General features: G+C 44.2%; 3 protein-coding genes and 2 non-coding genes across 6 annotated transcripts in view; 2 read left to right on the plus strand and 3 right to left on the minus strand.

Moving 5' to 3' along the window:
• The first annotated feature begins 5475 nt into the window (after positions 1-5475).
• LOC110491313 (forkhead box protein K2) lies at positions 5476-17064 on the plus strand. 2 transcript variants are annotated; one of them, XM_021564676.2, is made up of 9 exons: positions 5476-5981; positions 7340-7534; positions 9892-10042; positions 10671-10817; positions 14009-14202; positions 14493-14695; positions 14793-15053; positions 15176-15373; positions 15533-17064. In XM_021564676.2, exons 1-9 carry the CDS (start codon positions 5701-5703, stop codon positions 15742-15744), a joined length of 1842 nt encoding a protein of 613 aa, XP_021420351.2. In that variant the 5' UTR covers positions 5476-5700; the 3' UTR covers positions 15745-17064. The 2 variants fall into 2 exon arrangements, with proteins under 2 accessions (XP_021420351.2, XP_021420352.2); XM_021564677.2 differs by having other exon boundaries at positions 15536-17064.
• Positions 17065-25106: 8042 nt separating this feature from the next.
• Positions 25107-39994, minus strand: LOC110491315 (WD repeat domain phosphoinositide-interacting protein 3). The gene is made up of 10 exons (XM_021564678.2): positions 39788-39994; positions 38682-38756; positions 37409-37510; positions 37029-37116; positions 32924-33018; positions 32522-32712; positions 26956-27041; positions 26651-26752; positions 26208-26329; positions 25107-25812 (listed from the first exon to the last, which is right to left on the minus strand). Exons 1-10 carry the CDS (start codon positions 39852-39854, stop codon positions 25706-25708), a joined length of 1035 nt encoding a protein of 344 aa, XP_021420353.1. The 5' UTR covers positions 39855-39994; the 3' UTR covers positions 25107-25705.
• A 5231-nt stretch (positions 39995-45225) lies between these two features.
• Positions 45226-45297, plus strand: trnaq-cug. The gene has a single exon. It is a non-coding gene; the product is annotated as a tRNA-Gln (tRNA).
• Positions 45298-49045: 3748 nt separating this feature from the next.
• trnar-ucg lies at positions 49046-49118 on the minus strand. The gene has a single exon. It is a non-coding gene; the product is annotated as a tRNA-Arg (tRNA).
• A 6324-nt stretch (positions 49119-55442) lies between these two features.
• The window catches only part of LOC110491316 (cerebellar degeneration-related protein 2-like), a 22655-nt gene continuing 6008 nt past the window's right edge, over positions 55443-72089 (minus strand). The window contains exons 2-6 of the mRNA XM_021564679.2: positions 62990-63102; positions 58804-58952; positions 58559-58723; positions 57489-57696; positions 55443-57207 (exon numbers count right to left, since the gene is read on the minus strand). Of these exons, the coding sequence (XP_021420354.2) occupies positions 56455-57207; positions 57489-57696; positions 58559-58723; positions 58804-58952; positions 62990-63102 (1388 nt within the window). The 3' untranslated portion in view covers positions 55443-56454. The remainder of the gene's footprint in view (positions 57208-57488; positions 57697-58558; positions 58724-58803; positions 58953-62989; positions 63103-72089) is intronic.

Raw genomic sequence — 72089 nt, forward strand, 5'->3', positions numbered from 1 at the left:
CAGAGCAAGTGCAGACTGTTGCTATGGAAACAAAGGCCCTTTCCCACGTTTCCCACAGACACACATGTAGTAGCGGAGGAGTGTGGGTAAAATCAAAACCAAGCCAGGGGAAAAAATCATATGTGTTGTGATAATTGCGTTGTTTGCTCTTTAACCTGTTAGTTCATATGCCTTGACATCGTGATATATAGGCCTAATGCAGAAACAATAAGAAGACACAGTGGCAGAATAAATTCAACCACACCTTTGTTTCATCACAAAACCGGAGAGCAACATCTGTCTCCTAAAGTCCACAAAGCATATTGAATGTAACAGTTACATGACCTACACAGCATGTTAATTTTTTGGGACATTTTTGGACTACTAAACAAACACCAGAATGTTACGTAAGTCGCAAAAAAAACAGGAACTGCCTCGAATATTCCAGCACCATTTCAACTACAACATTCCAACATCATCAAATCACCTATGCTTAATCTAATACGGGGACAACTAAAAGATTCCCTAAACAATTTAGTCCAATCAACATAATCTAAATAGGGTGTGGCTGTCCATAGTACTGTGTGTGTGTGTGTGTGTGTGTGTGTGTCTGTCTGTCTAAGTAGTTGACTCACCCTACTTGTAGAGAAATGCCAATGCCATTCTCCTCTCTTTCATGTTGCCGAAATGGTCTCACTCTGTCATACAGTACACGGTTTTAGTTGTTGTTATCATAGGCTACCTGGCTAAAATGCTTGCTCGCTAGACTAACTTCCTTTCATGGGCAACAATTAGCCAGCTAGTTAATATTAGCCTTCTACATCTAGCTACATATTGAACTTCCATCCTCTCAGGCCAGGGGTACAACAATGTATGAATTTATGGTTGTGTCAGAATCACCGTCATAATCATTGGCCAGTATGGAGAATTAAGTAAAACCACAAGTCCAAATCCCTATCTCCATCCATGGCTAATTTAGGAAAGGGACCATTTTAGCTAGCTAGCTAGACACCGGAGGACAACAACACAAAGACATGCAACATTTCACATTTGACTTTTGATTTGATTGGTGTGAAGCCAAATCCAAGCTGGCTTCCCTAGACACTTTTTTTGGTGTGGACCAGGACCATTAACAGTAGAGTTCACTTATTTTAGCTCAACGCTGATTGGCTATTATTGTGTTATTTATTTTTTTAATCCATAGTGGCCGAATGCTCGCTGGCTTCCCTTGCATTCAATGCTACGGGAGGCAACAATGTCATACTCTTTTTGACCAGACAGCATCAGATAGATGGGCTACACATACAGAGACAGAGGGGCGCTGTTTCTCTCGCTTGTCTGCTTTCTCCGGTGAGCTACATTCAGCCTCTCCGGTGAGCTACATTCAGACAATTGGCCTAGCGTCGTCCGGGTTAGGGAGTGCTTGGCCGGTAGGGATGTCTTTGTCTTATCGTGCACCAGCGACTCCTGTGGCGGGCCGGGCGCAGTGCGCGCTAACCAAGGTTGCCAGGTGCACAGTGTTTCCTCCAACACATTGGTGCGGCTGGCTTCCGGGTTGGATGCGCGCTGTGTTAAGAAGCAGCGACTCCTGTGGCGGGCCGGGCGCCACAGGGTTGGGTCGTCTCTCCCGAGCCCGCACGGAAGTTGTAGCGAGGAGACAAGATAGTAGCTACTAAAACAATTGGATACCACGAAATTGGGGAGAAAAAGGGGTCAAATTAAAATTAAAATTTGGGTTGATTGTGATGTTTCCCGAGTGGGAAACTCGAGACCATCTTTCTATAACAAGTTAGCAAGTGGGATCTTTCTGAGTTTACTAGTTCCGACTAGCACATGACCACATGAAGGCACTAGACTGGATGACCCGAACGACTCTCCCTCCTCTCATGTTGCTCCCAACATAAGAGTCTAAATGATGTAAAGTTGATCTATACAATAGCATGGCGACCCTAGACTAGAATACTCACTGCAGCAATTCCACCATTCACATCGACGGGGCTGTAGTGGAGAAGGTTGAGAGCTTCAAGTTCCTTGGTGTCCACATCACCAAGGACCTTTCATGGTCTAAACACACCAACAAAGTCGTGAGGAGGGCACGACAATGCCTATTCCCCCTCGGGAGGCTGAAAAGATTTGTCATGGATCTTCAGATGCTCAAAAAGTTCAAAAGCTGCACGATCTAGAGCATCCTGACTGGTTGCATCACTGCCTGGTATGGCAACTGCTCGGCCTCCGACTGCAAGGCGCAACAGAGGGTAGTGCATACGGCCCAGTACATCACTGGGGCCGAGCTCCCTTCCATCCAGGACCTCTATACCAGACGGTGTCAGAGGAAGGCCTTAAAAATGGTCAAAGACTCCAGCCACCCTAGTCATAGACTCTCTCTGCAAGCGGCATCAAGTCTGGGACCAAAGGGCTCCTTAACAGCTTCTATTCCCAAACCATAAGACTGCTGAACAGTTAATCAAACCAACAACCAGGACTATCTGCATTTACCTCCTTATTTTATTACAATCTATTCTTGTTTTGTATCAGGAATCAAAGTAAGACCCAGATGCAGACTGTCGAAGTAACAATGTTTATTGGAGCAACAGGGGCAGGAACAGACCGGTGAAGGCAGGCAGGGGTTGACAATCCAGGGTAGAGCAAAGGTACAGGACGGCAGACAGGCTCAGGGACAGGCAGAGAGCTAAGGCGGGCGGGTACAGGCTCAGGGACAGGTAGAGAGGTAAGGCGGGCGGGTACAGGCTCAGGGACAGGCAGAGAGGTAAGGCGGGCGGGTACAGGCTCAGGGACAGGCAGAGAGGTAAGGCGGGCGGGTACAGGCTCAGGGACAGGCAGAGAGGTAAGGCGGGCGGGTACAGGCTCAGGGACAGGCAGAGAGGTAAGGCGGGTGGGTACAGGGTCGAGACAGACAGAGAGGTAAGGCGGGCGGGTACAGGGTCGGGACAGGCAGAGAGGTAAGGCGGGCGGGTACAGGGTCGGGACAGGCAGAGAGGTAAGGCGGGAGGGTACAGGGTCGGGACAGGCAGAGAGGTAAGGCGGGCGGGAACAGGCTCAGGGACAGGCAGAGAGGTAAGGTGGGCGGGTACAGGGTCGGGACAGGCAGAGAGGTAAGGTGGACGGGTACAGGGTCGGGACAGGCAGAGAGGTAAGGCGGGCGGGTACAGGGTCGGGACAGGCAAAGGTCAAAAACCAGGAGGCTGAGAAAAGAGAGGCAGGGAAAAAGACAGGAGCTGACAGGAAAACCACTGGTAAGCTTGAACGAACAAGACGAACTGGCAACAAACAGAGAACACAGGTATAAATACACAGGGGATAATTGGGAAGATGGGCGACACCTGGAGGGGGGTGGAGACAAGCAAAGGTGAAACAGATCAGGGCATGACAGTTTTGCACCGAGTCTCTTGCACTGGCTAGATTTACACTCACTGGACTCTAACCACACACATACTACAATGACACTCTAACACACACACACACACACACACAGACAGACACACACATTCCATTCTTCACACTCTTCAAACATGCTAGTGCTACTCTCTGTTTATTTTCTATGCATAGTCACTTTACCCCTACCTACATGTACATATTACCTCAACTAACCCGTACCCCTGCACATTGACTTGGTACCGGTACCCCTTGTAAACTCAGCAAAAAAAGAAACGTCCCTTTCTCAGGACCCTGTCTTTCAAAGATTGTTTGTAAAAATAAAGTGTTTAAACACTGTTTCCCATGCTTGTTCAATGAACCATAAACAATTAAGGAACATGCACCTGTGGAACGGTCATTAAGACACTAACAGCTTACAGACGGTAGGCAACTAAGGTCACAGTTCTGAAAAAGTAGGACACTAAAGAGGCCTTTCTACTTACTCAGAAAAACACCAAAAGAAAGATGCCCATGGTCCCTGCTCATCTGCGTGAACGTGCCTTAGGCATGCTGCAAGGAGGCATGAGGACTGCAGATGTGGCCAGGGCAATAAATTGCAATGTCCGTACTGTGAGACGCCTAAGACAGCACTACAGGGAGACAGGACAGACAGCTGATCATCCTCGCAGTGGCAGACCATGTGTAACAACACCTGCACAGGATCGGTACATCCGAACATCACACCTGCGGGACAGGTACAGGATGGCAACAACAACTGCCCGAGTTACACCAGGAAAGCACAATCCCTCCATCAGTGCTCAGACTGTGCGTAATAGGCTGAGAGAGGTTGGACTGAGGGCTTGTAGGCCTGTTGTAAGGCAGGTCCTCACCAGACATCACCGGCAACAATGTTGCCTATGGGCACAAACCCACCGTCGCTGGACCAGACCGGGCTGGCAAAAAGTACTCTTCACTGACGAGTTGCGGTTTTGTCTCACTAGGGGCGATGGTCGGATTTGCGTTTATCGTCGAAAGAATGAGCGTTACACCAAGGCCTGTACTCTGGAGCGGGATCGATTTGGAGGTGGATGGTCCATCATGGTCTGGGGAGGTATGTCACAGCATCATCGGACTGAGTTTGTTGTCATTGCAGGCAATCTCAAAGCTGTGCGTTACAGGGAAGACATCCTCCTCCCTCATGTGGTACCCTTCATGCAGGCTCATCCTGACATGACAAACCACCAGCCATACTGCTCATTCTGTGCGTGATTTCATGCAAGACTTGAATGTCAGTGTTCTGCCATGGCCTGCGAAGAGCCTGGATCTCAATCCCATTGAGCACGTCTGGGACCTGTTGGATCGGAGGGTGAGGGCTAGGGCCATTCCCCCCGGAAAAGTCCTGGAACTTGCAGGTGCCTTGGTGGAAGAGTGGGTTAACATCTCACAGCAAGAACTGGCAAATCTGGTGCAGTCCATGAGGAGGATATGCACTGCAGTACTTAATGCAGCTGGTGGCCATACCAGATACTGACTGTTACTTTTGATTTTGACCCCCGCTTTGTTCAGGGACACATTATTCAATTTCTGTTTCTGGAAGTTGTTCAGTGTATGTCTCAGTTGTTGAATCTTGTTATATTCATACAAATATTTACACATGTTAAGTTTGCTGAAAATAAACGCAGTTGACAGTGAGGAGACGTTTCTTTTTTTGCTGAGTTTATATAGCCTAGATATTGTGCTGCTCTTTTTCCTTTAGTTTATAGCAAATTGTACTTACTTACTTTTTAAAAAAAACTCTGCATTGTTGGTTAAGTGTCTATTTTGTTCATTGAATGTGACAAATAACGTTTGATGAGGAAACCAAATTGTAATTTGGGTGAACTACCCCTTCATGAATCTACAAAACTCCAATCCGTTTCGTATATTTCAGATTCCATCGTTTACATTCAGCCATCGATATGCGCTTCAGCCTACAGTGCAACCAACCGTGATTTTTACTTTCTATTTATATTTTGGCTGTCATTGGTAAACAATGTGTATCTGCCTAGCCAGTCTTTGAAGGGATTGGGACGTTGAGCTATCAGTCACCTCCTTTCCTCCCATTTGGTCTCCATTGGTTGGCTGTTGTCTTTTCTCTTTCTCTCTGTCGCGGCGGTGTGTCGGAGCTGCTGTGTCCCCGATCTGGCACGTTCCAAGCCAAATTCTTAACGGTTTTACAATTGGATTCCCCTTTTACGAAATCTCCACATTTCTAAACCCTGCCGAAATTAAAGCGAGTGCTCCCTAATTAGCGCCTATCCCCCCCCTCCACACACACACAGTCTCAAAATTAGAACCCCCAAGAAGATGGCGGTGGGGTCGGCAGTCGCCCGGCTTGAGGGCCGAGAATTCGAATACCTGATGAAGAAGAGGTCGGCGACCATCGGACGGAACTCATCGCAGGGCTCGGTGGACGTCAGCATGGGCCACTCCAGTTTCATCTCCCGCCGGCACCTTGAAATTTTCACCGCGGGTGAAGACGGGACCGGTAGCGGGGAATTTTACCTCCGATGCCTCGGCAAAAATGGGGTATTTGTTGACGGGGTGTTCCAGAGACGAGGGGCTCCACCTCTGCAGCTCCCACGAATGTAAGATGGGGTAGTATTTGATATTTTATGTCGCGGTAGAACCGCTAAGGTAAAGGTGATGATATTCTGACCTCGCGTTGTTATTGTTTTGTTCCCTGGCCGCCGCACGTGTTGTGACAAACACCCGGCGCCTGTCCACACAGCGAGCCGCTGGTAACGCTGGCTTTGTTTGCATAAGGGGTACGCGAATCACAAACACATGTTTTTTTGTAATTTAACATTACTAAGCGTGCGTATCTAGGTACTGTATTTGGCTGGTTATGTCTGTATACATATGTCTTGCTATCAAAACGTGTTTACGATGGAAAATGTATGTAGCTAAGGTTAGCTGTACTTGTGCTATGGGCCATGCTTTGGCTAAATGTCAGCTTGGTTTCTAGGCGGATGTGTTGCAATGTTTGCACAGCATAATGTTCAAAGAAACTAGCCTGCACCGTGTTTTGTTATTGTCAGTATGGGCTGTAATATCAAGCTGAATTGATAGTTTTTCCAAATGTTTACCCGACGTTTCCGTTTACATTCTAGCAGACGCTCTTATTCAGAGGGACTTACAGTAGTGCGGGCAATTATTTGTCATACTTTTTCGTACTGGTCCAACCGTGGGAATCGAACCCACAACCCTGGCGTTGCATGTGTCATGCTCTACCGACTGAGCAGGAAATTACAATAGTGGGTTAGAAATAGTATTGATTGGTACGCGGTTCTATTAAATCGTAACAATCGGTTTCTTTTTAATATATGTTTTATTGTCATATACACTGGAAAGGTGCAATGAAATGTGCTGTTTTACTGGTCTGAAATGTCGAATAGTTCTATGTCACAGTCAACTGGTCCCATAGCCATAATATGGTCCAAGTTTACCCCAATGTAATAGTAAGTAAGAACTGTTATGTAAGCTCCATTTATAAACCCTGTTAATAGGCTAACTCTTCTGGCCCTTATCAGAGTGCCTCTGTATGTGTTGATACCCATTCAACACTGCTGCTGGCGTGTTGCAGTCAGAATGCAGACTTTTTAAATTTAACTAGAATAGTCAGTTCAGAATTATTATTTTTCTTTTTTACAATTGCAGCCTACCCCCGCCAAACCCTCCCCTAATCAGGACAATGGGCCAATTGTGTGCTGCCCTATGGGACTCCAGATCACAGCCAGTTGTGATACATCCCGGGATCAAACCCGGGTCTGTAGTGACACCTCTAATACCGAGATGCAGTGCCTTAGACTGCTGCGCCACTCAGGATCCCAATTAAAGAGACATTCTCACTATTATTGTTGAGTGAGTCTGGGTAGGTGTGGATGGCTGTTCTACAATTGTGTCCTTAGACTCTCTCTCCCCCCTTTCTTTCGCTGTTCTCCAGGTGCTGTCTCCGGTTCCCCAGCACCAACATCAAGATCACGTTCACAGCCCTGTCCAGCGATAAGAAGGAGCGTAGGAACGCGTCGGAGTCACCGGTAAAACCCGTCCAGCCCCAAATGGCGCCGCTGACCATCAACATTCCAGACAACATCGCACACCTCATAAGCCCCCTGCCCTCACCCACCGGCACCATCAGGTGAGACTGAAGTGAAGTTCGAGCCATGAAACGTTCAGAGCGTTGCAGATGGCAGGGTTATTCAAATCTGGATCAGGAAGCGAGTGCCGCCACTGATTTTCAAAAACAGCAATACTCCGAACCTCCAGGCTCAGATGTGAATACTCCTAGTAGAGCTGGGCGATATGGACAAAAATACATTTTGTGGTAAATTGACTGAATTATCACAATAATGATAAATTGAACAATAAATTCATAACATTAATATGCACTAGTAACTTTTGAAATATTGCCCTTAAAACTACTAATACAACTTTTGCATGTTGTAGCTATCAATTTTCCAGTTACCAATAGCCCATAGTAGCAGACTTATATAATTTAACACTTCACATTCCTTCAATGGCTAAGTATCGTTATTATCGATCAGTAAAATGTCCATGATAAATGGTCGGTAATGGATACCTTTTGGGTTTATCGTCCCAGCTCTAACTCCTGGCATATACACTGAGTGTACAAAACATATTAAGAACACCTTCCTAATATGGAGTTGCACTCCCCCCTTTTGCCCTCAGAATAGCCTCAATTGGTCGGGGCATGGACTCACCATGGTGTTAAAAGTGTTCAACAAGGTTGCTGGCCCATGTTGACTCCAATGCTTCCCACAGTTGTGTCAAGTTGGCTGGATGTCGTTTGGGTGAGGGACCATTCTTGATACACACAGGAAACTGTTGAGCATGAAAAACCCAGCAGTGTTGCAGTTCTTGACACACACTGGTGCGCCTGGCACCTGCTACCATACTCCGTTCAAAGGCACTTACATGTGTTGTCTTGCCCATTCACCCTCTAAATGGCACACATATACAATCCATGCCTCAAGGCTTAAAAATCATTCTTTAACCTGTCTCCCCTTCATCTACACTGATTTTGTTGTGGATTTAACAAGTGCCATCAATAAGGGATCATAGCTTTCACCTGGTCAGTCTATGTCATGGAAAGAGGAGGTGTTTTATACAGTGCCTTGAGTCTTCTTGGCTTGGCACACCTGTATTTGGGGAGTTTCTCCCATTCTTCTCTGCAGAACCTCTCAAGTTCTGTCAGGTTGGATCGAGAGTGTTGCTGCACAGCTATTTTCAGGTCTCTCCAGAGATGTTAGATCGGGTTTAAGTCCAGGCTCTTGCTGGGCCGCTCAAAGAGATTCAGAGACTTGTCCCGAAGCCACTCCTGCGTTGTCTTGGCTGTGTGCTTAGAGTCGTTGTCCTGTTGGAAGGTGAACCTTCGCCCCAGTCTGAGATCCTGAGTGCTCTGGAGCAGGTTTTCATCAAGGATCTCTGTACTTTGCTCTGTTCATCTTTGCCTCAATTGTGACTAGTCTCCCAGTCCCTGCTTCTGAAAAACATCCCCACAGCATAATGCTTCCACCACCATGCTTCACCGTAGGGATGGTGCCAGATTTCCTCCAGACGTGACGCTTGGCATTCAGGCCAAAGAGTTCAAGCTTGGTTTCATCAGACCAGATAATCTTGTTCCTCATGGTCTGAGAGTCTTTAGGTGCCTTTTGGCAAACTCCAAGCGGGCTGTCATGTGCCTTTCACTGAGTAATTGCTTCTGTCTGGCCACTCTAGCGTAAAGGCCTGATTGGTGGAGTGCTGCAGAGATGGTTGTCCTTCTGGAAGGTTCTCTCCCATCGCCACAGAGGGACTCTCGAGCTCTGTCAGAGTGACCATTGGGCTCTTAGTCACCTCCCTGACCAAGGCCCTTCTCCCCCGATGACTCAGTTTGGCCAGGCGGCCAGCTCTAGGAAGGGTCAAGGCTGGTTCAAAATTATTCAGTTTAAGAATACTGTGTTCTTTGGGACCTTCAATGCTGCAGAATTGTTTTTGATACCCTTCCTCAGGTCTGTGCCTCGACACAATCCTGTCTCTGAGCTCTTTGGACAATTCCTTCGACCTCATGACTTGGTTTTTGCTCTGACATGCAGTGGACCTTCTATAGACAGGTTTCTAAATCATGTCCAATCAATTGAATTTACCACAGGTGCACTCCAAGTTGTAGAAACATCTCAAGGAGCTCAATTTCGAGTCTCATAGCAAAGGGTCTGAATACCTAGGTAAATAAGGTATTTTTGTTTGTAGATTGCTTAGGATTCATTTTAGAATAATATTGTAACTTGTGGAAAAAGTGAAGGGGTCTGAATACTTTCCGAAGGCACTGTGCATACTGATCCACCAGAGGTTTCAGACATTATGGTTATGGGTTAGGTGTCTTGGATGCTTGTTGGATCTGAGATCTTTTCTGCCATCGCAGGATCTCCTTGTTCATCACCAAATCACAGTCTCTCCCACTCAGTCTCACCGTTAAATTGTTTCTCGCCCCAACAGTGCTGCCAACTCCTGTCCAAACTCCTGTCCGTCAAGTCCCCGAGGGGCGGGTCTGTCTGGCTATAGGATGGGCCGTGCACTGACCGCTGACCTCATCAATGAGAACTCCCAATCAGACGAAAAGGACGGCTCGGGGGGAGACAGCCCCAAGGTGAGACACCAGCATCCCAATAGTCCCAAAGTGGCTTCCTCTCCTTTCCTCCACGCTGATATGAAGAGGTCAGGCAAAGCAGTATAATTGAAGTCAAATGAGAGACCTGTCCATCTCTTACAGAGCATTGTCAATGAAGGAAAGAAGATGAGAGGATTCCACTTTAGACTATTGAGGTTTTCGCCCAGTGCTGAGATGAACCGGTGACATTGAATATAGAAATGAGTCTAATCGAGCTAAACAAATCCCTGTTTTGCCCTGACAGTCCTATAAATTCTACACAATGCGTTTCTATCTCCGTGTTCTGTAATGTGGCACCGTCCTGAACACACCCCTGACTCCATTGTCTTTTGTTTTGGTTCTCTGGGATCGGTTACTCATTGAAGGAAAATGTAGACTTTGGAGTGACAAATCCCGGTGAACTATAACTCTACTTGTTTTCAACATGTGTGTGACTAACGTGAAACTGAAAGTTCTCACAAAACCGAACACTTGAACCTTTTTTTTAAATTAAAATGTTTATTGACCCAGATAAACACATGCAATACATACACATCAATCATAGCATAAATCTAATCCAATATCTGTAGCATGAAATAAAATGCTTTCTCATTTGTTCTGTCCTCAGGATGACTCCAAGCCACCGTATTCCTATGCACAACTAATAGTCCAGGCTATCACAATGGCCCCCGACAAGCAGCTGACTCTGAATGGGATTTACACACACATCACCAAGAACTATCCCTACTACAGGACCGCAGACAAAGGCTGGCAGGTCGGTGAATCCACCCTGTATTTCATCCTGCTGTGGTATATTTCTTCCAACATCTATGTAAACGGCAATCTTTCTAAGTTATCCAGTCTCACGTTATCCATTACAACCTGTCTCTCATGGTTTTGAACTGAACTCTTTATCAGTTATATCTTTCTGTTCTAGAATCTCATCTATTGTTTCTCTCGCTCTTTCTGTCTATAATTCCATCCATTCTCACTATGTCTCTACTCTGCTGTAGAATCTCAATCTGCCATAACCTTGCCATTGTAATGAATACTGTCTACTGTGTTCTAGAATCTCAATCTACCATAACCTTCCCATTGTAATGAATACTGTCTACTGTGTTCTAGAATCTCAATCCACCATAACCTTCCCATTGTCATGAATACTGTCTACTGTGTTCTAGAATCTCAATCCACCATAACCTTCCCATTGTAATGAATACTGTCTACTCTGCTGTAGAATCTCAATCCACCAAAACCTTCCCATTGTCATGAATACTGTCTACTGTGTTCTAGAATCTCAATCCACCATAACCTTCCCATTGTCATGAATACTGTCTACTGTGTTCTAGAATCTCAATCCACCATAACCTTCCCATTGTCATGAATACTGTCTACTGTGTTCTAGTATCTCAATCCGCCATAACCTTCCCATTGTAATGAATACTGTCTACTGTGTTCTAGAATCTCAATCCGCCATAACCTTCCCATTGTAATGAATACTGTCTACTGTGTTCTAGAATCTCAATCTACCATAACCTTCCCATTGTAATGAATACTGTCTACTGTGTTCTAGAATCTCAATCCACCATAACCTTCCCATTGTAATGAATACTGTCTACTGTGTACTAGAATCTCAATCCACCATAACCTTCCCATTGTAATGAATACTGTCTACTGTGTTCTAGAATCTCAATCTACCATAATCTTCCCATTGTCATGAATACTGTCTACTGTGTTCTAGAATCTCAATCTACCATAACCTTCCCATTGTAATGAATACTCTATCTACTGTGTTCTAGAATCTCAATCCACCATAACCTTCCCATTGTAATGAATACTGTCTACTCTGCTGTAGAATCTCAATCCACCAAAACCTTCCCATTGTAATGAATACTGTCTACTGTGTTCTAGAATCTCAATCCACCATAACCTTCCCATTGTAATGAATACTGTCTACCGTGTTCTAGAATCTCAATCCACCATAACCTTCCCATTGTCATGAATACTGTCTACTGTGTTCTAGAATCTCAATCCACCATAACCTTCCCATTGTAAAGAATACTGTCTACTCTGCTGTAGAATCTCAATCCACCAAAACCTTCCCATTGTAATGAATACTGTCTACCGTGTTCTAGAATCTCAATCCACCATAACCTTCCCATTGTCATGAATACTGTCTACTCTGCTGTATAATCTCAATCCGCCATAACCTTCCCATTGTAATGAATACTGTCTACTGTGTTCTAGAATCTCAATCCACCATAACCTTCCCATTGTAAAGAATACTCTGTCTACTGTGTTCTAGAATCTCAATCCACCATAACCTTCCCATTGTCATGAATACTGTCTACTCTGCTGTAGAATCTCAATCCACCAAAACCTTCCCATTGTAATGAATACTGTCTACTGTGTTCTAGAATCTCAATCTACCATAACCTTCCCATTGTCATGAATACTGTCTACTGTGTTCTAGAATCTCAATCCACCATAACCTTCCCATTGTAATGAATACTGTCTACTGTGTTCTAGAATCTCAATCCACCATAACCTTCCCATTGTAATGAATACTGTCTACTGTGTACTAGAATCTCAATCCACCATAACCTTCCCATTGTAATGAATACTGTCTACTGTGTACTAGAATCTCAATCCACCATAACCTTCCCATTGTAATGAATACTGTCTACTGTGTTCTAGAATCTCAATCCACCATAACCTTCCCATTGTAAAGAATACTCTGTCTACTGTGTTCTAGAATCTCAATCCACCATAACCTTCCCATTGTAAAGAATACTGTCTACTGTGTTCTAGAATCTCAATCCACCATAACCTTCCCATTGTAATGAATACTGTCTACTGTGTTCTAGAATCTCAATCCACCATAACCTTCCCATTGTAATGAATACTGTCTACTGTGTTCTAGAATCTCAATCCACCATAACCTTCCCATTGTAATGAATACTGTCTACTGTGTACTAGAATCTCAATCCACCATAACCTTCCCATTGTAATGAATACTGTCTACTGTGTACTAGAATCTCAATCCACCATAACCTTCCCATTGTAATGAATACTGTCTACTGTGTTCTAGAATCTCAATCCACCAAAACCTTCCCATTGTCATGAATACTGTCTACTGTGTTCTAGAATCTCAATCCACCATAACCTTCCCATTGTCATGAATACTGTCTACTCTGCTGTATAATCTCAATCCGCCATAACCTTCCCATTGTAATGAATACTGTCTACTGTGTTCTAGAATCTCAATCTACCATAACCTTCCCATTGTCATGAATACTGTCTACTGTGTTCTAGAATCTCAATCTACCATAACCTTCCCATTGTAAAGAATACTCTGTCTACTGTGTTCTAGAATCTCAATCCACCATAATTTTCCCATTGTAAAGAATACTCTGTCTACTGTGTTCTAGAATCTCAATCCACCATAACCTTCCCATTGTAAAGAATACTCTGTCTACTGTGTTCTAGAATCTCAATCCACCATAACCTTCCCATTGTAATGAATACTGTCTACTGTGTTCTAGAATCTCAATCTACCATAACCTTCCCATTGTCATGAATACTGTCTACTGTGTACTGTAATCTCAATCTGTCTACTGTGTTCTAGAATCTCAATCCACCATAACCTTCCCATTGTAATGAATACTGTCTACTGTGTTCTAGAATCTCAATCTACCATAACCTTCCCATTGTCATGAATACTGTCTACTGTGTTCTAGAATCTCAATCTACCATAACCTTCCCATTGTAATGAATACTCTATCTACTGTGTTCTAGAATCTCAATCTACCATAACCTTCCCATTGTAATGAATACTGTCTACTCTGCTGTAGAATCTCAATCCACCATAACCTTCCCATTGTAATGAATACTGTCTACTGTGTTCTAGAATCTCAATCCACCATAACCTTCCCATTGTAATGAATACTGTCTACTGTGTTCTAGAACTCGATCCGTCACAACTTGTCTCTGAATCGCTACTTCATCAAAGTGGCTCGGTCTCAGGAGGAGCCAGGTAAGGGATCTTTCTGGAGGATCGACCCCTCATCAGAGGGCAAGTTGTGTGAACAGGCGTTCAGGAAGCGCAGGCCCAGGGGGGTACCCTGCTTCAGGACCCCACTAGGCCCCCTCTCATCCAGGTAAAATAGTTCTCACTAGAAGTCACATGCTCCTATATTTCCCTCTCGTATATATTGTAGTTTGAAATGGCATGCAGTTCTCCAGCAGTATATTAACTCACCACTACCCCCTGTGGGCTCAGTTAGTCAGTGCAGGTAGAGGAAATTATTTATCTGTCTGGGACACTGTGCTCTAAATTATTCAATGGGCTCTGGGTAGGATGTTTCTTTTTGGCATGCAGAACACAAAGATGAATGTACACTCACATTTGCTAATCATTCTAATAGTCTTCCTGCTGTTGTCCCTTCAGGAGTGCCCCGGCCTCTCCTAGCCACACAGGGGGACTGTCGGCCCACTCCAGTGGAGTGCAGTCCCCAGAAAGCCTGTCCAGGGAGGGTTCCCCTGTGCCCATGGACCCAGAGCCAGCCCGGGCCATAGCCCCCACCACAGCCACTGCCCTACAGCCCAAACTAGCTGTCATCCAGGAGGCCCAGTTCGCTCAGAGTGCTCCTGGTGAGTTATGTTATGTTGGAGGTTGTTGTTTCAACTGTGTTGGTGGGTGGTTAACAACTGCACTTCCTGTCTGACCTCTGATACTTGTCTCTGATAGGCTCCCCTCTAAACAGCCAGCCGGTGCTGATCGCCGTGCAGCGACAGTTACCCCAGACTACCATGAAGCCTGTTACCTACACCATGGCAACGCCCGTCATGACAACAGCTGTAAGCTCCGCCCCCGTCATGCAGACGGTACATGTACTCCAACAGATCCCGATGGTCACCATGGCTACTATTGGTGCTACACAGAACTCTGTTGTTACGGTAAAGACAGAACTGCAGGAGAACGGAGGGGGAGACCACAATGGGGTCAAAGGTGAGGAGACAAAGTTTGGCATATAGATTTACAGTCAAATGTACATTTTCTTTGCTGTACCAGTCCCTTTATAAATGAAAAACTGTAGTCATGTATCTCAGTGTTTGTCTCTCTTCAACCAGTCAAAGTGGAGCCGGTCCCAGCCGTCACTGCTTCCTCTATAGGCAGGGCCAATCGCATCATCCAGACCTCCCAGGCCACGCCCCTAACAACGGTTACCATTTTGCAGCAGGCCCCCCTGGGCCAGCATCGGCTTCCTATCAAGACCATCACACAGAACGGGACTCGCCTGATCCCAATTACTACTGCTGCTAACACAGGTGAGACACACTCAAAATGGCACCTAACACCCATGAAGCTTGTAAAAAATGGCACGCGATTGGAATGACTTGTCTAAAATGACCTGCCGTTTCACTCAGTAATGCTTGTTTATGTCAGGGTTACCTTGAATCCAGTAGTAAAACTCTCTCTCCTCTCAGCAGTGGTGAACCCCCTCCACCTGTTGGCAGCCCACGCCTCGGCATCTGCGTCACTGCCAACCAAGAGGCGGAATGGGGAGCTGGCCGACCACTCCGAACCCAAGAGAGTCAAAATGGAAGAGGGGGGCGAGAGCATTATCCCCGCTGTAAACAACTCGCACACAAACAGAGACGAGGAGAATGGGGTTAGTGAAAAGGCCAGCGATGACTAGAGGTCCTGACCCCTCTCCTCAATGAGCCCCCTCTCTGTTCTCACCCCTCCCCCTCGACCAGACTCCCACTCTAAATCACGTTGATCATCTACTCAAAGGGAGGAAAGAGATACAAAACGTGTGACCAGTAAACAGACCACTCACTCAGTTAGTATAAAAATAGGAAAATAATCATTCAAAAAGAGAAGGCAAATGAAGTTGCTAAAGAGCTGACACTGTTTTGGAGAGACTCGACCTTAAGAGAAGCACGGTAACCCTTCATTATATAAGTTATTCAAAAAGTAGTACATAAAAAAACAAAAAATGTTAACAAGATGAAAATGGAACTCTAGACTACCAGAATCACCAAGGCTTCCACTGCTGATTGGTAGGTTCCCCTGTCAGTTTTTACCCAGGACACGCCCCCCCAATGGAGGGATGTAGCCAATGGCGTCATCCCGGCAGCATGATAGACAAGCTCTTTAATATTTGGAAAGAAATGACTTCAACGACCGTTAACAGTAGTGTATTCCCTAAAAGGGAAGTGTGTGTGGAACCATTCCCTGTATCTCTGGCAGCTAGCCTTCATGTCGACCTACCTAAAGCAGTCGTGAGTGAGTAGAGATGTCGTATTATGTTGTACACGTGTATCCTAGGATCGTCTTTGAGTGTACCGCCCGTTTTCCAAGGCACAGACATTTTAGTAATAACCATACTAAAAGCTATAAGAAGTGGGTTCGAAAAAAATATTTAAAGTCACCTGATATTGTGGAATCTTTGTTCAGTGAAATGAATGTAGTCTCCTTTTCCTTCAAGAAAACACTTATCTATTGAGTGGATTGTTTTGTTTTTCTGTTGTCAAACCCAAAAGAAGTTTCCAAATCACTGTACATCTACAGATGTCATATTTTAACAAATATCCTATAAGAAAAAAGTATATTTCCATGCGTGTTTGCCCCGTATGCTTCATCAATGCTTTGCATGTTACCGAATTTAGAGAATGTACCTGAGCAGTTAACTGAATATGGAACTCAAGAAAATAAGACTGAATCTATGCTATACTGTATGATTCTGACCAGTAAAGCACTTACCCTCTCCATGTATTTTATTTACCTGTTTTATTCTGTTTTCCCTGTCATCAATGGCTGTGTTTACCTTTTTGTGTTGAAAGTCGGCAGTCTCTTTGCTTGATTTATTTTTCTTCTGTTCTGGCTCCCTGAAGTCTCTTCAGATTGTATTTGGTTTCCACAAGGGAAAAAACAAGTGATATGTTTGTTCTGCTTCGGTGGGTAAATGCATCCTTTTTTTATTTTATATATATATAAATTAATTTCAACCTCTGTCCTGTGTCTTACTGTTTTCTGTCGGTGTGTTTTTGACTCTGCTACTGGTAAAGGCGCATTCACACAGAGAAACAGACACTCTGTGTTTTGTCGCCTTGTCAAAGAGCATTATTTTCAACCTGAGATGCCTTGAAGGTGCAAATGCCAGCCACGGTGAGATCAACCATCCTTTTGCAAGGCATCTGGTTGACAGCAGTTGAAACCTCACCATGTAATGTAACGTTGGTGAATCTCTTATTTCCTCTAATGCAGTGGTCTTCTAGTGGCCCAAGGTACAATAGGTTCTGTAACACTGGAGAGAAACTACACTATAGAGAAGCAGCCGCTCGGCAGATAGTTAAGATGAGGGAATACCAGTCTAGTTCTAGGAGAGTAGGTAGGACGGGGTTTGTTTCACCATGACTGCAGCTGTATTCCTGGGATTTTTGTTGGTGTTCCAGGAAGTTACTGCGGGGGGCAGTGCACAATTGCCCAGCATCGTCCAGGCTATGGTTTGGCCAAGTTTTTTTTTACTTAGCTCATCGCGCTCTTGCGACTCCTTGTGGCAGGCCGGGCGCCTACAGGCTGACTCTGGTCATCAGTTGAACGGTGTTTCCTCCGACACATTGGTGCAGCTTAAGTGAGTGGGTGTTAAGAAGCGTGGTTTGGCGTGTCATTTTTCGGAGGACGCATGACTCTACCTTCACCTCTCCCAAGCCGATTGGAGAGTTGCAGTGATGAGACAAGAACATAAAAATATATATTATTTAACCTTTAGTTAACTAGGCAAGTCAGTTAAGAACAAATTCTTATTTACAATGACGGCCTACCAAAAGGTCTCCTGTCAGGACGGAGGCTGGGATAAAAAATGTCATCAAAATATAGGACAAAACAAACATCACGAGAGACACCACAACACCACATAAAGACAGACCCACTGAACTGAAAAGAGGAGCGACCCAGGGATGTGTGTGCTTTGAGGACCTTTAACAGAATGTGATTGGCAGAACGGTTGTATGTGGAGGATGAGGGCTGCAGTAGATATCTCAGATAGGGGGTAGTGAGGCCTAAGAGGGTTTTGTAAATCAGCATAAACCAGTGGGTCTTGCGACGAGTATACAGAGATGACCAGTTTACAGAGGAGTATAGAGTGCAGTGATGTGTTCTGTAAGGAGTGGTAAAGAACATCTAGCCGCTCGAAAGCACCCTCACCTGGCGATCTATAAATTCAGGGTTAGTTTGGCAGCTGGGGTGAAAGAGGACCGATTACGGTAGAGTAATCACAAAATTGGGAGAAGAATTGGGTGAAAATAAAAAAAAGTAGTGCCCTATATAGGGACTAGGGAGCCATTTTGGACGTAGCCATGAACTTCCCCCACGAGGATTCGTCATGTAATGGATACGAGAACCAACTGGACCACTTACACTATATATACAGTTGGAGTCGGAAGTTTACATACACTTAGGTTGGAGTTATTAAAACTTGTTTTTCAATCACTCCACAAATATCTTGTGAACAAACTATAGTTTTCGCAAGTCGGTTAGGACATCTACTTTGTGCATGACACAAGTCATTTTTCCAACAATTGTTTACCTAAAGATTATTTCACTTATAATTAATTCACTGTATCACAATTCCAGTGGGTCAGAAGTTTGTATACACTAGTTGACTGTGCCTTTAAACAGCTAGGAAAATTCCAGAAAATGATATCATGGCTTTAGAAGCTTCTGATAGGCTAATTGACATCATGTGAGTCAATTGGAGGTGTACCTGGATGTATTTCAAGGCCTACCTTCAAACTCAGTGCCTCTTTACTTGACATCATGGGAAAATCAAAAGAGATCAGCCAAGACCTCAGAAAGAAAATTGTAGAACTCCACAAGTCCGGTTCATCCTTGGGAGCAATTTCCAAACGCCTGAAGGTACCATGTGCATCTGTACAAACAATAATACGCAAGTATAAACACCATGGAACCACGCAGCCGTCATACCGCTCAGGAAGGAGATGCATTCTGTCTCCTAGAGATGAACGTACTTTGGTGCGAAAAGTAATCAATCCCAGAACAACAGCAAAGGACCTTGTGTAGTAGATGCTGGAGGAAACCGGTACAAAAGTATCTATATCCACAGTAAAACAAGTTCTATATCGACATAACCTGAAAGGCCGCTCAGCAAGGAAGAAGCCACTGCTCCAAAACCGCCCTAAAAAAGCCAGACTACGGTTTGCAACTGCTCATGGGGACAAAGATCATATTTTTTGGAGAAATGTCCTCTTGTCTGATGAAACAAAAATTAAACTGTTTGGCCATAATGACCATTATTATGTTTGGAGGAGAAAGGGGAGGCTTGCAAGCCGAAGAACACCATACCAACCGGGAAGCACAGGGGTGGCAGCATCATGTTGTGGGGGTGCTTTGCTGCAGGAGGGACTGGTGCACTTCACAAAATAGATAGCATCATGAGGAGGGGAATTATGTGAATATATTGAAGCAACATCTCAAAACATCAGTTATAGCTTGGTCGCAAATGTGTCTTGACAATGACCCCAAGCATACTTCCAAAGTTGTAGTAAAATGGCTTAAGGAAAACAAAGTCAAGGTATTGGAGTGGCCACCACAAAGCCCTGACCTCAATCGATAGAAAATTTGTGGGCAGAACTGAAAAAGAATGTGCGAGCAAGGAGGCCTTCAAACCTGACTCAGTTACACTAGCTCTGTCAGAAGGAATGGGCCAAAATTCACCCAACATATTGTGGGAAGCTTGTGGAAGGCTACCCAAAATGTTTGACCCAAGTTAAACAATTTAAAGGCAATGCTACCAAATACTAATTGAGTGTATGTAAACTTCTGACCCGCTGGGAATGTGATGAAAGAAATAAAAGCTGAAATAAATAATTCTTTCTACTATTATTCTGACATTTCACATTCTTAAAATAAAGTGGTGACCTAAAACAAGGAATGTTTACTAGGATTAAATGTCAGGAATTGTGAAAAACTGAGTTTAAATGTATTTGGCTAAAGTGTATGCAAACTTCTGACTTCAACGGTACAAAAGGATGTGGACACCCCTTCAAATAAAGGGGATTCGAAAATGTCAGCCACACTTGTTGCTGACAGGTGTATAAAATTGGGTACACAGCCATGCAATCTCCATAGACAAACATTGTCAGTAGAATGGCCTTGCTGAAGAGCTCAGTGACTTTCAATGTGGCACCGTCATAGGATGCCAGCTTTTCAACAAGTCAGTTTGTCTGCCTCTGGAAGCAACGTCAGCCCAAGAACTGTTCATTGAGAGTTTCATGAAATGGGTTTCCATGGCCGAGCAGCCGCACACAAGCTTAAGATCACCATGCGCAATGCCAAGCGTTGGCTGGAGCTGTGTAAAACCTGCCGCCATTGGATCAGTGGAAACACGTTCTCTGGAGTGATGAATCACGCTTCACCATCTGGCAGTCCGATGGACGATTCTGGGTTTGGCGGGTGCCAGGAGAACGCTACCTGCCCCAATGCATTGTGCCAACTGTAAAGTTTGCTGGGGGAGGAATAATGGTCTGGGGCTGTTTTTCATGGTTCAGGCAATGCCCCTTTAGTTCCAGTGAAGGGAAATCTTAACGCTATAGCATACAATGACATTCTAGACTATTCTGTGCTTCCAACTTTGTGGCAACCGTTTGGGGAACCCCTTTCCTGTTTCAGCATGACATTGACCCCAACTTCAAGCCAGGGTCTAATCGCCCAACATCAGTGTCCAACCTCACTAATGCTCTTGTGGCTGAATGGAAGAAAGTCCTCGCAGCAATGTTCCAACATCTAGTGGAAAGCCTTCCCAGAAGAGTGGAGATAGTGACACATTTGTTGTTGTTTTGTCTCTGTACTCCAGCACTTTGGATTTGAAATGATACAATGACTATGAGGTTAAAGTGCAGACCGACAGCCTTAACATGAGGGTATTTCCATCCACATCGGTTGAACCGTTAACAAATTACAGCACTTTTTGTACATGGTCCTCCCATTTGAAGGACAAACCCACTTATGTGTATTAAAGTAGTCAAAAGTTTAGTATTTGGTTCCATATTCATAGCACGTTACTGTACTTTTTCTTGTTACTTTACAAACTTGTTGGATGCATTTTCTGTTTGTTTTGTTTGTCAGATAATTTGTTCCCAATATAAATGAATGGTAAATAATGTATTGTGTCATTTTGGAGTCCCTTATTGTAAAAATGTTATATGTTTCTAAACATTTCTACATTAATGTGGATGCTACCATGATTACGGATCATCCTGAATGAATTGTGAATGAGTGAGAAAGTTAGATGCACAAATATCATAACCCCCCCCCCCAAATAAAAAAAATGCTAACCTCATTGGTATGGTGAGAGGTCAACAGGCATGGGGGTATTTTATTTGTGCGTCATTCAGGATTATCCGTGATCATGGTAGCATCCACATTAATTTAGAAATGTTTAGAAACATATTAGGGGAGGGGTTAACAGAGGGCTAAGGGGAGGGGTTAACAGAGGGCTAAGGGGAGGGGTTAACAGCTGACTAGGGAAGGGCTTAACAGAGGGCTAAGGGGAGGGGTTAACAGCTGACTAGGGAAGGGGTTAACAGAGGGCTAAGGGGAGGGGTTAACAGCTGGCTAGGGGAGGGGTTAACAGCTGGCTAGGGGAGGGGTTAACAGAGGGCTAAGGGGAGGGGTTAACAGGGGGCTAGGGGAGGGGTTAACAGCTGGCTAGGGGAGGGCTTGTGTGGTTATTTTCAGACCAAGCATGGTTCCTTCTAAACTAAATGCATTGTGAATGCATATGATGCAAAAACATACTAAAACAGATTACACCGCTGCCTTAGACTGAGTTCACACACTACCTTTAAGTTACACACAGTACCCCGGGTCATGTACAAATGTCCATACGGACATGACATTTTATTTACAAATTGAAATGCAGGATTTTACAATCATTTTGAAAAGTGTCACATCAACAGGAGAGTTTGTGCCGCGTCTATATGTAGTTAAATGGCAGCAATAGTGTTGTGTTGTGTGTGTGTGTGTGTGTGTGTGTGTGTGTGTGTGTGTGTGTGTGTGTGTGTGTGTGTGTAGGGATTCAATTCCCCTGACATATGTACAATCAGAGCTGGATGCAACAAATGAAATGCATTCAGAAAGCGGTTCCCATTGAATTCAAACTGAAAGAGAAATGTGCGTGGGACAAATCAGAAACATACTGAAAGATACAGAAAAATACATTGTAGTACTGCATTGTAAGGTCACATACATGGGCCAAAAAGCTGGACCCGATACTGTGACAAACATGAGATAGGCTCTAAAGTCAATACTGCTTGTAGATCCACAGATGTTACCATCATTTGTAGATCAGTTAACATATGCAGAAGCTTGCTAAAGCTGGCCCTAGTGAGCAAACCGAAGAGACTTCTATCTTCAAGAGGCAAACGACACCAGCCAATTAAACCTCACCAAAAAGGAATGGGTGCGTATTCAGTCACACAAGGAAGTGGATTTTGGTTTGATTCAGCGAGAATGTGTCACTCGTAAGCCTTTCATAAGGGGGTGGAAATGCACTTTGATCACGGCAGAATACTGCAGCAGTTTCCACAATGACCGGGACGGCTTGGTTCTGGGAAAACGGTTGTGTTCATTCATGAACGGATGCATGAGAAACATTGGTTTCTTTGAAAGAATTAGGAAGTAACGCGTCATTGAAAATCATCTGAGACTGATCAAGTTGCCCGAGTTTGATTATGCTCAAAACTCAAATGTAAAGATCAAAGTACGTGGGCCTAGATTCAATCCGTACCGCGGAAGAGCTGTGTTATAGCGCGATTGACATACATTTCCGATTGAGCCGACATATGCAGCGTTTACCACGAATGCGGTCTCCTCGAACACGGAAATATTGCCTTTAAAAAAGGTGCATAGCCCGAAAAGGGGCGATGGGATTGAATCTAGCCCCAAATCAGTGCTTTATAGGTACTAATTAGAGTTGTAACTAATATATTCCCTCTCCACAAGGAGGGCGAGACTCACGTCAAGAATATTACAAGTACATACATACATAGTAAGCTACAACATGAAATGTCAGGAGAAGCGAAACATTCATCGCCATGAGATCTCTTCTTCTTCTGTGGTAAGTTACATATGTTCAGTCTGGCGCATTCATTATGTTTATACAGCGAAGCTAAGCTCTACCAGGGTGAGGTTTCACCAAGAGGAATCCCTGAGGTTAACCAGATAAACCACCGTAAATCAAGATTTAAAAAAAAGCATGTAAAAAATATGAACTTTTTTCAATTTAACTAGGCAAGTCAGTTAAGAACACATTCTTATTTACAATGACGTCCTACTGGGGAACAGTGGGTTACCTGCCTTGTCCAGGGGCAGGACAACAGATTTTTTACCTTGTCAGCTCGGGGGATACGATCCAGCAACCTTTCGGGTTAGTGGCCCAATGCTCTAACCACTAGGCTACCTGCCGCCCCTTAATGGGTGACTCATTTCTTCAACCGTAGGAAGAAAGCTTGATTTCTAAGTGTTTACCCACCTGGCTAACTCAAAGATCTTCCTTTGTGAAATCCCACCCAAATATGCATATCAGTGCCTTCAGGAAGTATTCATACCTTTTGATTTTGTCCACATTGTGTGTTACAGCCAGAATAAAACATTCATTATATTGAGATTTGTTTGTCACTGGCTTAACCACAATACCCCAAAATGTGCAAGCGGAAATGTTTACAAATGAAAACCGAATTGTCTTGAGTCAATAAGCATTCAAACACTTCGTTATGGCAAACACTAAATACTTTTTAGGAGTAAAAATGTGCTTAATCATGTCACATAGTAAGTTGCATAGACTCGCTCTGTGTGCAATAAGTGTTTAACATTATTTTGAAATGACTACCTCATCTCTGTACCCCACACATACAGATAAGTGTAAGGTCGGCAGTGAATTTCAAACACAGATTCAACCACAAAGAACAGGGAAGTTGTCTAATACTTTGTAAAGAAGGGCACCTATTGGTAGATGGGTAAAAAATAAAAAGTAGACATTGAATATCCCTTTGAGCATAGTGAAGTTATTAATTACATTCTGGATAGTGTATCAATACAGCCAGTCACTAACTCAGTTGCCAGAGAGAAAGGAAACTAATCAGGGATTTCACCATGAGGCCAATAGTGACCTTAAAACAGTTACAGAGTTTAATGGCTGTGATAGGAGAACACTGAGGATGAATCAAACACATTGCAGTTACTCCACAATACTAACCTAATTGACAGAGTGAAAATAAGGAAGCCTGTAGATGATGCATGTTTTGGAAAATTTGTATTATGTTTGTAACAAGACACTAAACTAATTACCTGCAAAACATGTGGCTCAGCAATTACATTTTTGTCCTGAATACAAAGTGTTGGATTTGCCCCAAACATAACACATTACTGAGTACCACTCTCCATATTTTCAAGCATAGTGGTGGCTGCATCATGTTATGGCTATGATTGTAATTGTTAAGGACTGGGGAGTTTTTCAGGATAAAAAAAATTAACAGAATAGAGCTAAGCACAGGCAAAATCCCAGAGAAAAACTGGTTCAGTCTGCTTTCCAGCAGACACTGGGAGATAAATTCACCTTTCAGCAGGACAATAACCTAAAACACAAGGCCAAATCTACACTGGAGTTGCTTACCAAGAAGACAGTGAATGTTACTGAGTGGCTGAGTTAGTGTTTTGACTTAAATCTACTTGAAAATCTATGGCAAGACCTGAAAATGGATGTCTAGCAACAATCAACAACCAATTTGAGAGCTTGAAACATTTTGAAAACGAATAACGGGCAAATGTTGCACAATCCAGGTGTGGAAAGCTCTTAGAAACTTACCCAGAAAGACTCACAGCTGTAATCACTGTCAAAAGGTGCTTTTACAAAGTATTGACTTAGGGGTGTGAATACTTACGTAAATTAGAAATGTCTGCATTATATTTTATATTTGCAAACATTTCTAAAAACATGTTTTCACTTAGTCATTATGAGGTATTGTGTGTAAAAAAAAAAATATATATATATATATATATTTAATCAATTTAGAATTCAGGCTGTAACAACAATGGTTAAGAATACTTCCTGAAGGCACATATGCGAGTATATACACACTCCAATATTGATTCAGCTCAGAGGCACTCCCTATATTTAGATTAGGTGGTGTTAGTTTACAATATTTATTTTTCTATGTATCTACCTATTGGAATTAACGCAATACGCCTTTAAAAAAAAATAACCAGAATAATCAACCGATCATTGGTATCGGAAGACATCTCTAAAAAGCAACAAAAATACATTTCCCTGTTTGGTTCTCAGAGTAGCAGGACAACAAGGTCCAGGTGACAGTCTGTCCATCTGTCTGTCCTTTGCTAGTTGTTCAAGGATGGTCTCTAAGTAGTTTGTGTCAGAGAGGACATCGACTTCCTTCATCGCTCCCTCCATCCGTCTTGTCGTTTCTAAGGCGGTCTCCCTCTCTCCATTGAGAGTCTATCAGCACTGGGTGAGCAGAGACACCTAACCTCCTCCTTCTGTCCAGCCCCCCTTGTCCTCCTGCTCCAAAAAATACACACACGTCTTGTCTGTCTGCAGGAGGAGTCTGGGTTAAAGGTCAGATCTTCTCATCAGTCATCTCCAGGAACTGGGCGTAGACGTCTCGGGAACACTCCCCCTTCGGGTTGAACAGGAACTTGTAGTAGCTGCCGTCAGCACAAATGGCTGATATGAGAGAGAGAGAGGGAGGGAGAGAGAGCAAGTGTCGCAATAAGAGAATGTACATCAGCTATATCCTCAAAGTCAAAAAAACTTTTTTTTCTTCTGGTTGGCACAAAAGTATGCACAAATCTAAGAATACAGTTTCCCACTCAAAGTCTAAAATGATGTCAACAATAAAACAATCAAATAAGTCGTGTCAGGTCAACAATCAAATGAGTCAACATTGAAGAAATGTCAAGCTGAATGTGTTTGCAGACACTGGACAGGAAGCAGGAAGTATGACTAATTTATGACTGCTGCACTGGGCTCTGTTCCAGACATGTGCCAAAGCAAACATGTACACAGAGAGCAACACTACCACACACACACACACACACACACACACACACACCCCTCACCTATGACAGAGTTGGGTTCTGTTCCAAAGGCACACACACACGGCGAATTTGATGGAACCTGGAACTTGGAGAAACTCCACTTGGAGCTGAAGTACTTAGGAAGGAAACTAGCCGAGGCTAAGCTAAGGATAAAAGGAAACAACAAGGATTCAGGGATGGGTTTTGAATTTATAGGAAACAAAACAAGGATTCGGGAAGGGGTTTGGAATGGTGGCTGGTTTAAAGATTAACATTGGAAAACAAAATGTGCTCACTTCAAAGTTACTCTTCCAAAAATGGTGTTTCTCATTGAACAGTCAATAATATAGATAGTTCTCTCAAAAAGAGCTTCATCACCACTGGCACCAAGGCAGTACTTTAATCTATGATCAATGTTGCAGTACTTGGACCTTTTAAGAGCTCCAGTCACAAAGTGCATAGAAAGGTGACAAATCAAATCAGACCTGGACTGTTTGTTCCTCTTGGGGTCCTCTGCAGCGAATATGTGGACTGTACCATGGTCACTAGACAGACAGATGAGGGACGCGTCCTGGTTGAAGTTGATGCTGGGGAACGGGGAACAGAGGGATACCAATCAGGACTAGAACAACAACTTACTATGACTAATATGAGGTCGTCGTACCGAACAACCTTTAGATGCACTCTGGATCAGAACATCTGCTTAAATTACTCAAAATGGAAACGTTAGTTCATTTGTCACATCTAATATCAGGTGAAGAAGAGACCCAGGTTGGTTGGTTGTTCTCACCAGTAGATGTTAGCGGCCTGTGACCCCCGCCTCAACTCTTGAATCAGGTGACCTGCCATGGTGTCAAATATTCTGATCAGGGTTCCCTGGAGAGAAATAAAGAGAGATACGGTGTTGGGAGTTGGTTACGCCTCGTCTACAAGCAACCATGACAACCAGTTGGGAGTTGGTTACGCCTCGTCTACAAGCAACCATGACAACCAGTTGGGAGTTGGTTACGCCTCGTCTACAAGCAACCATGACAACCAGTTGGGAGTTGGTACGCCTCGTCTACAAGCAACTATGACAACCAGGTGGGAGTTGGTTACGCCTCGTCTACAAGCAACCATGACAACCAGGTGGGAGTTGGTTACGCCTCGTCTACAAGCAACCATGACAACCAGGTGGGAGTTGGTACGCCTCGTCTACAAGCAACCATGACAACCAGTTGGGAGTTGGGTACGCCTCGTCTACAAGCAACCATGACAACCAGTTGGGAGTTGGTTACGCCTCGTCTACAAGCAACTATGACAACCAGTTGGGAGCTGGTTACGCCTCGTCTACAAGCAACCATGACAACCAGGTGGGAGTTGGTACGCCTCGTCTACAAGCAACCATGACAACCAGGTGGGAGTTGGTACGCCTCGTCTACAAGCAACCATGACAAACAGTTGGGAGTTGGTTACTCCTTGTCTACAAGCAACCATGACAACCAGTTGGGAGTTGGTACGCCTCGTCTACAAGCAACCATGACAACCAGTTGGGAGTTGGTACGCCTCGTCTACAAGCAACCATGACAACCAGTTGGGAGTTGGTACGCCTCGTCTACAAGCAACCATGACAACCAGTTGGGAGTTGGTACGCCTCGTCTACAAGCAACCATGACAACCAGTTGGGAGTTGGTTACGCCTCGTCTACAAGCAACTATGACAACCAGTTGGGAGTTGGTTACGCCTCGTCTACAAGCAACCATGACAACCAGTTGGGAGTTGGTTACGCCTCGTCTACAAGCAACCATGACAACCAGTTGGGAGTTGGTTACGCCTCGTCTACAAGCAACCATGACAACCAGTTGGGAGTTGGTATGCCTAGTCTACAAGCAACCATGACAACCAGTTGGGAGTTGGTACGCCTAGTCTACAAGCAACCATGACAACCAGTTGTAGAGACAAAAGGTACCGTCTAAGCCCAGGAGTAGTGGTAAAAGGGTTAAGGGTTAATTCCACGTTAAGAGTGACACATACATTTTAAAGTAAACAGAAAAAAAGAGTATGTCAAACAAAAACCAATGATTGCAAAGTTAAACAAACCATACAGCTCTATGAACAAAGACTATCTACTGGTGAGAACTTGAATCCAAGATGGTGTAGCAGTCAGTCGTCTGTCTTCGTCTTGTCGTGTCCCGTGTATATATCTTTTTATATATATTTTTTCTCCACATATTTTTTATATTTTTCTTAACTCCAACTTCAACATACTCTCCTGCTACCCGCCTCACCCAAGGTGGTATGGATCTGGTATTTTCTTTACTTTAGAACCGGAACCCCCAACAGAAGCTAGCCAGCTAACTAGCTACTAGCTAGTAGTCAGCTAGCCACTGCTAGCGGTCATCAGCTAACCTTTAGCCTGGACAACTCCTGCCAGTCTGCACAGCGCGATTCAATCCAGAGCATATCGGACTTCTTCTTCTCCATATCTCCAGATTCCTACCGCAAGCTCTGAACCTTTTCACCTAGCTAGCTACTATCCGATTGGCTTCTCCTTACTAACGTCCATGTTGCGAAGCAAACACCAATTAGCCTGGAGCTAGCCTATGCTAGGCCCATCTCCCGGCTAGCAGAAGAGGTCCATCAGCCACTCCTTGGGCTACAATACCTATTTTGTCAAATGGACTGGACCCCTTTTACTGCCGATACAGAACCCCGCCGATTCATCACGACAGGACTACCGACGTAATCCGCCCGAGAAGGATTTTTTCAACAGGCTCCTCCGTCGCCACGTACCTTGAATGCCCATCTGCTAGCCACGGTCCACTAGCTGTCTAGAGCATATCGGACTGTTAGCTGTTAGTCCGTCAGCCAATATCTTGGGCTAAAATACCTATTTTTTGCCAACTGGCCTGGACCCTTTTACTACACAGAGCCCTGCTGATCCATCACAACTGGTCTGCCGACTTAAACGCACGAGGGGGCTACAACAGACTTCTTCCGTCGCGACATCCCTCTAAGGCCCATCTGCTAGCCCCGGCCCACTAGCTGTCTGAATCGCTGTGTCTCCAGCCCGCCTAGCTATTCACTGGACCCTATGATCCATTGCCTACGCAAGCCTCTCCCTAATGTCAATATGCCTTGTCCATTGCTGAGTTGCAATCTACTGCAGAGAGAGCCTGCAAAGTTCTGTCTTACTATCCAGGTCTGTGCACAAACAATTTGAGCTTCTACTTCTAAAAATCCACCTTTCCAGAAACATGTCTCTCACCGTTGCCACTTGCTATAGACCACCCTCTGCCCCCAGCTGTGCCCTGGACACCATATGTGAATAGATTGCCAGCTGATCTAGTTTCAGAGCTCGTACTGTTAGGTGACCTAAACTGGGACATGGTTAACACCCCGGCCATCCAACAATCTAAGCTTGAAGCCCTAAATGTCACACAAATTATCAAAGAACCTACCAGGTAAACACGGGCACCCTCATAAAAAAACATAAACACGGGCACCCTCATAGATATCATCCTAACCAATCTGCCCTCCAAATACAAACCTCTACTGTTTTCAACCAGGATCTCAGCGATTACCACCTCATTGCCTGCGTACGTGGGTCTGCGGTCAAACGACCACCCCTCACTATCAAACGCTCCCTAAAACACTTTAGCGAGCAGGCCTTTCTAAACGACCTGGCCCGGGGTATCCTGGAAGAATATTGACCTTATTCTGTCAGTAGAGGACACCTGGTTATTCTTTAAAAGTGCCTTCCTCCCCATCGTAAATAAGCATGCCCTGTTCAAAAAATTTAGAACCAGGAACAGATATAGCCCTTGGTTCACTCCAGACCTGACTGCCCTTGACCAGCACAAAAACATCCTGTGGCGTACTGCATTAGCATCGAATAGACCCCGCAATATGCAACTTTTCAGGGAAGTTAGGAACCAATATACACAGGAAGTTAGGAAAGCAAAGGCTAGCTTTTTCAAACAGAAATTTGCATTTGGTAGCACAAACTACAAAAAGTTCTGGGACACTGTAAAGTCCATGGAGAATAAGAGCACCTCGTCCTAGCTGCCCACTGTACTGAGGCTAGGAAACACTGTCACCACCGATAAATCCACGATAATTGAGAATTTCAATATGCATTTTTTTATGGCTGGCCATGCTTTCCACCTGGCTACCCCTACCCCGATCAACAGCCCTGCACCCCTCACAGCAACTCGCCCAAGCCTCCCCATTTCTCCTTCTCCCAAATCCAGATACCAGATGTTCTAAAAGAGCTGCAAAATCTGGACCCCTACAAATCAGACGGACTGGACAATCTGGACACTCTCTTTCTAAAATGATCCACCGAAATTGTTGCATCCCCTATTACTAGCCTGTTCAAACTCTCTTTCATATCATCTGAGATCCCCAAAGATTGGAAAGCTGCCGCGGTCATCCCCCTCTTCAAAGGGGAGACACTCTAGACCCAAACTGCTACAGACCTATATCTATCCTACCCTTTCTTTCTAAGGTCTTCAAAAGCCAAGTTAACAAACAGATCACTGACCATTTCGAGTCCAACCGTACCCTCTCCGCTATGCAATCTGGCTTCCGAGCTGGTCATGGTTTCACCTCAGCCACGCTCAAGGTCCTAAACGATATCATAACCGCCATCGATAAGAGGCAATACTGTGCAGCTGTATTCATCAACCTGGCCAAGGCTTCCAACTCTGTCAATCACCACATTCTTATCGGCAGACTCAACAGCCTTGGTTTCTCATATGACTGCCTCGCCTGGTTCACCAACTACAAATCAGACAGAGTTCTGTGTGTCAAATCGGAGGGCCTGTTGTCCGGACCTCTGGCAGTCTATGGGGGTGCCACAGGGTTCAATTCTAGGGCCGACTCTTTTCTCTGTATACATCAATGATGTCGCTCTTGCTGCTGATGATTCTCTGATCCACCTCTACGCAGATGACACCATTCTGTATACTTCTGGCCCTTCTTTGGACACTGTGTTAACTAACCTCCAGACGAGCTTCAATGCCATACAACTCTCCTTCCGTGGCCTCCAACAAATAAAACTAAATGCATGCTTTTCAACAGATCGCTGCCCGCACCTGCCCACCCGTCCAGCATCACTATTCTGGACGGTTCTGACTTAGAATATGTGGATAACTACAAATATCTAAATGTCTGGTTAGACTGTGAACTCTCCTTCCAGACTCACATCAAGCATCTCCAATCCAAAATTAATTCTAGAATCGGCTTAATATTTCGCAACAAAGCATCCTTCACTCATGCTGCCAAACATACCCTTGTATAACTGACTATCCTGCCAATCTTGGACTTCGGCGATGTCATTTACAAAATAGCCTCCAACACTCTACTCAGCAAATTGGATGCAGTCTATCAAAGAGCCATCCGTTTTGTCACCAAAGCCCCATATACTACCCACCACTGCGAGCTGTATGCTCTCGTTGGCTGGACCTCCCTTCATATTCGTCGCCAAACCCACTGGCTCCAGGTCATTTATAAGTCTTTGCTAGGATTCCTCTTTTGGCTGCCTTTCCTTCCAGTTCTCTGCCGACAATTACTGGAACGAATTGCAAAAATCACTGAAACTGGAGACTCATAACTCCCTCACTAACTTTAAGCACCAGCTGTCTGAGCAGCTCACAGATCACTGCAGCTGTAAATAGCCCATCCAACTACCTCATCCCAATACTGTTTTTTTTTGCTCCTTTGCACCCCAGTATCTCTACTTACACATTCATCTCTGCACATCTATCACTCCAGTGTTTATTTGCTAAATTGTAATTATTTTGCCACTATTTATTGCCTTTACCTCCCTTATCTTACCTCATTTGCAAACACTGTATATAGACCTTTTCTATTATATTATTGACTGTATGTTTGTTTATTCCATGTGTAACTCTGTGTTGTTGTATGTGTCGCACTGCTTTGCTTTATCTTGGCCAGGTCGCAGTTGTAAATGAGAACTTGTTCTCAACTAGCCTACCTGGTTAAATAAAGGGGAAATCAATAAAAATAAAAAAAATACTTAACTATTTCCACTGAACATTTTACAAAAAACATTTACTTGAGCAGTTCAAATGCGAAGTTTGGTAACAGAATGACGGTTGGTGTTGTTTGTGCCGACATTCTGTTACCAAACTTAGCATCTGCAGTGTTCTTCAAGTAAATGTGTTTTGTACAATTTGCAGTGGAAATAGTTAAAAGTAGTCCTTGCTCATAGACGTGTATGGTTTAACCTTGTAATCATTGGGTTTTTTTTGACACACATTTTAAAGTAAAAAAATCTGAGTCTCAGTCTCACTCTGTCACTGTGGAATGTCCCTTTAGTCAATGAGTATTTTTTTAAAGGGTTGTATTACTTTCTCGGAGGCGGTGGCTATCCTGGTTCCCTGCAGGTTGAGGGCGATGCAGCACAGCGCCCCCTCATGGGCGGGGATGTCCACTGGAGGCTTCTCTGTGTTGGCCAGGTCTACGATCTGCACATGCCCAGAGTGGGTGCCCGGGAACGCCAGGAGAGAGTTGTTACTGTTGGGACACAGCACACACAGACCTGGGGAGAGTGTATTAAAATGGAGGGGAGAGAGAGAGAGAGAGAGATGAGAGGAGAGGAGAAGCTACACATTACACACCATATAACACTGTTGTGAAGATTGTTTGTTTACTTAAATTACGAGCATGTCTAATATTGTATTTAGCAGCATGGTTAGGAGTCTGGAAGCTGCAGTAGACAGTAGTCGGTCCGTCTGTATTGTAGTACTGACCTTTGGGGTTATAGCAGGTCTCAAACACATGCAGCTGATGAGGGTTGTGGGTGAACGTGAACACTTTGATCATAGAGTCCAGGACCACAACGATCCTGAGGACATCAGAGAGATAGAGACATTAGGCTAATGATTTCTGGCCCACTAGCATACAGCAATCCAATGGGGAAACATTGGTAAGAAAACATTGGCTTTACTCATTTCGTATGTATATACTTTATTCTACTGTATTTTAGTCAATGCCACCGCAACATTGCTTATCATAATATTTATATATGTCTTAATTCCATTCTTTTAATTTTAGATTTGTGTGTATTGTGTATTGTTAGATATTACTGCACTGTTGGAGATAGGAACACAAGCATCTCACTACACCCGCAATAACATCTGCTAAATATGCGAAAGTGACAAATAAATTGTGATTTCTCCTGACACCGACATACTACCTTCTAACATTCCCCTTTAACGTTACCTAAAAAGGTGAACATCTTAACAGTCATTGCTTTTCAGGCAATTCCAGAGTAGTCCTCTCTAAAAGCAACAAGGATCTATACTGTGTTATACCATTACTGCATTGGGACCTAGTACTGTATAATTACCAAACCAATTACTATGTTAATGACTGCCAATCCAACAGGTTCTGGGCCTAAGAAGAGGAAGTGCAATCACAGCCTATTATTACTGTACTACTACAGGCAGCAAGTAGTCTAGTGGTTAAGAGCGTTGGGTCAGTAACCGAAATGTTGCTGGTTCGATTCCACGAGCCAACCGGGTGAAAAAAATCTGTTGATGTGCCCGTGAGCAAGGCACTTAACCCTAATTGTTCCTGTATTTCGCTCTGGATAAGAGCGTCTGCTAAATGACTCAAATGTAAAAATGTAAATGCTGGTACCGTCTCCCACCCTCTCTGTCCTGTAACTAAAGCTAAATATCTCATTTGATTCCCGATACAGTGGCCTGCAGTACTTCCAACTAAATGACACTTTATTCGTCCGATGCTTCGTAAAACAACAGGTGTCGACTAACAGTGAAATGCGTACTCGCGTAAGCAATGCTTATGCGATCGCTGTGTGCCACTGACGATGAAACACAACGGCTGTAATTCCTAATTGGTCTTAAACAAAGAGTTAAACTGGTACTAAAAATGTGAGTACATTGGAGTCAATGGGTGTTTCTCAAAATGCTTACTACTGCGGTCGGAGCACGCAAACTGGAGCACGGGAGGGTTGGAGTATGAGTTCAAATCCAAGTATGTGAGCACGGAGGGCACTTCTCTAATGCGTAATTGTACCTATTTTGAAGCATGCATCGATGCAAGCTTCAATGGAAAGTATGCACAGAAATATGACGCAACCCCGTACAAATAACGCAAAATGTATTGAAATCAATGGCGGACATTATTTGAGCTGAAGCAAGGGAAAATAAACTCCAACTTCGGAGTGAAATGTTGCCTATTCATATCTCATATGTTGCCTGACTATAATATTTTTTATCTTGATACGTTAATAAATACATGCTGTGTTAATTTTGACATGTTTACCTGCCTACGCAGCGTAGACCACGAGCCCATAATAAGTCAAGAATTGTTAGCTAGCTACCAACGAAGGTTTGACATGTATCTTGCATAATATTAGTTTTAGGTCATTTTGCCAGTTAAACTATCTGGTTGGCTACATTATTACAATTCACATATAGCTAGCTGATTGTTATGAAGTATACACACCTATTCATTCAAGGGATTTTCTTTATTTTTACTATTTTCAAAATTGTAGAATAATAGCAAAAACATCAAAACTATAAAATAACATATGGAATCATGTAGTAAATCAAAATGTATTATATATTTGAGATTCTTCAAAGTTGCCGCCCTTTGGCATTCTCTCAACCAGCTTCATGAGGTGGTCACCTGGAATGCATTTCAATTAACATGTGTGCCTTGTTAAAAGTGAATTTGTGGAATTTCTTTCCTTCTTAATGTGTTTAAGCCAATCAGTTATGTTGTGCAAACCTAGAGATGGTATACAGAAGATAGTGATTTACCATATAGGGCTGAGTCCAAATGATGGCAAGAACAGTGCAAAAAAGCAAAGAGAAACGACAGTCCATCATTACTTGGAGAAACTTTCAAAGTGCAGTCGCAAAACCCATCAAGCGCTATGATGAAACTGGCTCTCATGAGGACCGCCACAGGAAAGGAAGACCCAGAGTTCCCTCTGCTGCAGAGGACAAGGTCATTAGAGTTACCAGCCTCAGATTGCAGTCCAAATAAATGTTTCACAGAGATCAAGTAACAGACACATCTCAACATCAACTGTTCAGAGACTGCGTGAATCAGGCCTTTGTGGTCAAATTGCTGCAAAGGAACCACTACTAAAAGACACCAATAAGAAGGCTTGGGCCAAGAAACACGAGCAATGGACATTAGACCGGTGGAAATCTGTCCTTTGGTCCAAATTTGAGATTTTTGGTTCCAACCGCTGTGTCTTAGTGAGACGCAGAGTAGGTGAACGGATAATCTCTGCATGTGTGGTTCCCACCATGAAGCACAGAGGAGGTGGTGTGATGGTGTGGGGGTGCTATGCTGGTGAAACTGTCAGTGACTTAGAATTGAAGGCACACTTAATCAGCATGGCAATCACAGCATTGTGCAGCGATACGCCATCCCATCTGGTTTGTGCTTAGTGGCACAATCATTTTTCAACAGGACAATGACCCAAAACACCTCCAGGCTGTGTAAGGGCTATTTGACCAAGAAGGAGAGTGATGGAGTGCTGCATCAAATGACCTGACCTCCACAATCACCAGATCTCAACCCAATTGAGATGGTTTGGGAAGAGTTGGAAAACAGAGTGAAGGAAAAACAGCCAACAAATGCTGAGCATATGTGGGAACTCCGTCAAGAATGTTGGAAAAGCATTCCTCATGAAGCTGGCTGAAAGAATGCCAAGAGTGTGCAAAGCTGTCATCAAGGCAAAGGGTGGCTACTTTGAAGATTCTCAAATATAAAATATATTTTGATTTGTTTTACACTTTTTTGATACTAAATTATTCCATATGGGTTATTTCATAGTTTTGACGTCTTCACTATTATTATGCAATGTAGAAAATAGTAAAAATAAAGAAAAACCCTTGAATGGGTAGGTGTGTCCAAACTTTTGACTGGTAGTGTATCTTGTTTCGTCGCTATTTTCCTGGCTGGAAGACGGTTCAGTGAATTGGCAAGTCAATAGTTCAATAGGGCTATCTAGCTGATAATTATGAGGTAAAACGTTTGCCTTGTGTATAACTTGTTGGGTCTCTATTGTTGCCATTGCCCTGGCTAGAAAAAGGTTCAGTGAATGGGGAGGAGCAGTGTGAGGTAATACAGTAGGGGGAGGAGCAGTGTGAGGTAATACAGTAGGGGGAGGAGCAGTGTAAGGTAATACAGTAGGGGAGGAGCAGTGTGAGGTAATACAGTAGGGGGAGGAGCAGTGTGAGGTAATACCGTAGGGGGAGGAGCAGTGTGAGGTAATACCGTAGGGGGAGTGTGAGGTAATACCGTAGGGGGAGGAGCAGTGTGAGGTAATACCGTAGGGGGAGGAGCAGTGTGAGGTAATACCGTAGGGGGAGGAGCAGTGTGAGGTAATACCGTAGGGGGAGGAGCAGTGTGAGGTAATACCGTAGGGGGAGGAGCAGTGTGAGGTAATACCGTAGGGGGAGGAGCAGTGTGAGGTAATACCGTAGGGGGAGGAGCAGTGTGAGGTAATACCGTAGGGGGAGGAGCAGTGTGAGGTAATACAGTAGGGGAGGAGCAGTGTGAGGTAATACAGTAGGGGGAGGAGCAGTGTGAGGTAATACCGTACGGGGAGGAGCAGTGTGAGGTAATACCGTAGGGGGAGGAGCAGTGTGAGGTAATACCGTAGGGGGAGCGCGAGTGCTTCTCAAATGGAATGTTTCATGCATTCGTCACACTCTCGTCCACACAAGAACGTACTCAGGAAAACGTCTTCGGAGAATGCACTCGGGAGCACACTAGTATGCGTATTGAGAAACGCCCAGTGTGTGGTTGTGTTGGCACTCAACGCTGCTGATCGAAACACCCCGAGGGAAACACAAGTGTTCCTACCTGTCCCTTCGAAGCTTCACTGCTTTGACCTCCGTGGAGAACTCGATTTCTATAACCGTCTTTTTCTTCAGGTCATCCCAGATCATCACTAGAGGAAAACATCAGAGGACATGGTGGGAATTAACAACAGTCAAGAAGACTAACGTGAGAGAGATGATGCCGTTTGTCTCTAGTTTCAGACCAAATGTAAAGAAACAACTGGATACGGTCAATCTGATGGAAAAGTCTACCACTATTGAGATAATTGCAAGGGAAACATTTCAAACAGATTTTTTTTAAGTGTTATTTTGAGAGTTCCAAAATATATTGTTTGTTATGCTCATAGTACATAGACACAGGCAAGTTCAACACAAGCACCACACACACAGTAACCACCATACCTTTGTTAGGTGGATATTTGGGCTTCTTCCCTCCTCCGACCAGCGCTAGGTAGTTACACCTGAACAGCATCTCCACATGGCTGACCCCGCCCTCCATGAACTCTGGAAGACACACACAGAACCACCTCATTGGCCATTCTGCTGTCAATCTGGCAGGTGCCGAGTAAACCGAGCCAATGAGAATCAAGGATGTTGCCTCAAAAACCACCACAATTATCCAAAATATTTTTTCAGACAAGATCTCTAAAATGTTACTAGAAAGATACACTCCTGACCAGGAGGATTTAAATAGTTTTAATATCTCAAAGGTTTTACTCGTTTTCAAGAAAGTAGCAGACAGTAAATAGCAGACAACTCATTCCATCTGCATATTAAAACAAGTCTTCCCAGCATGCATGATGCCTCACAGAAACCCAATATCCTAGCACCTGCACACATAGGTAAAGGTTGGACAATGAACAGAAAAAGTGTTTGTTTAAAATAACGCTGGTCTGGAACAAAAGCCTGCACACCCTGCAGAAACCCAACTGGACCAGGTTATCCCTGGCCTATAGGCTCCCGAGTGGCGCGGCACAGCGGTCTCTTTGTATTGCATTTCAGTGCTAGAGGCGTCACTACAGACACCCTGGTTCGAATCCAGGCTGTATCACAACCGGCCATGATTGGGGGTCCCATAGTGCGGTGCACAATTGGCCCAGCGTCATCCAGGTTTGCCCGGGGTAGTATGTCATTGTAAATAAGAATTGGTTCTAACTGACTAACCTAGTTAAATAAAGGTTCAATTTAAAAAATATACAATAATAATTTCCCTACAGTACTAAAGACAGTACAGTAAGCCGTCGTTTCCTATAGTGACTTTGGACCAGGTTATGTGCGGGGTGAGGAGTCACATGTGCAGGGCCGAGTGGCGGAATGATTAACTTTCTCATATAGCCCTCCTCATCCAACTAGAGTACCAATCCAGCCACAGACAGATCCATCTCGTCTCACACACAGTAGGAACAGGAAGGAAGTGCGCTGGTTCTCGCCCGTCACAACGCTGTGGCCCCGGTATGCAGCAAAAAATGCCTTGATTTACCGCAAGCACTGCTACTCACCCATTGAGTTTCTTTACATATCAATAGAATGGTTACCCTATACCTTTTGATAAATAGTAAACTGTGGAAAAAACACATTATGATGAATCATGACTTATTTATTTATTTTATTGTAGACAATTAGGATTTTGTGTTTCATTATTTGCTGTACAGTCATTATCTTGACATATATTTACCTTGTTTTTCTTTCTCTTTGAGTGGGTCTGCGTTGTACACTCTAAACCCATTCTCCATTCCGCAAGCAAAGCATCCTGGAAGGAGCACAGAAAATACCATTGGTTAGAACAACCCTGATCGAAGCTTGGGCCAAACAAATTCACCGTGTATGAACAACCCCAAGATAATCACATTGAGCCGCAATGTGTGTCTGTCTTCGAAGACATCATGATTATATGGAAGGTCGACTAAGGACAGACTATGATTTCCATTCAGTCTCCTATCTGTTCCTGTTCTTTCTCTCTATCATATCAGAGTTGGAGTTTGTCCTACTGCTCCAGTGACCAGATGCTGCCTGTGAGGAAGGCACACACAGTGGGCATTGAACAGAGTGTTTGAATATTAGCTACCAGTCATTTCTTTGTTTGGAAGGAGACCCATTCATTCACTGCTCAGTGAAGAAAAGCTGGCTAGGGGCCACCCAGACCCACCCACCCTCACAACTTGAGCTCCCTAGTTAAATAAAGGTTCAATAAAAAATACCTAGCCATCTTTTGATGTAAACTATTTAGTAGTTTAGCAGTTGTTAAACTAACGTTATAACCACAGATAAAAAGGGGAACGTTATACCATCTTTGTTATAACCATCTGTGCTATACCGCTACTATGTAGCTAAGATAGTTAGTTAGCTTGTCAACGACAGAGGCGCTAAAGATGAGGACATTTAACAACCCCTGCAAGTATATACGGTAAAGTGAAGAGTAACGTTATGTTGGCTATTTACAACATACATTTAACGAAAGTTTAGCAGATGTTTATTTGACATCAGACAACATTAGTGCTACAAATGGAAGAGCCTAACAGATCCATAACATTTAACTCGCTCTGGTCATGATGTTACATCTAAAATGTGTTACATGTAAAATTATTTTAGTTTTCTCAAATGACAATCCAATCACGATTTCACAACAACTTAATATGCCTAGAGAACAACTAGCCAGCTAGCTAGCGAAGGCTGACAAAACGTTTAAAGTTAACCCCCGGCCTCAACACGTCGTCGGTAGCGTGGCATCGACGACAAAAACTGTCAACCAAAGACGATTTCGATGAGGAAACCATTTCTCACCATGATCCTGGTTGAATCCCGCGTACAAGAGTCCGTTCCCGTGTGCATTTGACGGTAATAAATTCATTACTTCGATCAGATAATCAGAGGCGTACGTTAGCCGAATTTTAACAGAATGCTAGCTAGCGTTCCTCCTGTGCCACAGACAAGCAGCCAGGAAAAACAACACAGACAGACACAGCTATTGGTTCCAGGACGCTCAAACGAGCACCGAGCGATCGATTGATTGATTGGGAGTGGGCGTTTCAGTACTAGTCCAAAGACTGAAAAAACAAACAATATACTGTATATTTGATATTTTACACCTTTATTAAACGGTGAAAACATATTAAAACCTAGGTCTCTTTTTCTCTGTGTTATGATACAACATAAATATACACATTAAACGCAACATGTAAAGTGTTGGTCCCATGTTTCATGAGCTGAAATAAAAGATCTCAAAAACTTTCCATATGCACAAAAAGCTTATTTCTCTCAAATGTTTTGCGCAAATGGGTTTACATCCTTGTTAGTGAGCATTTCTCCTTTGACAGGATAGTTCAACCACCTGAAAGGTGTGGCATATCAAGAAGCTTATTAAAAACAGCATGATCATTACACATGTGCACCTTGTGCTAAGGACAATAAAAGGCTACTCTAAAAGTGCAGTTTTGTCACACAACACAATGCCACAGATGTGTCAAGTTTTGAGGGAGCGTGCAATTGGCATGCTGACAGCTGGAATGTCCACCAGAGCTGTTGCTAGAGAATTTAATGTTCATTTCTCTGCCGTAAGCCGCCTCCAACGTCGTTTTAGTGAATCGTCCAACCAGCCTCACAACCCCAGACCACGTATAACCACTCCAGCCCAGGACCTCAACATCTGACTTAGTCATTTATGGACAGATTGGAATTTATGGGAGGGGAGCGGTACTTGATACTGTTTTGGTACTTCACTTGTGCACTCCGCTTTTCCGCGCACTAACTTTTACTATACCACAGGCCAATATAGACTACCAGTCTGTTCTATCCTGCCCTTCATCCACCATTCATAGTGACAATAGTCGTAGGTGGATAGTTTGTCCAGATCTGCAATAGGCTAACTAGCCATCATACCTCACATAAAAGCAGTCAAAGATGCATAAATGTTCTATATGAATCCACAAGAACAAGGCCAGGTGCATCATTGCGCATGAAAATTCAGTGAAGCCTTGAAGTAGGTCTAGAAATGCACAGTCGCAGACTAGTCTGGCTGTATTTTTTACTTTAGGTACTGAGATGCGTCGTCTGTTTCAGATCATCATTCTCCCAAGTCCTGTAATAATGTGGCAACATAGGATCCCGACAGGCCCGGTTATTCAGGAAAGCTTAAAACACTCTGCCTCCTCTCCAATCCAAACGTCTGTTCCTCGCGCACCTAGAACCGAATTCTTCAAAATAGCATATTATCATTTAACCTTTAAACTGTATTACGTTTTATATGTGGCATAAACGCATCCAGTCTCAATGTTTGAATATGATTAGGATACTTCAAACGCCTCCTGTAGGCATGGAAAATATAATTCCAGCATCCTCAAAATGGCTTTACATTAACCAGGTTTCCATCCAACCTTTTAATGCTAGTTAAGTACATTGGATAAAAAAAAAAATCAAAGACATCATGGGATGCAGTTTAATAGGCTACAGATGAAATAAGTTATTATGTACTTCACCGGGTGGTGAAAGAGCACGGTGATGAGCTTGATGCTCATTTCAATAAATATCGAGGGTCTTATTCTGGTGACATGATGATCGATGCTTCCGTTTGACAAATACAAATCATTTAGCTTTTATCCATAATAATCTCATAATGTAGTAGGCTATACCCACAGTGTGTCTGTGAGCTGTTGGTTAGAACACACTTTATCCGCAATAAGTGAATTTGATGGAAACACAACTTTGATGGGAAAATATGCCGATGATTTTTATGCAGATTTTAGAATTCCAGTGGAGGCTGGTGTGAGGAGCTATAGGAGGACGGGCTCATTGTAATGGCTGGAATGGAATAAATGGAACGGTATCAAACACGTTTCCCTCTGTTTCCATTTATGCCATTCCAGCCATTACAATGAGCCCGTCCTCCTATAGCTCCTCCCACCAGGCTCCAATGGAATACTGACGTAAAAACTGTCACCAATTGTGTGGAAACCTAGCTATAGCACCCTAAAGGCTCAAGTGCGCTAGTCCAGTGTAACTTTGATTTTGCCTGTACGTCATGGTTCACCAGCAGCCCCAAACATCTAAAGAATAAGCTACAGACCAGCCAAAACAAACTTGTAATAATTGTACTTAAACCTCCCTCCCATACTCATCTGGAGGTCAAGCATTTTTTTCCGTATTTCTTTTTTCTGTTTCCAGGCAAGTCAGCTAAGAACAAATTCTGATTTACAATGACAGACTACTCAGGCCAAACCTGGACAACACTGGGCCAAATGTGCACCAACCTATGGTACTCCCAATCACGGCCAGATGTGATACAGCCTGGATTCAAACCAGGGACTGTAGTGACGCCTCTTGTATTGAGATGCAGTTCCTTAGACTGCTGCAGCACTCGAGAGCCCAATGCCGCATTGTATCTCTGTAATGTGTCTGTATCGATGTAATTGTATATTTATTTATGTTAAAAAAATAGGGACCACAACGGAAATAAGTCCCCGACTTTATTGTGCAATCCTGGTCACTTTGACAAATCTTATATACAGTATGTCTTTTTTTAACTGACAAATAAAATCAATCAATTCAAACTGTGCAGCAGCCAATTGATGAATGGAAAGAGACATCTGTTACAAATCACCAAACGCTGGGCCAATTGTACGACGCTGGGCCAATTGTACGACGCTGGGCCAATTGTACGACGCTGGGCCAATTGTACGACGCTGGGCCAATTGTACGACGCTGGGCCAATTGTACGACGCTGGGCCAATTGTGCGCCGCCATATGGGACTCCCAATCATGGCCGGTTGTGATACAGCCCGGATCAATCAAAAAGTAACACAATAAATTGACATAACAATAACGAGGTGTCGTGGAAATGTCCTGTATTACCAAATCATGAGAGAGCAAACCACACACAAGTCAGAGTTATATCATAAAGTCCATATTTAATTATATGAACTTCACCATAGCCCTGTGACTCTCAGATCAATTCAGTGTCTATAAATGAATTCTCTGAGAGTGCTTACAAAACAGTTCTTAGTATAATTTATTGCCAGGACACACCCATCTCAACTCACATGAGGGGTTCAGTGTAACTAGTCCGCCTGGCCATTTGATTAAATTAGTTGTTCAGGAGTCTTATGGCTTGGGGATAGAAGCTGCTTTAAGGAGCCTTTTGGTCCTAGACTTGGCGCTCCGGTACCGCGTGCCGTGCGGTAGCAGAGAGAACAGTCTATGACTTGGGTGACTGGAGTCTTTGACAATTTTTTGGGCCTTCTTCTGACACCGCCCAGTAGGTCCTGGATGTCAGGAAACTTGGCACCAGTGATGTACTGGGCCGTACGCACTACCCTCTGTAGTGCCTTCCGGTCAGATGCCGAGCGTTTGCCATACCAGGCGGTAATGCAATCTGTCAGGATGCTGTCGATGGTGCAGCTGTAGAACTTTTTGAGGATCTGGGGACCAATGTCACATCTTTTCAGTCTCCTGAGGGGGAAAAGGTGTTGTCGTGCCCTCTTCACGACTGCCTTGGTGTGTTTGGACCATCATAGTTTGTTGGTGATCTGGACACCAAGGAACTTTAAACTCTCAACCTGCTCCACTACAGCCCCGTTGAAGTTAATGGGGGCCTGTTCCTTTTCCTATTGTCCTTTGACTTGCTCACAATGAGAGAGGTTATTGTCCTGGCTCTACACTGCCAGGTCTCTGACCTCCTCCCTATAGGCTGTCTCATCGTTGTCGGTGATCAGACCTACCAATGTTGTGTCGTCAGCAAACTTAATGATGGTGTTAGAGTCATGCTTGACCACACAGTCGTGGGTGAACAGGGAGTACAGGAGGAGACTATGCACGCAACCCTGAGGGGCCCCAGTGTTGAGGATCAGCGTGGCAGATGTGTTGTTGCCTATCCTTACCACCTTGGGGCGGCCCGTCAGGAAGATCAGGATCCAGTTGCAGAGGGAGGTGTTTAGTCCCAGGGTCCTTAGCTTAGTGATGAGCTTTGTGGGCACTATGATGTTGAACGCTGAGCTGTAGTCAATGAACAGTATTTTCACAAAGTAGTTATTTTTGTCTAGGTGGGAAAGTGCACTGTGGAGTGCGATTGAGATTGCGTCATCTGTGGATCTGTTGGGGTGGTATACGAATTGGAGTGGGTCTAGGGTTTCCGATATGATGGTGTTGATGTGAGCCATGACCAGCCATTCAACGCACTTCATGGCTACCGACGTGAGTGCTATGGGGCAGTAGTCATTTAGGCAGGTTACATTCGCTTTCTTGTGCACAGGGACTATTGTGGTCTGTTTGAAACATGTAGGTATTACAGACTCGGCCAGGGAGAGGTTGAAATTGTCAGTGAAGACACTTGTCAGTTGGCCCGCGCATGCTTTGAGTACACGTCCTGGTAATCCGTCTGGCCCCGCGGCTTTGTGAATGTTGACCTGTTTAAAAAGTAATTTATATTGTTAATTCAGAGGCAAGTTTATCACCACGATCTATAAGATAATATTTATTATTTTGGCCTTTAAAAGCGCTTGCTGCAGTATGACAATATATCCTTTCGCAAATAGCTAGTTAGCTAGCTGTCGCCAGTGACTGACGGATGAAATAAATAAAAATGTATTTTTTTAAATAAAAAAAATAAAAAAAGAGGAAGATAACCACAACCCGGGTATACAGACATAACTACATTGTCGGTCTCCACCAGAGATAGCTGAGGAAGTACACCAGAGACAGACATTGCTCCAGTCAGATGAAAGTTAGCTAGACAGTTAGCTAAAATGCGACCACGTGCCCAGAATGATACGGTAGCTAGCTGGTTTGCTAACTCTCGCTAACCCATGCCATGTCCTTGGTAGAATTGTCCATCACGGTGTTGGCCCAGCGTAGCCTTCGTGAAAATATCTATGGAAATCGTAGTTTGAAAAGAATGCTTTTACACGACAGTACTAATATGAATTTGTAGGCCCTATAGTCATTCCGGCATATATATCTTTTCTTAATGCGCCCCAGTGGTCTATAATGGATAAGGCACTGGCCTCATAAACCAGTGATTGTGTTTGCGAGTCCCTTTAATTTTGCTTGCACTACCCATTGGGAATGATAACGATCACATGTGGGGCATGATGTTCCATGAATCAATATCGACTGCCTCCCAAACAGCCAGCTGTCAGCTTCCTGGTTGTGTACAATGTATTTGCTATACATATAATGACGCACAAAATTCCAATAGTTCAAAATGTGTTGCAGAATGGAAAGCAAAACATGGTTCTATGGTGTAATGGTTAGCACTCTGGACTCTGAATCCAGCGATCCGAGTTCAAATCTCGGTAGGACCTAATGTTTTATCACGACCATGAGGAATTGTCACATGTATTCCACCGAACATTTGTCCGACCTAAATGTTAATTCAAGCGAGGTTTGATTTTCATAACCCGAGCATTTTCAAGACTATCCTATCAAAACAAAACGGTCTTTACCTTGGCAACCGAGAAAAGACTTAATCGATTAATTCATAGCAAAATGTTGTTTTCAACTCTCTCACTGTTCAGGAATGATTCAGTCCATTACTCTACAAGGAAAATTGCCCCTTTTGTATATAATAAACTGAAACCTCCTCAGTCAATGTCCAAGTTTTAGTTATGGAAACCGAGCATCTGACAACCCATAGGAACCCAGACAGGAAGATCATGTCAGTGACTCAACCCACTCAAGTGACGCACCCTTCCTAGGGCCTCATGGAAGAGCACCAGTAAGCCAGTGACTCAGCTCCTGTAATAGGGTTAGAGGCAGAGAATCCCAGTGGAGAGAGGGTGAACCTGCCAGGCAGAGAAAGCAAGGGGGGTTTGTTGCTCCAGTGCCTTTCCATTCACCTTCACACTCCTGGGCCAGACTACACTCAATCATAGGACCTACTGAAGAGATGAGTCTTCAATAAAGACTTAAAGGTTGAGACCGAGTCTGCGTCTCTCACATGGGTAGGCAGACCATTCCATAAAAATGGAGCTCTATAGGAGAAAGCCCTGCCTTCAGCTGTTTGCTTAGAAATTTTAGGGACAGTTAGTACAAGTACGCTTCGTCTTGTGACCGAAGCGTACTTGTAGGTATGTACGGCAGGACCAAATCGGAAAGATAGGTAGGAGCAAGCCCATATAATGCTTTGTAGGTTTGCAGTAAAACCTTGAAATCAGCCCTTGCCTTAACAGGAAGCCAGTGTAGAGAGGCTAGCACTGGAGTAATATGATAAAAAAATGTGGTTCTAGTCAGTATATTTAGTTCGTAGATAGAATGTGAACCAACACATTTAACCATGGAAAGATGACTTGGAATACTTTCAAAAACAAACAGTTTAGTTATTTCCTCCGCAAGGCAATCAAACAAGCAACATGTTGGTATAGGGACAAAGTGGAGAAGCAATTCAACGGCTCAGACATGAGACGTATGTGGCATGGTCTACAGGCAATCACTAACTACAAAAAGAAAACCAGCCACGTCATGGGCACCGACGTCTTGCTTCCAGACAAACTAAACACTTTCTTTGCCCGCTTTGAGGATAATACAGTGCCACCGACGTGGCCCGCTACCAAGGACTGGAAGGCAGGTGCCCCCGGTGATGTGTTGTGCAGACCTCACCACCCTCTGGAGAGCCTTGCAGTTGTGGGTGGTGCAGTTGCAGTACCAGGCAGTGATACAGCCCGACAGGATTCTCTCAAATGTGCATCTATAAAAGTTTGTGAAGTTTGTGCACTACCTCTCCTTCTCCGTGGCCGACGTGAGTAAGACATTTAAAAGTGCCAACCCTCGCAAGGCTGCCGGCCCAGACGGCATCTCTAGCCGCATCCTCAGAGCATGCGCAGACCAGCGGACATATTCAATCTCTCCCTATCCCAGTCTGCTGTCCCAACATGCTTCAAGATGGCCACCATTGTTCCTGTTCCCAAGAAGTCAAAGGTAACTCACTTATATCATCATGAAGTGCTTTGAGAGACTAGTCAAGGATCATATCATCTCCACCTTACCTACCACCTCAGACCCACTTCAATTTGCATACCGCCATAATAGGTCTTCAGACGATGCAATTTGCCATCACACTGCACACTGTCCTATCCCATCTGGACAAGAGGAATACCTATGTAAGAATGCTGTTCATTGACTACAGCTCAGCATTCAACACCATGGTACTCTCCAAGCTCATCATTAAGCTTGAGGCCCTGGTTCTTAACCCGGCCCTGTGCAATTGGGTCCTGGACTTCCTGATGGGCCGCCTCCAGGTGGTGAAGGTAGGAAACAATACCTCCACTTCGCTGATCCTCAACACTGGGGCCCCACAAGGGTGCGTGCTCAGACCCTTCCTGTACTCCCTGTTCACCCATGACTGCGTGGCCATGCATGCCTCCAAGTCAATCATCAAGTTTGCAGATGACTCAACAGTAGTGGGCTTGATTACCAACTACGAATAGACAGCCTACAGGGAGGAGGTGAGGGCACTCAGAGTGTGGTGTCAGGAAAACAACCTCTCACTCAACGTCAACAACACAAAGGAGATGATCGTGGACTTCAGGAAACAGCAGAGGGAGCTACCCCCCTATCCACATCGACGGGACAGCAATGGAGAAGGTGGCAAGTTTTATGTTCCTTGGCGTACACATCACGGACAAACTGAAATGGTCCACCCACCTAAGGAGGCTGAAGAAATTTGGCTTTTCATCCAAAACCTTCACAAACTTTTACAGATGCACAATTGAGAGAATCCTGTCGGGCTGTATCACTGCCTGGTACTGCAACTGCACCGCCCACAACTGCAAGGCTCTCCAGAGGGTGGTGCAGTTTGCACAACACATCACCGGGGGCAAACTACCTGCCTTCCAGGACACCTACAGCACCCGATGTCACAGGAAGGCCAAAAGATCATCTAGGAGCCACTGCCCGTTCACCCCGCTATCATCCAGAAGGCGAGGTCAGTACAGGTGCATCAAAACTAGGACCGAGAGACTGAAAAATAGCTTCTATCTCAAGGCCATCAGACTGTTAAACAGCCATCACTAACACAGAGAGACTGCTGCCTACATACAGACTTGAAATCATCGGCCACTTTAATAAACGGATCACTAGTCACTTTAATAATGTTTACATATCTTGCATTACTTATCCCATATGTATATACTGTATTTTATACCATCTACTGCATCTTGCCTGTGCCGCTCGGTCATTGCTCATCCTTATATTTATATGTATATATACTTATTCCATCCTTTTACTTAGATTTCTGAGTATTATGTAGTTGTTGTGGAATTGTTAGATTACTGTTAGATATTACTGCGCTGTCGGAACGAGAAGCAGAAGCATTTCATTCACTACACTCTCATTAACATCTGCTAACCATGTGTACGTGACCAATAAAATTAGACTCAATTTTATTTGATGTAAGATATTGAATTCAGTATGTTTTTACTCTTTCTTCCACTGCAGAATAAAAACCATATCAACAAGGCAGTGAGACATAGCCCTCAGAGCATTTAGGTAGTGAATGAGGCCTGCTTTGTGACTATTTTCTCACGTAATCAATACATTAGCATTGTTTGTTTGAAAGGATAAAACATCTATGTTGACTTGTTGTAGATATGTTGACCTCATTTGAGTTGATTGCTGTTGCAGTTATTTTCTATAAAGTACAAATAAATGTTGTTCAATGAATGAGCAAAAAACATCGGATTCCGCGTGAACGGGAAGAAAAAATAGCAGAGGATGGTTTCGATCCATCGACCTCTGGGTTATGGGCCCAGCACGCTTCCGCTGCGCCACTCTGCTGTATAAATACTCGTCTCGCAGTTACCTTATTATACGTAGCTGAAAACGCCCACAACTGGAAAGCGAAGCGAACTGGTGCACTCGGTTCGGAAGTACTCAGCAACCCTAACTGTGCAAGAAGATGTAGAAATGATATGCGGTCGTGTACAGTATGAGAAATAAGAACATTTAACTTGTTTGCCTGTTAAGTTATGCTGAATCACGCAATTGTCAAATCTTGACACTTTCGCAACGTACCTAGCTACAAATGTCACAGTAACCGTACGATTTAGCAAAAGACGACCACGAAGGGACTCGAACCCTCAATCTTCTGATTCGAAGTCAGACGCCTTATCCATTAGGCCACGCGGTCTATGTAGAGGACAACGTTTTAGAGATTTAAATGCTACTACTATACTACTACTATTTAACGTTGGATCAAAGATGATGTAATATGAAGATATAATTTTACGCTATTAGGTGATGTCATGGCGACCTTGGCTAGCTGTGCTCATGCGCAGAAACACGCAATCGCAATTAGTCTTGTTATCAATGGCACTAATTCGATAATGTAAACGTGTCAGTTTGTCACTTTCACGAGGTTGGAGTAATAACAAGTTCGTTTACCTAAGACATTAGCTAGAGAAGATTTCGAGAAAATTAAACAACGAAGGAATAATTTTTCACTTCTCTCGTTGAATTCTTAAACATCAAACCCGGTCTGTTCTACCGAGTCTGCTTGGCAAGCGTTCACGGACATCTCGCGATGTCGGGCTTCTGTTTACAAAACTCGGCTTGAATATTTGTTTTCTGCTTAGTGGCTCACCGTGCTGGAGTGAGTGTGTGCAGCTCAACACTGTAAATATAACTACACGGGTGAAATAATATAGTTAGTTATACGTAAAGGTAGACGTATTATAGCGCATCTTGGTGGAAGGCCCGGGGATCGTCGGGGCGGGTGAATGAAAATCGGAGGAACTTGACCCCCCTGTGTGCGTGTTTTTATGGGTATCTTTACTTTACTATTTATATGTTGGACAACTTTTACTTCACTACATTGTCGTGAAAATAATGTACTTTCTACTCCATACATTTTCCCTGACACCCAAAAGTAGTCATTACATTTTGACTGCTTAGCAGGACATGCACATGGTCAATTAAAGAGAAAATCCGTAGTCATACCTACTGCATCTGATCTAGCGGACTCACTAAACACAAATGCTTTGTTTGTAAATGAGTGTTGGAGTGTGCCCCGGGCTACCTGTAAATGGAAGAAAAAGATAAATCGTGCCATCTATTTTGCTTAAGGAATTTACTTCTACTTTTGATACTTAAGTACATTTTAGCAATTACATTTATTTTTGATACTTAGGTAGTTTTTTTTTTAAGCCAAATACTTTTTCTGAAGTAGTATTTACTGGGTGACTAACTTTTATTCAATTCATTTTCCATTAGTCTCTTTATTTACCTCAAGTATGACAATTAGCAACTTTGTCCACCACTGTGTGCGTTCCGCCATTAATCATTCCACCAGCCAATTAATCAAATCATTAACCATCAATGTACATTTTCAGAGTAATATAACAAAATCCACAGAGAGACATATTTTCATTCCAATGCTTTAATTGCACAGAGCAGGACATGTAAATCAATGATACAGAGTGCCACAACAAGAATGACCCTTAGTTCAATGAGAGAGAGCTAATGTGGCTTGCCCCAATGACAAAACCTGTGATGCCAAAGGCTAACTAGGCTAACTCATAAAACTAATAATATGCTCATTCATCTGAATGAATTTTTATTTAACTAGGCAAGTCAGTTAAGATCCAAATTCTTATTTACACTGACGGCCTACACCGGCCAATTGTGCACCGCCCTATGGGACTCCCAATCATGGCTGGTTGTGATACAGCCTGGAATCGAACCAGGGTGTCTGTAGTGACATCACTAGCACTGACATGCAATGCCTTAAACCGCTGCGCCACTCAGGAGCCCAAAAGGTTGAGTAGATAAATAAATAAACAAATAGGACTTGATTTTCATTCTAAAGATGCAGCCTATCAATAATGAATACAATCACATATAGGCACCATGGCAGATAAGTGTCGTTATCATGAATCAATGCTCACAGAGACACACAATAATGGAATAAATACACAAGCAATACTAAGTAAATATTCATGTATAAATGTGTGTTTTTTTTGTTTTTTATAAGTGCAATCAGTAAAACATTACAGTGCAGAGAAAGCCAAGGAGCCTTCAAAAAGGACATAGTCAGAACGTTCCATAAGAATGGGACGTCCCCTTTTGAGTGGCTCCCTGTTAGGAAACAGTGGACATGTAAACCGCTTCATTTTGTTCTCTCTTAGTAGAATATAGAACATGTTCTGTTACCATTGCTATGACACAGTGTCATTATCTCCTTGCACTGAAGCACTTCAGGCTGTGCAGGCCTTCCCCCCCCCCCCCCCCCCCCCCAGCCCAGCAGTAAACCTGAATGCTGGGCTGGAACAAAAGCCTGCACACGCTGCGACCCTCCAGAACCAGGAGGGAGCAGACTGACAGACTGACAGTTAGCCTCCACAATACGTCATGCCATTTTTCTTCACTCAGCAACACTTGAGTGACCTTGGGAGAAAAATTTGCCTCTGCTTGTACCTGGCACATACGACTCATTATAAACTGGGTGGTTTGAGCCCTGAACGCTGATTGGCTGACAGCCGTGGTATATCAGACCGCATACCACGGGTATGACAAAACATTTATTTTTACTGCTCTAATTACATTGGTTATTACCAGTTTATAATAGCAATAAGTTACCTTGGGGGTTTGTGATATATGGCCAATATACCACGGCTAAGGGCTGTGTCCAGGCACTCCGCTTTGCGTAGTGCATAAGAACAGCCCTTAGCTGTGGTATATTGGCCATATATCACACCACCTCGTGCCTTAATGCTTATTTTTATAACACTGTGGAGAAAACAATAACGCATTTCTGGTTGAAATGATTCTGTTGATTTCTCTGTAACAACTTTTCTTTCCTCAATCCACAGTTTCACAACACCACAACAGCACTGATCTCACGCCAAATCCTGTGTCTGCTATAAAGGTTTGAAGCTCCAGTCGAGTTTAAGACCTCGAGTTAGATAGCTCTAAATCAAATGGTATTTGTCACATGCGTCGTGAACAACAGGTGTGGACTAACAGTAAAATGCTTAGTAAACAACAGCTGTAGACTAACAGTAAAATGCTTAGTAAACAACAGGTGTGGACTAACAGTAAAATGCTTTGTGAACAACAGGTGTGGACTAACAGTAAAATGCTTTGTGAACAACAGGTGTAGACTAACAGTAAAATGCTTTGTGAACAACAGGTGTAGACTAACAGTAAAATGCTTAGTAAACAACAGCTGTAGACTAACAGTAAAATGCTTAGTAAACAACAGGTGTGGACTAACAGTAAAATGCTTTGTGAACAACAGGTGTGGACTAACAGTAAAATGCTTTGTGAACAACAGGTGTGGACTAACAGTAAAATGCTATGTGAACAACAGGTGTGGACTAACAGTAAAATGCTTTGTGAACAACAGGTGTGGACTAACAGTAAAATGCTTTGTGAACAACAGGTGTGGACTAACAGTAAAATGCTTTGTGAACAACAGGTGTAGACTAACAGTAAAATGCTTTGTGAACAACAGGTGTAGACTAACAGTAAAATGCTATGTGAACAACAGGTGTGGACTAACAGTAAAATGCTTTGTGAACAACAGGTGTGGACTAACAGTAAAATGCTTCGTAAACAACAGGTGTAGACTAACAGTAAAATGCTTCGTAAACAACAGGTGTAGACTAACAGTAAAATGCTTTGTGAACAACAGGTGTAGACTAACAGTAAAATGCTTTGTAAACAACAGGTGTAGACTAACAGTAAAATGCTATGTGAACAACAGGTGTGGACTAACAGTAAAATGCTATGTGAACAACAGGTGTGGACTAACAGTAAAATGCTTTGTGAACAACAGGTGTGGACTAACAGTAAAATGCTTCGTAAACAACAGGTGTAGACTAACAGTAAAATGCTTCGTAAACAACAGGTGTAGACTAACAGTAAAATGCTTTGTGAACAACAGGTGTAGACTAACAGTAAAATGCTTCGTAAACAACAGGTGTAGACTAACAGTAAAATGCTTAGTGAACAACAGGTGTAGACTAACAGTAAAATGCTATGTGAACAACAGGTGTGGACTAACAGTGAAATGCTTCGTAAACAACAGGTGTAGACTAACAGTGAAATGCTTTGTGAACAACAGGTGTAGACTAGCAGTAAAATGCTTTGTGAACAACAGGTGTAGACTAACAGTGAAATGCTTTGTGAACAACAGGTGTGGACTAACAGTAAAATGCTTTGTGAACAACAGGTGTAGACTAACAGTAAAATGCTTCGTAAACAACAGGTGTAGACTAACAGTAAAATGCTATGTGAACAACAGGTGTGGACTAACAGTAAAATGCTATGTGAACAACAGGTGTGGACTAACAGTAAAATGCTTTGTGAACAACAGGTGTGGACTAACAGTAAAATGCTTTGTGAACAACAGGTGTGGACTAACAGTAAAATGCTTTGTGAACAACAGGTGTAGACTAACAGTAAAATGCTTTGTGAACAACAGGTGTAGACTAACAGTAAAATGCTATGTGAACAACAGGTGTGGACTAACAGTAAAATGCTTCGTAAACAACAGGTGTAGACTAACAGTAAAATGCTTTGTGAACAACAGGTGTGGACTAACAGTAAAATGCTATGTGAACAACAGGTGTAGACTAACAGTAAAATGCTTTGTGAACAACAGGTGTGGACTAACAGTAAAATGCTATGTGAACAACAGGTGTGGACTAACAGTAAAATGCTATGTGAACAACAGGTGTGGACTAACAGTAAAATGCTTTGTGAACAACAGGTGTGGACTAACAGTAAAATGCTTCGTAAACAACAGGTGTAGACTAACAGTAAAATGCTTCGTAAACAACAGGTGTAGACTAACAGTAAAATGCTTTGTGAACAACAGGTGTAGACTAACAGTAAAATGCTTCGTAAACAACAGGTGTAGACTAACAGTAAAATGCTTAGTGAACAACAGGTGTAGACTAACAGTAAAATGCTATGTGAACAACAGGTGTGGACTAACAGTGAAATGCTTCGTAAACAACAGGTGTAGACTAACAGTGAAATGCTTTGTGAACAACAGGTGTAGACTAGCAGTAAAATGCTTTGTGAACAACAGGTGTAGACTAACAGTGAAATGCTTTGTGAACAACAGGTGTGGACTAACAGTAAAATGCTTTGTGAACAACAGGTGTAGACTAACAGTAAAATGCTTCGTAAACAACAGGTGTAGACTAACAGTAAAATGCTATGTGAACAACAGGTGTGGGTGGACTAACAGTAAAATGCTATGTGAACAACAGGTGTGGACTAACAGTAAAATGCTTTGTGAACAACAGGTGTGGACTAACAGTAAAATGCTTCGTAAACAACAGGTGTAGACTAACAGTAAAATGCTTCGTAAACAACAGGTGTAGACTAACAGTAAAATGCTTTGTGAACAACAGGTGTAGACTAACAGTAAAATGCTTCGTAAACAACAGGTGTAGACTAACAGTAAAATGCTTAGTGAACAACAGGTGTAGACTAACAGTAAAATGCTATGTGAACAACAGGTGTGGACTAACAGTGAAATGCTTCGTAAACAACAGGTGTAGACTAACAGTGAAATGCTTTGTGAACAACAGGTGTAGACTAGCAGTAAAATGCTTTGTGAACAACAGGTGTAGACTAACAGTGAAATGCTTTGTGAACAACAGGTGTGGACTAACAGTAAAATGCTTTGTGAACAACAGGTGTAGACTAACAGTAAAATGCTTCGTAAACAACAGGTGTGGACTAACAGTAAAATGCTTTGTGAACAACAGGTGTGGACTAACAGTAAAATGCTTAGTAAACAACAGGTGTGGACTAACAGTAAAATGCTTTGTGAACAACAGGTGTGGACTAACAGTAAAATGCTTTGTGAACAACAGGTGTAGACTAACAGTAAAATGCTTTGTGAACAACAGGTGTAGACTAACAGTAAAATGCTTAGTAAACAACAGCTGTAGACTAACAGTAAAATGCTTAGTAAACAACAGGTGTGGACTAACAGTAAAATGCTTTGTGAACAACAGGTGTGGACTAACAGTAAAATGCTTTGTGAACAACAGGTGTGGACTAACAGTAAAATGCTTTGTGAACAACAGGTGTAGACTAACAGTAAAATGCTATGTGAACAACAGGTGTAGACTAACAGTAAAATGCTATGTGAACAACAGGTGTAGACTAACAGTAAAATGCTTAGTGAACAACAGGTGTAGACTAACAGTAAAATGCTTCGTAAACAACAGGTGTGGACTAACAGTAAAATGCTATGTGAACAACAGGTGTGGACTAACAGTAAAATGCTTAGTGAACAACAGGTGTAGACTAACAGTAAAATGCTTCGTAAACAACAGGTGTAGACTAACAGTAAAATGCTTTGTGAACAACAGGTGTAGACTAACAGTAAAATGCTTTGTGAACAACAGGTGTAGACTAACAGTAAAATGCTTAGTGAACAACAGGTGTGGACTAACAGTAAAATGCGTCGTAAACAACAGGTGTGGACTAACAGTAAAATGCTTTGTGAACAACAGGTGTGGACTAACAGTGAAATGCTTATTTAACGGACCCTTGCCAACAACGCAGAGAGAAAGAACATAGAGAAATAATAGAAGAGTAAAACATGTAATAATACAAGGTATAATCGATTATATTTCCTGTATACTGCAGGTTCGTTGTTGTGTACATTTTCTCCTGCCCTATGGTATGGCATTACAACGTGAGTATTTCACACACACACACACACACACGTCAAAATAATGCAACATACACTATAACATTCATGCTAATAAGGAAAAGGTAGTTGGAGTTATGGACCATGCTGGAGTGGCTAAAGCCTAAAAATGTCTACCCCTGGGGCGCAACATCAGGAAGTTGCATTAGTCACTCGAGCATGGTGGTGGAAAATGGTGTTTCATAAAGAAAGTATGTTTTCTTCCACCTTAAATTAAAATTGAGTTGAGTAGGAGAATGGAGAATGTGTGGAACTGGTCGTCAGGGGACCAGCTGGGCATATCAAGCCCAGACAATAGCGGAGTGGGTGACAGTTATCATACCGGTGTGACCTGTGTAACGGTAGCAAAAGGCAGCTGTGTTAGATCTCACTGGCAAAGCTAGGCAGGTGCTAATAGCATTAGTATTAGATTGGTTTAAGTGTCGTATTGTTTGATTGGTAACTATAGTAACAGAAGCAGTCCACAGGAGGTTCCTTAGGTTTGTGAAAACTGTCCTGTTTGATCTAATGGCTGGAGCGGAATCATTTGGAATGGTATCAAATACATCTAACACATGGTTTCCAGTAGTATAATGCCATTACATTTGCTCCGTTCCCGGGCATTATTATGAGCCGTTCTCCTCTCAACAGCCTCGTGTGAAGCAGACAGGAGACCAGACCCCACACAGAAGCTTACTCATGAGTGCTACACATCGGTAGAGTACGAGACAAATTCCTCCTCTAATCTCAAGCGCTTTGAGCATGGAAAAAGCACTGCACTACCAAACCAATCCAGTATCAGAATTTATTTGCTGGACTTGCCAGACTTGCTTGCTTTGGTGGCTTTGGTAGCTTTGATGTCCATCTTGGTCTTCTGAATACGAGAAAAGATCTCCTTGAACAGAGCTTTGTACTCTGGCGTGCTCTGGCCCAGTCGTTTATCTACCGCCTCCACCTGCTTACTGATGCTCTCCATCACCTCGGGGGTGGAGGGGGACTGGGTGGGGGAGGGCGGGGGTGCAGGGGTGGGGCCCATGGCACAGTCCTTCATGGAGGGGTCCCTGGAGACGGGACGCGAGGTCTGCACCCCCGCGTGGCACAGGGACTCCTCGTGGCGCCGGCACTTCCTTAACAGCTCCTCATACTTCTCCAGCAGAGCGTGGTACTGCTCATCCACCTCCCTCAGGATGGACATCCCTCTCTTACGGACGCTGTTGGCGTGGATCGCGTAGCTTCCTCTTCTCCTCCCGGATGCGTCCCTGGCCACGATGGCATTCAGTGCCGTGTCGCTGCAGCTCTTCCTGACGGGGCTGGAGGCAGGTAACGACTCTCCACCTAAGCCTCCTCCCCCCTCGCCCTCCCCCCTGAACCCTCCACCCACTTCTCCTCCCTCCCCCTCCAGGGTGTCTGTCTCGGGGGTGTTGTTGAGGAGGGTCTGGGTGAAGCCCACGCCGTCATCTTCGCTGCTCAGGAGGAGGGTCCTCGCCCGTCGGAGCTGCTGAAGTTCCTGGAGCTCTGCCTCTAGTTCACGAACCCGTGCCTGGCAGCTCTCTGCACCCTGTCAATCAATCAATGAGTCAATCATTCAGTCAGATAGTCAATAAACCAATCACTCAATATTTTTTTATTCTTCCAGAAAAGAGGGAGAGTTAGGAGTCCTACTATATTTAAGTTAGGAACAAGTATCAGTATCACTCATTGGATTGAACAGACTTAGTAGAACAAGTATCAGTATCACTCATTGGATTGAACCAACTTAGTAGAACATGCAACCATAAAAAAAAACAGAGTCACTCCTTTTGGAATGAATATTAAATGGAGTTGAAATAGGATTCTGACCAGCACACGTGACTCCAGACGAGAGAACTCCCCCAGGAGGACGTGACACTCCCTCTCCGCCCCCTCCCTGCGACCCCGCTCCGCCCTCACGGCCGAACGCAGCGCCGACACCGCCTCTCTCAGACGCTCGTTCTCCTCCTCTGCTGGCTGGCGCTTAGTCTCTGAGGTGAAGCTGTCTGAGCGGCCCACCACGAACCCATCCTCATACCTGACGGACAGACAGAGAGAGAGAGAGACACACAGTTCCACACAATATCAGCTAAAATCCTGACATCGCTGAGCCTCTCATATTAAAACGACCATCTTTCCTGTCGTTTTTTTTTTTTGTCTTGCCAACTTAACGATGTGACACAGACAGGGGTTCACACACTAAAAGATTATTTACTTGGTCGTGAGGATTTTCGATTACCAACACACTCTCGCGAAAAACAATGATGGCGATTCAGATTGTTAACGTAGCTAGAACAAAGCAGCCTCAATATTTCCAGTCTGACATCCACACCTGCCGTGCAGAGTTGAAACATTTAGCCAACATATTTTTTGAGTTGAATAACATGAACTTCAGAGCTGAAACGATTTGACACTTTGGTTTAAAAGGCAAGTACAAAACACCTAATACTAGTAGTCATGGTTCCTGCTGGAGAGTCTACACATTCTGGGTGATCATCTCGCTGGCTTCTTCTCTGGCGAGCTCTCATTGGCTATTGATGATCGCCGCACTCACACTATAAGAGCATTGCAGATTTTGTGCCGATAAAATTTAAACGTCTGAGAATCTCGGGACGTCTGGTACGGCTCAAAGACGGGATCGGTAGCTCTCAGATTGTGTCTCTGACCCGCTTACATTAAACGATCTTCGGTGATGGCCGCCCCCCCCGAGTAGGCAACGACATGGGGATTTTGTCTCCGATCACAAAAACGTGTCTGGGACAGCTAAATCGGAGCGAAAATCGTGTAGAGTCCACCTGGCTTTACTTGTACCTGCCACAGACAGACAAGCTCAATACATAGTCTAGGGACCTTGAGATCCAGTAACCAAAGACGTGAGCGTGACTGCTAGGAGTCCTCACTTGGGTGCGGTGCAGAGTTCCCTAAGGCAGGGGAAGGAGGCGATGGTTTTGCGTCGTTCCCTCTTCTCCCTCCGGACCCTGAGCAGCTCCAGGGAGTGGAGCTGTTCCACCTGCCCAGAGAGAGACTCCACCTGGGTCTGCAGGGTCTCGATGGTCCCAGTCAACCTGGGAGAACCAGGGAAGAGAGACATGGGGTTAGTGTGTTTGTGTACGTGCGTTTGACGATGTGCGTCCGTCCAGCTCACCTCTCTATTTTGTGTTGTGAGGCCTTGCTGTCCAGTACCAGGGTACGGTTGGTGAGCTCCAGTTCTCTGGCTGTCCCATCTAGCTGCTCGTACACCTTAGCATGCTGCTCATTCATTTCCCTCAGCACCTCCAGCTGCTTAGCCAGGTACTGCACAGAGAGAGACATACTGTATAATAAATAAATAAATAAATAAATAAAATAAAATATATATACACACACACCAAAGCAGGTTGGTGGCACCTTAATTGGGGAGGAGGGTCGTGGTAATGACTGGAGCACAATGTTCTCACTGTCATTACGGGGTGTTGTATGTAGATTCATGTGGGAAAAAACCCCATTTAAATCCATTTTTAGAATAAAGCTCTAACGTAACAAAATGTGGAGAAAGTCAAGGGGTCTGAATACTTTCCAAACAGATGGGGGCATGTTCCACTACCCCTAAGCCATTAGGGGGATGGATGCTTTCTGGCAATAGTAGCTTTCTGGCAATTGCTGGTAAAGGGCAACACTTCTATTCCCTCCCCTGGTTACTCGAAAACCCCTTGGTCGTGAACTCAGTGAACCATTTCACTAGATTAGGATCAGCCAGCAGGGTCAAAGAGTTACTGAGGCATTAGGTAGGCCACAGCACTATGGCCAGCCACCACAGCAGAGAAGAGCCAACTTCCTACGACTCTGCTCAGTCAACAGGTAGATTGTCATCCAATCTACACCTAACTTATGGGTAGAGGTTACGTTAGAGTTTAGACAGTTAGGGAAAAGGGGGGATACCTTGTCAGTTGTCCAACTGAATGTATTCAAGTAGAATGTGTCTTCTGCCTTTAACCCAAAACCTCTGAATCCGAGAAAATGCAACAAAGAGCCTATGCAAAGCCCTCACTGTCACTATGAAACTTATTCCAGTGTCTTCCTGAAATCTTTGCCAGTGTGTGTAGGCTACCTTCCCCTCCCCCTCCCCCCGAAGAATACATCATCTACAGTAGCTACTGGCGTTACAGGCAGAAATTAGGGAGAGAAGAATGGATTAACCTTTTCAATGCTATTTAAGGATACTACAGTTATCATGTTTCACATTGGATTTATTAACTACAGAAAGGTAAGACGTGTTTTTATTTTCATTCTGGTGCCACTCTGCACACACAAGCTAGTTTGTTAGCTAGCTCTGGCCTAGCTCACGATGGGCTGTTCACAGATGGGCTATGTACAGGTGCAGTGATCTGTGAGCTGCTCTGACAGCTGGTGCTTAAAGCTACTGATGGAGATATGAGTCTCCAGCTTCAGTGATTTTTGCAGTTTGTTCCAGTCATTGGCAGCAGAGAACTGGAAGGAAAGACGACCAATGGAGGAATTGGCTTTGGGGGTGACCAGTGAAACATACCTGCTGGAGCGCGTGCTACGGGTGGGTGCTGCTATGGTGACCAGTGAGCGGAGATAAGGCGGGGCTTTACCTAGTAGAGACTTGTAGATGACCTGGAGCCGGTGGGTTTGGCGACGAGTATGACGCGAGGGCCAACCAACGAAAGCGTACAGGTTGCAGTGGTGGGTAGTGTATGGGTCTTTGGTGACAAAACGGATGGCTCTGTGATAGACTGCATCCAATTTGTTGAGTAGAGTGTTGGAGGCTATTTTGTAAATGACATCGCCGAAGTCGAGGATCGGTAGGATGGTCAGTTTTACGAGGGTATGTTTGGCAGCATCAGTGAAGGATGCTTTGTTGCGATATAGAAAGCTGATTCTAGATCCAATTTTGGATTGGAGATGCTTAATGCGAGACTGGAAGGAGACTTCAGTCTAACCAGACACCTAGGTATTTGTAGTTGTCCACATATTCTAAGTCAGAACCGTCCAGAGTAGTGATGCTGGACGGGCGGGCAGGTGCGGGCAGCGATCGATTGAATAGCGTGCATTTAGTTTTACTTGCATTTAAGAGCAGTTGGAGGCCACGGAAGGAGAGTTGTATGGAAGCTTGTCTGGAAGTTAGTTAACACAGTGTCCAAAGAAGGGCCAGAAGTATACAGAATGGTGTCGTCTGCGTAGAGGTGGATCAGCGACGTCATTGATGTATAACAGAGAAGAGAGTCAGCCCAAGAATTGAACCCTGTGGCACCCCCATAGAGACAGCCAGAGGTCCGGACAACAGGCCCTCCGATTTGACACACTGAACTCAATCAGAGAAGTAGTTGGTTAACCAGGCGAGGCAGTCATTTGAGAAACCAAGGCTGTCGAGTCTGCCAATAAGAATGTGGTGATTGACAGAGTCGAAAGCCTTGGCCAGGTCGATGAATGCGGCTGCACAGTAATGTCTCTTATCGATGGCGGTTATGATGTCGTTTAGGACCTTGAGGGTGGCTGAGGTGCACCCATGACCAGCTCTGAAACCAGATTGCATAGCGGAGAAGGTACGGTGGGATTCGAAATTGTCAGTAATCTGTTTGTTAACTTGGTCTCTAGCAGTTTGGGTCTATAGTGTCTCCCCCTTTGAAGAGGGGGATGACCACGGCAGCTTTCCAATCTTTGGGAATCTCAGACGATACGAAAGAGAGGTTGAACAGGCTAGTAATAGGGGTTGCAACCATTTCGGCAGATCATTTTAGAAAGAGAGTCCAGATTGTCTAGCCCGGCTGATTTGTAGGGGTCCAGATTTTGCAGCTCTTTCAGAACATCATCTATCTGGATTTGGGTGAAGGAGAAATGGTGGGGGCTTTGGCGTGTTGCTGTGGAGTGTGCCGGGCAGTTGACCAGGGTAGGGGTAGCCAGGTGGAAAGCATGGCCAGCCGTAGAGAAATGCTTTTTGAAATTCTCAATTATAGTGGATTTATCAGTGGTGACAGTGTTTCCTATCTTCCGTGCAGTGGGCAGCTTGGAGGAGGTGCTCTTATTCTCCACGGACTTTACAGTGTCCCAGAACTTTTTTGAGTTTGTACTACAGGATGCACATTTCTGTTTGAAAAATCTAGCCTTAGCTTTCCTAACTGCCTGTGTATATTTGTTACTAACTTCCCTGAAAAGTTGCATCACGGGGGCTATTCGATGCTAATGCAGAACGTCAAAGGATGTTTTTGTGCTGGTCAAGGGCAGTCAAGTCTGGAGTGAACCAAGGACTATATCTATTCCTAGTTCTGCATTTTTTGAATGGGGCATGCTAATTTAAGATGGTGAGGAAGACACTTTTAAAGAATAACCAGGCATCATCTACTGACGGGATGAGGACAATGTCATTCCAGAATACCCCGGTAAGGTCAATTAGAAAGGCCTGCTTGCAGAAGTGTTTTAGGGAGCATTTGACAGTGATGAGGGGTGGTTGTTTGGTCGCAGATCCATTATAGATGCAGGCTATGAGGCAGTGATTGCTGAGATCTTGATTGAAAACAGCAGAGGTGTATTTGGAGGGCGAGTTAGTTAGGATGATATCTATGAGGGTGCCCGTGTTTACAGATTTGGGGTTGTACCTGGTAGGTTCATTGATAATTTGTGTGAGATTGCTTAGATTGTAGGATGGCTGGGGTGTTAAGCATGTCCCAGTTTAGGTCACCCAGTAGCACAAGCTCAGAAGATAGATAGGGGGCAATCAATTCACATACAGTATCGAGGGCACAGCTGGGGCAGAGGGTGGTCTATAGCAAGCGGCAACAGTGAGAGACTTGTTTCTGGAAAAGGTGCATTTTTAGAAGTAGAAGCTCGAAGAGTCAAGATCAAGGGCTAGCTCTGGTCCAACATTAGTTAAGCCAACTCTCTGAAGTTCAAAGACATTCAAAGTTCTTTCATAGAAGCCGCTCCTCTGTAGGTATAATTATGTGGGCCTAATTCAGATAATGCATGTCATCACAAGATGCCCAGCGCTTCATGCCCAGCGCTCTCCTCACCCGCAAAATGTCAATGCATGTACATAGCTTGCCCTCTCCATGACAAGCTGCTCTAGTCATGGGTGAAGTAATTTAATGTCGAGCTAAATGTCAAAATAAAAATAATGATTTCCGAGGTTAAAAAGGAACAGAAGGGAAATTGTTTCGGGGTTTGAACCGGTTCAAAACTTTATTTTGCCGAAGAACGGATTGAAAAAAATAATAATGGTTTTGTGCAGAAAGAAACGATTGGAAAATAATTTAGGTTCCAACCCCTCGATGTGGGTAGAGTTTAGACTATTGAGATGCATCCATGGAGCTTTTGAGACTTGGCCCTCCTACCTCAATCTCCTGCACCTGCTCCTCATTGGTGATGTATATCTGCTGTAGAGAATCCTCCAGCTCCTTGTTCCTCTCCAACAGAGTCTTCCCAAGCTCTGCTGCCAGGTGGAGGTCTAGAGAGAGAGTTGGAGGGAGGGAGGGAGGGAGGGAGGGAGGGAGGGAGGGAGGGAGGGAGGGAGGGAGGGAGGGAGGGAGGGAGGGAGGAAACAAAAATATAATTATTTCCAATGTGTCAAATAATGAACAAAAAAAAAAAACTGAGCAAACTAGAATGCTATTTGGCCCCAAACAAAGAATACACAGTGGCAGAATACTTGACCACTGTGACTGACCGCCGTAGGCAGACCCGGCTCTCAAGAGAAGACAGGCTATGTGCACACTGCCCACAAAATGAGGTGGAAACTGAGCTGCACTTCCTAACTTCCTGCCAAATGTATGATCATATTAGAGAGACATATTTCCCTCAGATTACACAGATCCAAAGAATTCGAAAACAAACCCGATTTTGATAAACTCCCATATCTACTGGGTGAAATACCAGTGTGCCATCACAGCAACAAGATGTGTGACCTGTTGCCACAAGAAAAGGGCAACCAGTGAAGAACAAACACCATTGTAAATACAACCCATATTTATGTTGATTTATTTTCCCTTTTGTACTTTAACCATTTTCACATATGACATTTGAAATGTCATAATTATTTTGGAACTTTTGTGAGTGTAATGTTTACTGTTAATTTTTTTTAATTGGTTATTTCACTTTTGTTTATTATCTATTTAACTTGCTTTTGCAATGGAAACACGTTTTCCATGCCAATAAAGCCCTGGAATTGAAATTGAGATAGAGAGAGGGGAGAGAGGTGGAGAGAGATGGAGGGGGGTGGAAGTGTGGAGAGAGAGGGGGATGGGAGGGGAGAGATTAGAGATGGGAGAGGGCCATGGGAGAAGGAGATAGGTTGGAGGGAGTGAGGGGGGAGAGAAACATATTTTACATTTTGAGAGCAAGAGCTGTAACAAACTGTCTAAATAAGAGAGCATCAGGAAAAGGTTTTCCTTTGCTGGTCCAAAGACGTGAGTGATGTCAGTGAAGATACTAAAAATAGTTTGAATCTGCACTCGTCCCTATGACAGCCACGGTAGAAAGCGTTGTTCATACTGTAACATGATGATTCACTTAAGAAATAAGGCCAGTGGAGGTGTGGTATATGGCCAATATACCACGGCTAAGGGCTGTTCTTATGCATGACGCAACCTCGGAGTGCCTGGATACAGCCGTGGTATATTGGCCATCACAAACCGGAGGTGCCTTATTGCTATTATAAACTGTTTACCAACGTAATTAGAGCAGTAAAAATAACTGTTTTGTCATACCTGTGGTATACGGTCTGATATACCACGGCTGTCAGCCAATCAGCATTCAGGGCTCAAACCACCCAGTTTATAATTTGGAATACATCACAGTTCTATGTTCCGCAGGCTTCTAAGAGCATTTGCAAACAGAACATTCAAACATTCCACCTTTGACCTCTGCACCACTCGGGAGACCTAAGGCACTGCATCGTAGTGTTGCGGCATCACTACAGCCTGGTGTTCACAACCGGCTGTGACTGGGAGTCCTACAAGGCGGTGCACAATTGGCCCAGCGTTGTCCGGGTTAGGGGAGGGTTTGGCTGGGGGTTTTTACTTGGCTCATCGCGCTCTAGCAACTACTTGTGGCGGGCCGGTGCCTGTTGTCAGTTGAACAGTGTTTCCTTTGATGCAGTGGTGTAGCCCTATTCTGTTATACACGGTCCCTTGTCCCATTCTAATAGGCCCTATTCTGTTATACACGGCCCCTTGTCCCATTCTAATAGGCCCTATTCTGTTATACACGGTCCCTTGTCCCATTCTAATAGGCCCTATTCTATACACACGGTCCCTTGTCCCATTCTAATAGGCCCTATTCTGTTATACACGGTCCCTTGTCCCATTCTAATAGGCCCTATTCTGTTATACACGGTCCCTTGTCCCATTCTAATAGGCCCTATTCTGTTATACACGGTCCCTTGTCCCATTCTAATAGGCCCTATTCTGTTATACACGGTCCCTTGTCCCATTCTAATAGGCCCTATTCTGTTATACACGGTCCCTTGTCCCATTCTAATAGGCCCTATTCTGTTATACACGGCCCCTTGTCCCATTCTAATAGGCCCTATTCTGTTATACACGGTCCCTTGTCCCATTCTAATAGGCCCTATTCTATACACACGGTCCCTTGTCCCATTCTAATAGGCCCTATTCTGTTATACACGGTCCCTTGTCCCATTCTAATAGGCCCTATTCTGTTATACACGGTCCCTTGTCCCATTCTAATAGGCCCTATTCTATACACACGGTCCCTTGTCCCATTCTAATAGGCCCTATTCTATACACACGGTCCCTTGTCCCATTCTAATAGGCCCTATTCTATACACACGGTCCCTTGTCCCATTCTAATAGGCCCTATTCTGTTATACACGGTCCCTTGTCCCATTCTAATAGGCCCTATTCTGTTATACACGGTCCCTTGTCCCATTCTAATAGGCCCTATTCTATACACACGGTCCCTTGTCCCATTCTAATAGGCCCTATTCTGTTACACACGGTCCCTTGTCCCATTCTAATAGGCCCTATTCTGTTATACACGGTCCCTTGTTCCATTCTAATAGGCCCTATTCTGTTACACACAGTCCCTTGTCCCATTCTAATAGGCCCTATTCTATACACACGGTCCCTTGTCCCATTCTAATAGGCCCTATTCTGTTATACACGGTCCCTTGTCCCATTCTAATAGGCCCTATTCTGTTATACACGGCCCCTTGTCCCATTCTAATAGGCCCTATTCTGTTATACACGGTCCCTTGTCCCATTCAAATAGGCCCTATTCTGTTATACACGGTCCCATTCTAATAGGCCCTATTCTGTTATACACACGGTCCCTTGTCCCATTCTAATAGGCCCTATTCTATACACACGGTCCCTTGTCCCATTCAAATAGGCCCTATTCTGTTATACACGGTCCCATTCTAATAGGCCCTATTCTATACACACGGTCCCTTGTCCCATTCTAATAGGCCCTATTCTGTTATACACGGTCCCTTGTCCTATTCTAATAGGCCCTATTCTGTTATACACGGTCCCTTGTCCCATTCTAATAGGCCCTATTCTGTTATACACGGTCCCTTGTCCCATTCTAATAGGCCCTATTCTATACACACGGTCCCTTGTCCCATTCAAATAGGCCCTATTCTGTTATACACGGTCCCATTCTAATAGGCCCTATTCTATACACACGGTCCCTTGTCCCATTCAAATAGGCCCTATTCTGTTATACACGGTCCCATTCTAATAGGCCCTATTCTGTTACACACGGTCCCTTGTCCCATTCTAATAGGCCCTATTCTATACACACGGTCCCTTGTCCCATTCTAATAGGCCCTATTCTGTTATACACGGCCCCTTGTCCCATTCTAATAGGCCCTATTCTGTTATACACGGCCCCTTGTCCCATTCTAATAGGCCCTATTCTGTTATACACGGTCCCTTGTCCCATTCTAATAGGCCCTATTCTGTTATACACGGTCCCTTGTCCCATTCTAATAGGCCCTATTCTATACACACGGTCCCTTGTCCCATTCTAATAGGCCCTATTCTGTTATACACGGCCCCTTGTCCCATTCTAATAGGCCCTATTCTGTTATACACGGCCCCTTGTCCCATTCTAATAGGCCCTATTCTATACACACGGTCCCTTGTCCCATTCTAATAGGCCCTATTCTATACACACGGTCCCTTGTCCCATTCTAATAGGCCCTATTCTATACACACGGTCCCTTGTCCCATTCTAATAGGCCCTATTCTATACACACGGTCCCTTGTCCCATTCTAATAGGCCCTATTCTATACACACGGTCCCTTGTCCCATTCTAATAGGCCCTATTCTTATGGGTTAAGTGTGCGGGTGTTAAGAAGCAGAGTGGGCTTGGCGGGTCATGTTTTGTAGGACGCATGACTCGACCTTCGCCCTCCGTTGGGGATGACGAGACCTTCGCCCTCCGTTGGGGATGACGAGACCTTCGCCCTCCGTTGGGGATGACGAGACCTTCGCCCTCCGTTGGGGATGACGAGACCTTCACCCTCCATTGGGGATGACGAGACCTTCGCCCTCCATTGGGGATGACGAGACAAGATCGCAATTGGATATGGAAAAGGGAGTACATTTTTTTGAACAAAAAAATTAACATATTCCACCTTCATTCCTCCCTGACATACACAGATGAACAAGCTCATTCTGGAGACAAAGGGGGAGAGAGAGAGACAACACTAGAAAGAAAAGGTATCTCTGTCAGTGAAGATCTGAGATCTTTGACCCTTGTATCTCAGTCAGTGAAGATCTGAGATCTTTGACGCTTGTATCTCAGTCAGTGAAGATCTGCGATCATCATGCCAAGATCATCAGAAGACAAGACACCGCTTCTCCAGAGTCTATATATTATGCAGTGTGTCTCTCTGCAGCAAGGCGGAGGGGATGCTAATGTCTAAAGTAGAAAGTGACAGGATATGAAGATGCTGTCAGATTATGCATTTTATTCACATGCAAGCATAGTGTGGCCTCAAACAAAAGCTCGTAGACATGTACACCCTGGAACAGGAATGAAGAACACTGTTCTAGTAGTGAAGCAATACAAGACACTAAGAATAAGTCTAGACTAGAATACTTCTCTCTCTCTCTCATTTTATGGTAAAATGGTGCAGAGTAGGGAAAAAAAACTAATTGACAGATATTCTCATCAATCAGGGGTCGAACAGAAGTGGAAGGGACTGTATTCTGCCTTCAGAGTGAATCAGTCGGATTCATAGTCTTTATTTTCAGGTCTGACACAATAGGGCCTATTAGAATGGGACAAGGGACTGTGTGTAACAGAATAGGGCCTATTTGAATGGGACAAGGGACCGTGTGTAACAGAATAGGGCCTATTAGAATGGGACCGTGTGTAACAGAATAGGGCCTATTAGAATGGGACAAGGGACTGTGTATAACAGAATAGGGCCTATTAGAATGGGACAAGGGGCCGTGTATAACAGAATAGGGCCTATTAGAATGGGACAAGGGGCCGTGTATAACAGAATAGGGCCTATTAGAATGGGACCGTGTATAACAGAATAGGGCCTATTAGAATGGGACAAGGGGCCGTGTATAACAGAATAGGGCCTATTTGAATGGGACAAGGGACCGTGTGTAACAGAATAGGGCCTATTAGAATGGGACCGTGTGTAACAGAATAGGGCCTATTAGAATGGGACAAGGGACTGTGTATAACAGAATAGGGCCTATTAGAATGGGACCGTGTGTAACAGAATAGGGCCTATTAGAATGGGACAAGGGACCGTGTGTAACAGAATAGGGCCTATTAGAATGGGACAAGGGACCGTGTGTAACAGAATAGGGCCTATTAGAATGGGACAAGGGGCCGTGTATAACAGAATAGGGCCTATTTGAATGGGACAAGGGACCGTGTGTAACAGAATAGGGCCTATTAGAATGGGACCGTGTGTAACAGAATAGGGCCTATTAGAATGGGACAAGGGACTGTGTATAACAGAATAGGGCCTATTAGAATGGGACCGTGTGTAACAGAATAGGGCCTATTAGAATGGGACAAGGGACCGTGTGTAACCTATTAGAATGGGACAAGGGACCGTGTGCATAGAATAGGGCCTATTAGAATGGGACAAGGGACCGTGTATCACAGAAAAGGGCCTATTAGAAAGGACCGTGTGTATAGAATAGGGGGCCGAGTCCCACAGTGGGTGTTCAGAGGGGGACGAGTCCCACAGTGGGTGTTCAGAGGGGGACGAGTCCCACAGTGGGTGTTCAGAGGGGGATGAGTAGAGGGGGATGAGACTCACAGTGGGTGTTGAGAGGGGGATGAGTAGAGGGGGACGAGTCCCACAGTGGGTGTTGAGAGGGGGATGAGTAGAGGGGGATGAGTCCCACAGTGGGTGTTGAGAGGGGGACGAGTCCCACAGTGGGTGTTGAGAGGGGGACGAGTCCCACAGTGGGTGTTGAGAGGGGTGTCATAACTCTCCTGTGAAGATCTGAAGGAGGTTGCAGTGGGTCCTCTCTCTCTCCTGCAGAGGAAGAGGGGGACGGTTTATGACGTCGTAAAATACCTCTGGGTTAAGTAGTATAGGAGATAGGAATGTAACTGTGGAACACAGAGAGAGAGAGAGAGAGAGAGGGAGAGAGAGGGAGAGACACTTGGACATCAAAGTTTAATAATTGAACAGCATTTCTGTATTCCAAGCAGTTGGAGTGGTCCGTGGACACTTATGGGACAGTCATGTCGAGTTTGTTTCGTTGGTGATCTCATGAAGGACAGGGAACACACATTACTGCGTCTTTGGTTGTGTTCCACTTCTCAATTATGGGGTTTACATCTAAATGTTGTATAAAATATATCATCAAATATTAAAAACTATTTGTGAGAAGATGAAATGTGATGTTAGCCTTCTAAACAAGATCATTGTTTTAATTTAAAGTTTTAACCACACCCCGTGAGCACAGACATTTACATCGACGTCACGGAACGCCCCCTTTTCTAATAAAAAGGACTTGTGGCAAAATGTACATTTAGTCAAGATAACGCCGGGGCAGGATCCCCACGTTGAAATGGCTACGACTCCTAACCAAAACACGCCGGGGCAGGATCCCCACGTTGAAATGGCTACGACTCCTAACCAAAACACGCCGGGGCAGGATCCCCACGTTGAAATGGCTACGACTCCTAACCAAAACACGCCGGGGCAGGATCCCCACGTTGAAATGGCTACGACTCCTAACCAAAACACGCCGGGGCAGGATCCCCACGTTGAAATGGCTACCAGTCCAAACCAAAACACGCCGGGGCAGGATTCCCACGTTGAAATGGCTACCACTCCTAACCAAAACACGCCGGGGCAGGATCCCCACGTTGAAATGGCTACCACTCCTAACCAAAACACGCCGGGGCAGGATTCCCACGTTGAAATGGCTACCAGTCCAAACCAAAACACGCCGGGGCAGGATTCCCACGTTGAAATGGCTACCACTCCTAACCAAAACACGCCGGGGCAGGGTCCCCACGTTGAAATGGCTACCACTCCTAAACAAAACACGCCGGGGCAGGGTCCCCACGTTGAGATGGCTACGACTCCTAACCAAAACACGCCGGGTGATGCTGGTGTGTGAAATGGTTCAAACTACAACTCTACCAAAAGGACAAGACCAGAGAACGTAGAGATCATCCCCCACGCTGAAATGGTGACAAAATCTACAAACCAAAGACCAATTATTGAGTCTGCAGCTGTTAAAATTCTTCAGTCTGGTAAACACATCCGTTCTAAGAATATTTCCCGAATGGCACTCTGACGTATCCATTATAACAACCTACAACTACGACAGACTTTGATCTCTAGTGGACAAACCAGAGGCTTTCTGTCAACTGACTATTATCCAGTAGACGGACTGGTGATCACAGAGAGAGACAACATAGGCATACACTCGTAAATATGTAAATTGCTATTTATTTTCTAATGAGCAGTTGTTCATGTTCAACGTATTAGCATTTCATGAGTGTAGTTATCAACTGTATTTTTGTGAATCCTCTCTGAGTTTCCCGCTCTTTTCCTGGCCCCACCCCTTTCCTTTGTCTACCAAGCCGTCATTGGCTTAGCCAACTAGGGAATTTCCTATCATGTCAGTAACCAATTTATGACCTATTTATGTGTGTGTTTATGTAATTCTGTGAGTGATTAGTTACTTAGTAAATATATAATTAAGCCAATTTGTAAAATCGCTGATTCATGATCTGTTAGTGTTTGTGCCAAGGGTTTGTGACATTTAGTAATGAGACTGATGAGGTAACATACATTAATAAAAAACTGTAATCGCTAAGATAATAAAATATCTGACGAGTTATATTTGGGAAATTGAAACTCTATACAACAATTTTCCCATGGTGCCCTGACTTCCTAGTTAATTACTATTCTGTGATTATTAGTTTAATGACACAGAGAATTGATTTGATAAATATAACCGTCTTCACATTTAATGACAGCAAACGTTACGACAGGGGGGTGAGTCCCACAGTGGGTGTTGAGGGGAATGAGAGATGACAGAGAGCGAGAGAAAGCGTGAGGGACAGAGAGCGTGAGGGACAGAGAGCGTGAGGGACAGAGAGCGAGGGAGCGAGGTGAGCACTGTGTTTCTCTGCAACATTAAACATCCTAATCAATACCCTCCACAGACCACTGTCTCCAAACAAGGACACCAGGAAGTCAACTCCCCCATGAAGGACGACATCACCACCCAGACCCAGTGACTGACACATAATGGATTGGATTGTGTGCATTTCCTGCATAGGCTATCAGGCCAATTCTATGGTTTTCTTTTGTGATGTTTCAGCAGTGTCAGATACACTGACATATTGTCCTCATGGGAAGATTCACACTCCTGTCACAACCAACTGACACACACGTACACACACAAAACAGTACAGTCTGGGTATCAGAGCCACTGTCTCTGAGCCCTGTAATCAGATCAGTTGGGGCTTAGTGCTGGGGAGTCAAACATTGAAACGACACAGAACTGTTGGCTGCAGAAATACATGTAATACAACTGTAACCGGTGTGCGTTCGCATGTGTGTGTGCGTGTGTGCACACGTGAAAGGAAACACCCCTGGTTTGGAATGTGCCCAGCCTTTCTGAGCAGTGTGTTGTTTTTATAGTTACATATCTCCCATAGGAGTCACAGGAATATGGAAAACAGGACCTCTCCCTGTTTTGTCCTCCTTCTCTCCTTCCTACTTTCCTTTCCTTGCAGAAAAGCTGTGAAGCAGGCCAACCCCCTGCAGTACGACTTCACCTGCAGTCTTCAGTCAATCCCATAGTAAGCTCAAATTCTGTGTACAAATGATGCATCCGTAAATTGTTATCTGCAGGATAACAAGGAAAGACAGTGTGTGTCTGGAGACGTAGAGAGGTGGTTGTTGAAGAGATGGTAAAGCTGTAATAACAGCAGGTAGGCGGCGTTACAACCCG

This window comes from Oncorhynchus mykiss, chromosome 16 (assembly GCF_013265735.2).
Source record: "Oncorhynchus mykiss isolate Arlee chromosome 16, USDA_OmykA_1.1, whole genome shotgun sequence".
Taxonomy (NCBI): Eukaryota; Metazoa; Chordata; class Actinopteri; order Salmoniformes; family Salmonidae; genus Oncorhynchus; species Oncorhynchus mykiss.

What these genes read in the sequence shown, in the direction of transcription:
- LOC110491313 (XM_021564676.2), top strand. Translation starts at nt 5,701, where the DNA reads ATGGCGGTGGGGTCGGCAGTCGCCCGGCTTGAGGGCCGAGAATTCGAA. An exon ending in TCACCCACCGGCACCATCAG is followed by an intron (nt 7,535 to 9,891) that starts GTGAGACTGAAG and finishes TCGCCCCAACAG; the next exon opens with TGCTGCCAACTCCTGTCCAA. An exon ending in CCGCAGACAAAGGCTGGCAG is followed by an intron (nt 10,818 to 14,008) that starts GTCGGTGAATCC and finishes ACTGTGTTCTAG; the next exon opens with AACTCGATCCGTCACAACTT.
- LOC110491315 (XM_021564678.2), bottom strand. Translation starts at nt 39,854, where the DNA reads ATGAATTTATTACCGTCAAATGCACACGGGAACGGACTCTTGTACGCG. An exon ending in CAAAGAGAAAGAAAAACAAG is followed by an intron (nt 37,511 to 38,681) that starts GTAAATATATGT and finishes TGTGTCTTCCAG; the next exon opens with AGTTCATGGAGGGCGGGGTC. An exon ending in CAGGCCGCTAACATCTACTG is followed by an intron (nt 26,753 to 26,955) that starts GTGAGAACAACC and finishes CCCGTTCCCCAG; the next exon opens with CATCAACTTCAACCAGGACG.